This window comes from Capricornis sumatraensis, chromosome 10 (genome assembly GCF_032405125.1).
Source record: "Capricornis sumatraensis isolate serow.1 chromosome 10, serow.2, whole genome shotgun sequence".
Lineage (NCBI taxonomy): Eukaryota > Metazoa > Chordata > Mammalia > Artiodactyla > Bovidae > Capricornis > Capricornis sumatraensis.
The window spans coordinates 18704324-18767380 of NC_091078.1; the positions used below are offsets into that span (position 1 = coordinate 18704324).

Here is a 63057-nt window from a genome sequence, read left to right on the forward strand (position 1 = left end):
CCTGGGCTCAGGGAGAAGACCCCACTTTGCCAGAGGTGCTCACAGGTCTGTAGGGGAGGCAGACCAGTAAACTGATCTTTCAAAATGATGTTTCCTGCAGGGTAGAGTGGGAACTGGGGTACTGGGGATCAAGTTAATTCAGAGAGGAAGTGGATGTCCTACCAGCTCAGTGATGTAAAGAGATCTGTTTTGACTTTGGCATCAGACAGACTTGAGTTTGAATTCCAGTTCTGCCACTTCTGAGCTATATGAACTCAGGCAAGTTTTCTGAGCTTTTATGAGCCTCTGTTTCCATATCTAGAAAATGAGGATTGGGACTTCCCTGGCAGTCCAATGGTTGAGACTCCGCACATCCACCACAGGAGACTCGGGTTAGATCCCTCGGTTAGGAAGATCCCCTAGAGAAGGAAATGGCAACCCACTCCAGTATTCTAGCCTGGGAAAACCCATGGACAGAGGCGCCTGTCCATGGGGTCGCAAAGGGTCAGCCATGACTTAACGACTAAACAACAGGGAACTAAGATGCTGCATGTTGCATGGTGAGGCAAACAAACAAACAAAATCTTATAAAAGGAGGATAGTCACACACATTGTGATAAGATTTTGAGATTAGGTTGGAGAAGGAAATGGCAACCCATTCCAGTACTCTTGCCTGGAAAATCCCACACCAGGTTCCTCTGGTAGATTACAGTCCATGGGGTCACAAACAGTCAGACACGACTAAGCAACTTCACTTAAGATTAGGTGAACTAAAAAAAAAAAAAAAAAAGATTAGGTGAACTAACAAACTCAAAACCCTTACTAGCTGTCCAAGAAGAAGCTCAGTAACATAACAGTAGTTATGGCTGCTAGCATCATCAGAAGATCCCCTCCAAGGACTTTCCTGATGGTCCAGTGGTTAAGACTCCGAGCTCCCAAGGCAGGGGGCCCAGGTTTGATCCCTGGCCAGGGAACTAGATTTCATATGCCGCAACTAAAACCTAATGTAGCCAAGTAAATAAAAAATAAATATTAGAAAAGAGAGGGAGAAAAGAAGATCCCCTCCGAGGTGTCTCCCTCTGCCTTCACCTCCTCCCTTCTCCCCCTCCCCTACTTGCATAGTGCCTCCCAAACGCGCAGAGAATCCCCTCCCCCACTGCTATCAGCAAGAAGTGCCCAGCGGCCTTCTGCCGGGTCTCACTGCAGAATCCCAGGCCCTGGACACTGAAACTAATGAGGCGGGGTGGGATGGAGGGGGCCACAAGGGGGTCTGCCAAACCTTGCAGCAGGAAGACCATCCATCCCTGAATAAACAGGCTGTCACCCCTTCCCTCCCACTCTCCCTCTCCCTTAAATAACCCAGATCTGTTGCCCAGTTGTATCCAAGCAACACCACTCAGGCTCCCAAGGATGTCTCTCTCTGTCAGAGCCATTTGTGAAGATGCTGCAGGGGAGGGGGGCGGGGCAGGGGTCAAGGGAGCCACAGCGGCCCGGCAGCATCTTCCCAAGGCCTTCGTATGGCAACGAGACCCTGGTCCCCAGGAACAGAGCTCCTGGGCTGACCCCTCACCAGATCAGTGGGCAGGGGGGGTGTCTTGCTTACCAGCAACATTCCAGAAGAGGCCAAGACCTCCCAGACACACAGGGAAGATCCCAGACTCCCTAAAGCTTGGGACACATGGGAACCAGGGAAGGGCCTTGGCAAGAAAATTGGCCCAGGCCCAGCCTTCTGAGGTCTAGTCTTGGTGCCAACATTCACAGGCTGTGTTTTTCCAACCAGGTCACCCACCCTCTCCGAGCCTCGAAGAAATCTTTATGCCAAAAGAGGATAGGGAAGGGACACGCTCACACTTTTTGACAGCATCTGTCCACATGACGCACGCACAGACTCTTCGCCCCAGCAATTCCACGTCTAGGAATTTAGCCTAGAGATGTGCCCACACAACCAACAGATTAACAACCGCATAGAGTTATTCCTCGTTTGAGATGGTGCAAGATTGGAAACAAGTGATGAGTCTGCGGACAGAGAGATGATAGGCTGGATAAACTCTGGAACACCCAGGAAACTGGAAATGCCATACAGATATTTGAAAATATGTATGCGGGCTGACAGAAAATGATCTCTAGAGCTGGGAGCAAAGTTCAGGAGTGGACACTGACAGAGACAGTGGGGGTGCTGTGGTCTGGACAGTGGTGCCGGAGCCAGTCCTGGCATCCATCTCTAAGGGAATAGATAAGTCACACGGACTCCAGCCACAGAATCCCGTTCAACAGAAACACCCAACAATCCAGGTGCACACACAAAAACGTGCAACGAGCTTGAAAACAGTATCCTGTGATAAAATCATAGAGCTGGATTAGCCATACAATACCCATTGATGTAAAGTAACCATGGTCATACACAGAAAAATCACCATAGTTTTTTTTTTTTTTGAATGAGAATATGTACATTAGGCAAAAACGTTTATCAGACACACTACCACAGGCGCCTATGAGAAAAAGGAATGTGAGGAAGAGGAAATAAAACAAAGAGGACAATGTAAGAGAAAGGCCTTGCATGTACTGATGATGGTATTTTAAGGAAATTTACTTACTCAACTCTTCAGCTGAGGTGAGAAGGAAGGAGAGACGGGGGGAGGGAAGAGAGAAAATTGAAGGACAGAGTCTCATATTCTAGCACCTAAGGAGCTGCATAGATACTGCCCCTCAAGGTCCACTGGGATTGGTTCCAGGACCCACTGGGTATCAAAATCTGCAGATGCTCAGGTCCCTTATATAGTAACAGCCATATCAGCTGTACACACAGTAGTATCAGCTCATGTGGATACGGACGGTTGCCTATTTATATGCACACACGTAAACTACAGTTGACCATTGACACAGGGGTCTGAACTGCAGGGTACCACTGATATGTAGATTTTCTTTCCATGAATACATACTACAAGATTCATGGTCGGTTGAATCTGGAGATGGAGAACAGGGGATACCGCTAGGGGCTGGCTATAAATTAAATGACACTACGATTTTTGACTGCAAGGAGGTGGGCACTCCTAACCTCTGCAATGTTCAAGAGTCAACTGTACATTAAATGTCTCTGAAGGACAGATAAGAAATTGGTGATTTTAGTCACCTCCAGGGATCTGGGGCTTCTCAGATAGCTCAGTTGGTAAAGAATCAGCCTGCAGTGCAGGAGACCCCACTTCAATTCCTGGGTCGGGAAGATCCTCTGGAGAAGGGATAGGCTCCCCTCCAGTATTGCAGGGCTTCCCTTGAGCCTCAGCTGGTAAAGAATCTGCCGGCAATTCAGGAGACCTGGGTTCAATCCCTGGGTTGGGAAGATCCCCTGAAGAAGAGAAAGGCTACCCACTCCAGTATTTTGGCCTGGAGAGTTTCATGGATGTGTAGTCTGTGGCTTGCAAAGAGTTGGACACAACTGAGCGACTTTCACTTTCTTTCCAGGGAACTGGGTGGCTGGAGGGAAACTTTTCACTGCATACCTTCTTATGCATTTGAATTTTGTTCCGCATGGATGTGTTATCCTACTTTTAAATAATGACAACAATTCTAGGCTGATAGGTTTGTATACATGAGGTTAATCTCTGGAAGGCTACCAAAGATGCTGGGAAGAGGGCTCAGCCCTCGTAGGATAGTTGAGGCCTGGGGAAGGGAAGCAGGAGGCCTGGGGAGGAGAATCAGACCTGCCCTCCACTCACTACCCTTTTGTAGTTGTTTCGTTTTTTTTAAACCCTGGGCATCTATGATAAAGTCTAATAATTGTCATTGTCATAATTTTTTTTTGTATGTGCCATGCAGCTAGTGGGATCTTAGTTCTAAGACCAGGGATCAAACTTGGGACCTTGGCAGTGAGAGTGCAGAGTTCTAACCACTAGATCACCAGGGAATTTCCTCATAAATGTCATTTAAAATTTTCATTTTGAACACTTTATATATGCACAAAAGTAGAAAACAGCATAATCGACTCTATATACCCACTATCACATATGACAGTTATCAAGGTTTTGCCACATTTGCTTCATTTACCATTAGCTTTTTTTTTTCTCTTTTGGTTTTCTTTCTGGAGTATTTTAAAGCAACCCCCAGATATCACACAATTTCACTCCAACCTCCATCAGAATATGATGGATATAATAAACACATCTTAAAGACATAAAGTCACAGAGGCTAGACTTAGAAGGACCCCCCCCATACAAGATTTCTGAGGGCTAGTGGTCCCTGTCTCTGCTTGACTGTCCCCAGAGACAAGGAGCTCACTCCTGACCCAGTTTCCTTCTTTGTCCTGATGGCCTAGAGTTAGGCTTCTCAAAGTGGCAGACACCTCCCCCCTCCACACTCCTTTTGTTGTCTTGGAGGCACCCAGCCATGAGCAGGAGCAGCTCGAAGCCACAGAGTAATAGCCCAGCTCATTAGAGTCCCTTCCTTTCCAAAACAAACTCAGAAGCAGAATGGCATGCTACACACAGTCCCCTTAACTGGAGGCCACTGAAGACCTGCTGGTTTAGAAGGCCTCTCCGGACACCCCCACCCCCCACAACCGCCCCCAACCAGGCCATCTGAGACAGACATTCACTGTCCGTGCAGTCAGGGGTAAAACTGGGACCAGAACCAGGCAGTTGTTCCCAGCCGACGTGTGCGTTTGAATCACCCGCGGGAGGGGCTCGACCACAGGTTCCCAGGCACCACTCCCGCCCTCCTAAGCCAGGGTGTCCAGGGCTGGGGCCTGGGAAAGCCCCCTCCCTGGGTGGTTCTAAGGCAACAGTCAACTGTCTGGTGTTTGGGAACCACTGGGGCAAATGACTCTTAAGCCTTCTTCCACTTCCATGGGCCAATCCAACTCTTAGCGGCCTGCCTTTGTACCGAGATTCTGCCCTGCCCCCTGACCAAGCCAGGGTGTAGTGTTCCCACCTGAATATGGCAGGGGACTAGGTGATGCCATCCACTCTCAAGAGTGTGCTGACCAAGGCTCAGAGGGGCATAGGCAATCTCCCAAATCCGGCGTGTTTTCTGAAGCCAGAAGCACAGATTGAGAGATGGCAGTTCGCCACCGTCCCTGCATGGTCTTTCCCCTGCAGGGGAAGGGAGACACTGAGTGTTTCCTTTGCGCCACAGTTCACATGCAGGAACCCACTGCAGCCTCACCCCGCCCCCTGAGGCAGGAGGCATCTTCTCCTCCTTCCTTACCTCCTCCCTAGCCGGTAAGGAAATGCAGGCTCCACGAGAGGCAGTGATCTGCCCCAGGGCACATGGCTGGTAAGAGACCGAGCTGGGATTCACAACAGGCAACCTGACTTCAAAGCTCCCCTTTCCAAGTGGAGATGTGTATATGACTAACTGATCCACTTTGCTCTACAGCAGAAGCTAACACAGCATTGTTCATCAGCTACGTGCTGAGTCACTTCAGTCGTGTCCGACTCTTTGAGATCCAATGGACCGTAGCCTGCTAGGCTCCTCTGTCCATGGGATTCTCCAAGCCAGAATACTGGGGTGGGTTGTCCTTTCCCCCTCCAGGAGATCTTCCTAAGCCAGGGGCTGAATCTGCATCTTCTGTGTCTCCTGTATTGGCAGGCAAGTTCTTTACCACTAGCGTCACACAGTCCATGCGGTTGCAAAGAGCTGGACATGACTGAGTGACTAAGACACACACATACACCCCAATAAAAATTTTTTTAAATGAAGCTTCCCTTTCCTAACCACAACAAAAGCTCCGGGACCCCACTGGGCTCAGCCACTGACCAGGAGCCCAGGGAGGTGGCGGCCTCCATGTGAGTGCAGCAGCGGATCCCCAAAGCAGGGGGTGGGGAGGTGAGCTGAGGGCAGTCAGCTAACTGCATCCCGCAGCAAGTTCACCGCAAGGGGCTCGGCGTGGCGCACCTTGAGGCTGCCACAGCTGTATGGCCCATCGGCTTGCCTGTCCCCTGCATCACTAGGCAGTGAGCTTCCAGAAGGAATGCCCACCGTTTATCACTGTGTTCCAGCCCAGGGCACGGCATATGCTGGGAGCTTAATAAGTGCTTGCATAATTGGCCAGCCCAACCCTCCAAACACTTCAGGACAGCTGCTTCCACTGTGAGAGGTAGTCTTGGGCAGAGGAAGCAAGAAAGTCCAGTCCTCTGTACCACACCATGCTTGGACTCAAGTCTGCTCTGAGTTACAAAGGGCATGCTCAGAATCATGGTGCTGGCTATTTTCAGCCACCCAGAGAGGTAAGTATCCCTCCTGTCTCCCCAGGCACTGAAGCTCGGAGTGGTGATGTCACTCCTTCCCAGGGTGGCTCTCCTGACCCCAAAGCCTGCTGTGCCCCATCCCCTGTAACAAGTCCACAAGAAGCCCTGGGCAGGGACCCCTCTGGGGGCAAGAGCAGGGAAACAGGAGTCCACACTTGGGCCTTGGGGAAAAGAAGTTCCTTAACCTTGCCTGGTACCCCTCACCCCACCTTCTTTCCAGTAAGACAGGCAGGCAACCCCTCCAACTGAGCGGAATGCCTAGAGGCCAGGCTTGGTAAGGGCCATGACCGGGCAGGTGGGGTGGACAGGGCCCCTGACCAGGCTTCTGGAGATTCAAGCCCTAATCGAGATACTGCCTTACCAAGTCAAGGAGCCTCTCTGGGCCTCAGTCTCCTTATCTGTAAAATGAGATAAGTAATTCTTCCTTGCACATAAACACAGGTACTCTTCTCAGACCCCATCTGTGGTGAGACAAATTGCCCATTTAGTGGCACGTGACAAACCTCAGACAGCTCTCAGACGCTGACAGAAGGAACCCTACGGTCCTCCTTCCACAGAAAAGCAGGGCTAATGGGCTCTTCGTAGGGATTAACCCAACTCCCCACCTCACCACAAGTGCTCCCCACAATATCCAGTCCTTCACTGGCTGCTGAGTACTAGGTACTGCACTGGACTTCAGAGCCACAATCCCATGCCTCACTTTGGGAAAGCATAGTCCACTACCATCCTCATTTTTTGCATGTGGCAACTGAGGCACAGAGAGGCTGACAAACTTGCCCAGTGTCCCCCAGCCATCGCTGACTCCAGAGCCCTTGAATTCAGCCTCCCGAGTACTGCCTGACTTTAATTGTCCCAGGGATGGGAGCTCATTCTCTAGGGAGACTTCTCTGCAGAGCTCTGCTGACCTTAGAGCATCCCTCCTCCTCCTCCTAACATGAATCTGACCTCCACCTCCCAGCCAGTCCCCAACTGGTCCTGTCTCCCTAACCCTGGAACACCAGTACACAGGTACATAGCTCTTCCTTTCAAATATTTGAGAAATGCCATCTCAGACCCTGATCACAGACTTCTCCCCAGGGCTTTCAAAGGTCCGTGGGAACTTCCGAGACCCAAAAAGGCCTTGGCTATTATTCTGTCTCCATCCCCCACCCCAGGGCTTTTTCCCAAGGGAGTCCAGAAGAGAATGAAACCCTTCTCTCTCTCTCTCTTCACTCAGCACCTCCCACCCCCCAACCTCTAAGCTGGTCTCCCAGCTCTGACTTCGTACCTAGCTGACATCTGCGGGCAGAAACCTGCCACAAGTCTCCTTCTGGAGCCTCCCCTTCCCCGCACTTCCCAGCCTGTGACCGCCCCTCCTTCAAATCTCTGAAGGGGGTGCAGCCTGAGCTGCTGCTGGCAGGAAGCAGTGAAGCAGTTAAAAATGCCCACTATCTGCAGACAGAGAGGGAGAGGCCAGGATGGGGGTGGTGCAGGCAGCTAGAGGCTGGTGGGATCAGGACAGGGCAGGGTCTGCTCAGGCAGGCGCCCCAGTCTCTGCCACAAATCCCTGCCTTCCCCACCCATTTGTTTCACGTTCTCTTTCTTCCTCTCACAGCTTCTCCCTGGTCACTCAGAGACGCTAACCTCCCAACTCCCCTCCAGCACCACTATTCAAAATGTCACTGTTTAACGAGTACGGAATCTCACTTGAAAGTGAGGTGTTAGTTGATCTGTTGTGTCCGATTCTTCGCGACTCCATGAACTGTAGCTCGTCAGACTCCATGCTTCTGTGAAATGAACATCTCTCCTGCCATTTCAGTATACAAGAAATGTGTTCCATCTCTGGTCAGGGAACTAAAATCCCACATGCAACGTGGCCAGAAAACAGTGGTTAAAATGGTTCCGTTCAGTTCAGTTCAGTCGCTCAGTCGTGTCCGACTCTTTGCGACCCCATGAGTCGCAGCAGGCCAGGCCTCCCTGTCCATCACCATCTCCCGGAGTTCACTCAGATTCACGTCCATCATTGTATGTTATGTATACTTTACCACAATAATAATGAACACAGAATGGGGAAAATAATTGCCCCATCCCACCCCTCCCCCCTCAACACATGAAAGGGCTCCCCAAGAAGCTCGAGGTCATGATCTGAGTAGGAAGACCACTGTGTGGAGACAGAGACCCCTTAGAAAAAAGGGCACCTGTCAGGCCAGTGAGAGCCTGGAAACCCTGAGTCCCAACCTCCGGGCAGGGTTGGAAGTTACCAGAGGCACCAAGAGGCAGTGCCTGGCCCAAGGTCACACTGCAAGGTAACCATGAAGTTGGGGCTTGAGGTCCAGCGATCTGACCTAACCCTGAGCTGTGCTCAGCAGGGAAACGCGGGCCAGCTGGGGTCTGGGGGAGTTTAAAACAGAAGGCCCTAGGCTATTTCTCCCCACTGCTTCCCATCCTGCCTGGCACATCCTGCTGATGTGAGGAGCTCCCCAAGTTTCTCATTTCTGCAGGTTCTGCACTTGGCCTTTGCAGCTCTGCCCGGCACATAGAGCTTTCACCACCCTGGGTGGTGGCATGCCATGGAGGATTAGGGCTTCAGCATCAGACAAACCTGCCCAAGTCCTGATTCTACCTGTATATATATGCTTCTAGACTAGGCCCCTCATCTGTGAAATGGGCACAATAATGTCTAATTTGTAAGGTTCTTTTGAGAATTAGAATAGATAATATAATACATTTGAAGGGCCTAAAACACAGTAGGTGCTTAAAAAATATTTTTTCTCTCCTCTTCCCCACCAGGGGCCCAGAACCTTCTGCCTAGAACAAGTGGTACAAAAACGGTCAGCAGTAGGACTTCCCTGGTGGGCCAGTGGCTAAGAGTCTGTGCTGCCAGTGCAGGGAGGCTGGGTTCAATCCCTGGTTAAAGAACTAGATTCCACATGCTGCAACCAAGAGTTTACATGCCAACTGAGATCCAGTGCAGCCAAATAAATATTTTATAAGTAAATAAAGCTACTCTTAAAAAAAAAAATGGTCAGCAGCCTTCCCCACCCACCCACCCTGCCAATGATTGCCTGGGTAACCTGGCAAATCCATTCCCTTCTCTGGTCCTGTTCTTCCACCTGCAAAATGAAAAAGAGTTCGCTGACCCTTCACCAGTGTATATAACATCCCAAAAGGATGTATATAATACCTGGTTGGGCATGCCATTTACAAGGATGTTCTTAGCAGCATTATTCAGGATAGCCCAAAGATATTCATATGTAGACAACTCCAGTGTCCATCAAGAGAAGAGTGGATGAATTGTGGTGTGACGGCATAATGAAGACTTCCTAGCAAATAAGATGAATGACCTACAGACACAGCAGCAGGATGGATGAACATCAAACTTGAGAGTGAAAAGAGCTAGATCAAATGAAAAACGTAGCATAAGATTCCATTGTTTGGGGAAACTCCTAGGACAGGCAAAACTAGCCTATGATGATCAAGGGCAGAGGGGTGGCCACCTCTGGGTAAAGGCCAACAGTGACTGGGTGGGGGCCTGCGGGAACCTTCTGGGGCGCTGGGAATGTTCCATGTCTTGAGCTGGATAGGGGTTACACAGATGTGTACCTCTGTGAAAATTCATCCAGTTATGACTTCAAATCAGTGCACTTTATGTATTATGTTTCATCATCCCCTTCACCCACTAAGTTCCAGCCTAACTTCTTTCGGTTCCTCAGACTAGCCAGCTGTGGTCCCTCCTCTGGGTCTTTGCACTCGCTGATCCCTCTTCCTAGGATGTTCTTCCTCCCAATCTTCCTTCCTTCCACTTAGGTCTTTGCTCACCTGCCATCTCTTCGGAAAGGCCGCCCCTGTTGCCTGCACCTAGAGCAACCTCTCATTCTCTTGCTGTTTCATTCCCCTGTTAAAATTCTCAGCACAGCACCCATCACTGGCGCTTTCCTTGTTCTGGCTGTTTGTTTATTGGCTTTCTCTCCCTACTAGGATGTCAGCACCTGACAGTGAGAACGTGTCTATCTGGGTTCAAATCTTGGTTCCATCCAGAGCAATGGCTGCCACACAGTAGATATGAAAATTTGTGGGATGAACAGGCCATTTTTAGAGAAGGTCAGATTATGTCTCAAAAATTTACCCTTCAAGGTGGTGAGAGGGAATTCATTTTTGTGTGTTTTCATTCACCCCGCAAACAGAGAAGTCAATGAGGCACTGGCAGAACCCTCTGGGGCATCTGAGGGAAGACCCAGAGCGAGCGGCTGGCTCAGCCTCCCAGTTCCCAGGGCAGGGAGACTGGTGGGCTTTGGGTGTGGCCACGGCTGCTCATGCCAGCTGAACGTCTAAGCAGCAGGAGAGCCTGTGCTTTGGCAGGAAGCCACCCCCTTTAAAGAGGCAGACAGCTCAGCCAAAGCCCAGCCACTGTCCCTGCCTGCAGGCCTAGTCACCCGCTGCCATGGCAACTGTCCTGCCAAGCCACTGGCACTGAATGCAGGAGGCAGAGTGCCAGGAAGGCGACAGGGCATCTGCTGGGCTCCCCTGTCCTGGCAAAGGAGGCACCGTGGCCTGCCTGAGCCCACAGCTGGAAGAGGTGTGTGTTGGTGTTGTGTTTTTCCCTGCATATGTGTGTGTGTGTGTGTGTGTGTGTGTGTGTGCTATGCACAAGCACAGGTGGTCTCTCCCACATCTGAAATGGGTAAAGAATTGTTCAATAGTAAAAAACTGTCATTCACTGATCATTTACTACACACAGGTAACATCCTAAATACTTGCCATGTATTTCCTCATTCTAGTCTCAAAACACCCTATGAGACAGGAACTATTCCCGTTTTTACAGAGGAAGAAAATAAGACACAAAGCGGCTAAGTAATCCACCCAAAGTCTCACACTGCTAAGCAGTAGAGCAAGCACTGGAACCCAGAAATCAGGTGCCAAAACCTTAACTTCCCAGGTGGCACTAACGGTAAAGAACCAGCCTGCCAATGCAGGAGGCATAAGAGACGTGGGTTCACTTCCTAAGTCAGGAAGATCCCCTGGAGGAAGGCATGGCCACCCACCCCATTATTCTTGCCTGGAGAATCCCATGGACAGAGGAGCCTGGCAGGCTACAGCCCATAGGGTCGACTGAAGCAACTTGGAACGGCCCACAGTCAGGCTCCGAGCGTTAATGTTCACCTCCAGGGGCACCCTCTATCCTTGAGATTGAGTCATTTGCTTTTCCCGAGTTCTGCACCGGCACCAAGGAAAAAGAAAGGGGTTTGATCTGGCCTCTAGCAGGAGAGTTGCCACTAGCCCCCTGTAGGAGATGAGGGTAAACATAACCATGATGTGCAACCTCAAGGCTCAAAGAAGTGAGCAGAGTGCAGAGGGCTTCGGGGCAGGGGCTGGGGGAGGTTGGAGAAGGTTGGAGAATGCAAGGAGGGAAGCCCTCCTGGAGCCAGGGGACTGATGAAGTTCGGCCCTGGAGCGCCACCTGCTGGAAAAATGGCAGCAGGACAGCCTCCGCGGCTGGCCTCTTTTCTTCACAACAGTTATTTCTCTAGCAGCATGCTAAGTGCAGGGATGCAGAATAACCCAGATGTTAAACCCAACACCCTTGGTGCTTTCAGTATTCTGAGAGAGGCAGACATGAACCAACAGCCCCCAAGTAAAGGTGTAACCATAGCTGACAATAAGCACCCTGAAGGAAAAATACAGGGTGCTCTGAGGAAGTGTGAGGTCACCTTTAGATAGGGTGGCAGGGGAAGGTTTCTCCAAGGAGGTTATATTTAAGCAAAGACTTGAAGGCTATTCGGTGTTTGCCAGGCAGAGTGGGGAAAAGGGCATTAAGGCAGAGGGAATGGTGAGGGCAAAGGCTCATCAGATTCTAGGAACTCAAAGAGGGCTGAAGGCAGCTCAGGTTGAGGGCAAGGGGGCCTGAGACCCAGGCTTCAGGAGCTTGTATCGATCCCGAGGCAGCGGGAGCTCTGGGGGTTTTATTGACGGAAGTGCTACAGCCCTGTGCGCACCGCGGCCACTCCTGGGAGGAGTGGACCTTGGGAACCAGCCAGGGGGCCCAGGCGAGAGATGAGCCCAGCTACAGCAATCCTCCACCCCCACCGCCCTGGGCAGTGTGGCAAAGGAAGCAGACAGACCAGGTACCAGGAAAGACCACTTGTTACGGGGCCTGAACCTTAGATGGTCAGGGGAGGGGGTTTTGAAGGAAAGAACACAAAAATACAAATACAACTGAGGCCTGGGGACCTTGGAAGGATGTGCAACTCACTCTTCCTTAGCGTCAAGGTAGCTGAACTCCAGCTGCCTTCACCTCTCGGGACTCGCACCTGCCCTGCACTAAATGAGATAACTGTGCGAAGAGTTCTGTTGGTGGGTCTCCAGGTGAGCTCTGACAAACTGTGGTGGTAGCTACTGGTAAGTGGGCTCCCCTGGGGTCGGCAGTCTCAGACACACTGTGGAGGACAAGAAGGTGGTGGCGACCCACCCCACCCCAGAGCCAGCCTGGCACCAAGTAGGGGCTGTGCAGACGTCTCTGAGCCATAACTTCCTTCCAGGGCCCCCAGCTTAGAGAGTGGGCACATGCCCCCCACCCCCCAATCCCCACCCGCAAAACAGGAGAATTGGGCCCAGAGAGGGGACGGGATAGATGGGAAGAGGACACATCCCGCTGACCCCCGAGCCTCGACCACTCGGCCCAGGTCGGGGCTCACTCCGGAGGGTCCCTCTTTCGCGGGGCTCCTGTTCGGGACCCCAGGATGCACAGAGCCGCGGAACTGCCAGAGAAGCGGCGCCAGGTGGTGGACCCGAGGCGCTCAGATCCGGACCTAGAGAGGGGGCGCCCCGCTGCTCGGCTCACGTCCGCTCACTCACCGCTGTCTCCTTTCTCTTCCCTCAAGCCACAGCCTCCTCTGCCGCTCTGCTCACTGGCTGCTGAGCCCTCCTCCCAGCCGCCTCGGCCGGCAGCGGCCAGACTCGCCGGCAAGACTGGGCACCGCCCCGCACACATTCCCTTTAGGACCGTCCTCCACGAATAAGAGAGCAAAACCAGAGGCAGGCACCCACGGTAAAGGGCACGGCTTCGAACCCAAGTCCAGGGCTCCTTTCCTTTGCCTCAGCCACCTCCCCATGACAGCAAGCAACCTGTCTGGGAAAGCAAGTTCTGTAAAGAAAAGTGCTCTTTTTCAGTCCCATCTATTAGCACCTGTTGTACACTGGGCACTGAACGCAGGGGTCCAGAGGAGACTTCTGTCCTCTAGACGCTCATTGTCTAAGAGGAGGTGGGTAATAGGGGGCATGATATGCGGGTCCTGAGAGAGGGCTGATCGGACTGGAGAAACCTCAGCTGGCTTCCTGGTGGAGGCAGTCCTTTAAAATGAGCAATGTTTATTTCTAGATAGTGGTAAAGGATGCCTATTGGCCTGAAAAGACGTTCAGGTTACATGAAAGAAGCTGTCTACAGAACAGAACAGTTCACACAGGGGATTGTTCCAAGTAAAAGATGTATGTGTATGTAAATGCCTGAGGTGGGGGTGGGGTGGAGCAGGACCGGAAGGACATACCCAGAATACTAACCAGGGTTACATGTGGATTGCAGAATAAGAGAGGATTTTTCTTTTTCTCTCTGTACTGTTATGTAGTAAATTTTCTTCAGTGAATATGCATTACATTAATGTATATTACAAGCACAATATATAAGAACTAAGGGGAAAATTTTTGTTAACATTTCATCAACTGGTTAGGATGAAGAGAGGAGGAAGAAGCTGCAAAGCCCACCTGGGCAGGACTTGAATGTCAGGAAACGCTTTCAACCACTGGGCTCAGAGCTCCACCAAGTCCAGGATGGCCAAGTAGGGGACAGAGCCAGGGGCCATCCCAGACGTAGAAAGTGAGGCCACCTGGCCATGCTGGTCCGGCTTAAGCTGAGAGGAGGACCTAGTCCCCGCTCCACACACACACACACACCCTCCTGTCAAGTCTAACTGGTACTGACTTAGACCAACACCCTCTCCCCCTCCCACCCTGCTCTTTGGGAGTTTTCTTGACTGATCTTCCAGTCTGGGCAGGGCCCTCTTACCAGTGGGAAGGAACATGGTTCTGAGGGGTACAGTCCACAGGGAGGATGGAAAAGGGGAGCTGAGGGCTGGGGTGGGAGTGGGGAGGGCAAAGTGCTGGGAGCCAGGAGTAGTCTGGGAAGGGGCATTGGGCCAGGGTCTCCCTGGGAGGGGAATCAGTGTGGCCAGGACTGGATCTGGGGAAGCAGAGCCTCCCTCAAGCCACATGACCCTGGTCCTCAGGCTCTGAAACAGCAGGAGGGGTTGTCAGCTCTCTGTTGAGGGTGACTGGGGTGTGGAGGGTGGAGGGAAGAGCCACAGGATAAAGTAGGGTCATGGGGGGATCAGGGAGCTTGTGGACATAACATCTCAAATCATGGGCACACTCTCTCAGTACTGGATTGCCCAGTGAATCCCTGTTCTCAAGATGTGAGTATGGTAAGTGGCCAAACCAAGAGCACCCTCTACACCTCCTGCATGCACACTAGAGTGGAGGAAAGATGAGAAGAACACCTGGGGCTGCAGCTATTTGTTCTCTGAATGACAGGGAGGAGAATGAAGGTTAACCTCAAAACAGATCTGGACTCCAATTCCAGCTCAGCTGCTCGGCACCAACTTGACCCTGGGCACGTGTTTAAGCTGGGCTTCCCAGGTGGCACCTGCCTGCCAGTGCAGGAGACATAAGAGACTTGGGTTTGATCCCTGGGTCAGGAAGGTCCCCTGGAGATTCCCATGGACAGAGGAGGCTGGCGGGCTACAGTCCTTAGGGTCAAAAAGTAGGACACGACTGAAGCAACTTGGAATGCACACAGATGTTTAAGCAATTCAGGCCTCAGTTTTCTCATCAGTAAAATGGGAATCAATATACCTATAGAATCCACCTACAATGCAAGAGACCTGAGTTCAACTCGTGGCTCAGGAAGATCCCCTGGAGAAGGAAATGGCAACCTAGTCCAGTATTCTTGCCTGGAGAATTCCATGGACAGAGGAGCCCGGCAGGCTACAGCCCATGGGGTTGCAAGAGTCGGATACGACTTAGAGAGTAAACCACCACCATACCTGCAGAACACAGTGTGAAAGGAATCCCTCAGAGCTATGCATAAGGCACGGGTCCACAGCTTAGCACTATGCCAGGAACAAAGGTAATTGCTGGCTTTCAACGTGGTTTTCCCTCTATGAAATGGACACATATTTGGCACAGTCCCCAGTTCAGTTCAGTCGCTCCGTTGTGTCCGACTCTTTGTGACCCCATGAATCACAGCACACCAGGCCTCTCTGTCCATCACCAACTCCTGGAATTCTCTCAAACTCACTTCCATCGAGTTGGTGATGCCATCCAGCCATCTCATCCTCTGTCGTCCCCTTCTCCTCCTGCCCCCAATCCCTTGCAGCATCAGAGTCTTTTCCAATGAGTCAACTCTTCGCATGAGGTAGCCAAAGTACTGGAGTTTCAGCTTTAGCATCATTCCTTCCAAAGAACACCCAGGGCTGATCTCCTTAAGAATGGACTGGTTGGATCTCCTTGTAGTCCAAGGGACTCTCAAGAGTCTTCTCCAACACCACAGTTCAAAAGCATCAATTCTTCGGCGCTCAGCCTTCTTCACAGTCCAACTCTCACATCCATACATGACCACTGGAAAATTCCCAGGTGTCTGGAGGTTCTGTCAGTAACCATAGAATGAAAGGCTTGAGGGTGAGAATGGATTCAAACTGCTTCCATTGAATTATCTGCTTTGTGAAAATTCATCCTGCCCCATTGGGTCTCTAGTTAATCATATTAGCTCTCTGGGGCTCCCCTGCATGCCCAGCCAGGTATGTGCATCTCCCTCCAAGCTGCCTTTGAAGTCTGGGGTTCTTTGATGTGAATGGGGGATGGACCAGCCTTGGATCCCTCCAACCCTGAGGTCAGTGGCTAAATGATTCCTTATACCCAGTCATATATACAACTACCACTCTAATCAAGATGATGATTATATGATTGGAATCATTTTAATTAAAAATATATCACTAAATTCACAAAACTAAGTAAGTGTAAAAGGAATTTTTTGAATTATACTATCAACGGATGGTTTTTGTAAGTTTCTATCATTTAGACTTTTGAGACTATTACAGCTTAAAAGAGCACTAAAAATAGTACATGATGCCTTTTGGACTCCCTTTACTTGAATAAGTGCCCCAGGGGATTATTATGGTCAAGCGATTTGGAGAGACACTGAGCTCACAGTACACATAAATGCTTGAGCAGAATCAGTACTTGGCCTGCTCTAAGTACTCTCCAAGCACTCCTTACTCCCACAGTAAACACTCCCTGTTTGTTCTTAGTTGTGATTTTTTCCTTGCCCTCTATACACACACACACACACACACACACACACACACGTGCACATCGGCACAGAGCCTTCTCCCAGCACAGGCTCAGCTGGGTCAGCAAAGTCAGTAGCCTTGAGTGGCTATGGAAGGGCAATCAGGCGGTGGGAAGGCAGGGGCAGGGGTGGCGACTGTGCTGTGGGAATCTCTGAGAAGCTCCTGGTGGTCTCTCTGTTTGTTTCCCAGGCCAGGCTGAGCCTTCACCTCCTGACCCTGTGGGAAGCACAAGTTGGGCCTGGGCTCCACCCAGGAAGGGGCCTCCAGGAAGGGGCCAGGGACGAGAGTCTGGTCACGGGAGCTGAAGGGAGCAGGAGATTCAGGCCTGGCCCCTACCCGCTCCACCGTATACAGCCAGTCACTCTCAGAGGGTTAGACCAGCCTGCAAGGATCAGGGGAAAGGATGGAGGCCAAAGGGCACCATGATCAACGCACACAAAAGGTGTAATGATGTGAGTTGCGTTCATAAGGAGCCTGGAGTGCTAGGGAAGCGTTCTCTCACTAGTGTCAAGACATCTACATGCCAGAGCAGGTGGACTGAGCACTTATTGAGCACCTACTATGTACCCACAGGCGTACAGGAGAGTCAAGAACTTGAAACCAGAGAAAGCTGGTAACCCGAGGGGCTCACATTGTCTTGGTGGCCACTGGATGGAGAAAGAACTCTCCTTCGTACCTCCATGTCCCCCAGTCCAGGGACTGGGTTAAAAGTTTTCATTCAACAAATACATACCGAGTTCTTGTATTGAGAACTGAGCTAAGCATTGGGAGTTCAGTGTTGAACTGAACAGACAGGAGTCTGGCTGAAAGCCCAGTGCTGGGGGAAGGGAACAGACAAAAAATCAACAAACAGTACCAAAGTAAACAAGGTAATTTCCAGCCAGGGAAGTGCTGTGAAGGAAATGAGCGGGGTGACGTGACAGAGGGCAGGAGGTCCGTTTAGACAGGGGAAAGGCCTCACCGTGCGAGGGAGATGATAAACGACGTGTTGGGACATGGTAACGTCCAGTCTGGCTTCCAAAGTCAGAATGACTTAGTTTCCACCACACCCTTACTGTTTGCAAGGCACTCCATCCTGGGCAAGGTGCCACACTCCTCAGAGCCTCTGTTTTCACACCTGTAAAATGGGAGTAATTATCCAATCTGCTTAGTGGGAGTGATGGGAAGGGTAAATTAGATAATTCAAACAAGTATGGGAAATACTTTTAAATAATAGATTATTTCTAGTTCATCCAGCTTGGGTCAGGTGACCACAATCCATGGGTTAGTCCCTGTGGAAAAGGACAATGAGGTGGACTACTCCCAAGTCTGAAATTCCAGACTGATTCTGGACTGTCTTTCCCTCATCCAATATATAGCAGGGGTCTCAAAGTAATTTGTCTTTAGGCCGGGCACATGGGTGCAGTATGTCAAGGAATGGTGGGGGCACCTCTCTGGTGGTCCAGTGGTGAAGAATCCGCCTGCCAATGGAGGGGACATGGGTTTGATCCCTAGTCCAGGAAGATTCCACATGCCATGGGGCAACTAAGCCCGTGTGCCACCGCTACTGAAGCCCATGCGCTCTCTGCACACTGCAATGAAGACCCAGCACAGCCTAAATAAATAAATGAAATTATAAGAAAAGAAAAGAAAACAGGCATGGTGGGGACTGTGGTACTCTTTAGAGAACAGACCCTGCCTAAATGAAGTAGCTCCTGTTCTACTTAAGGGAATCCTTGCCTTGATCAAACGAGGGCCTAGACCATTCCATTTTTTAAATGATGAAAACAAACTATTGGGTTGGTCAAAAAAACTCGGTTGGGTTTTTCCCTAAGATGTAATGGACAAACTCGAACAAGCTTTTTGGCTAACTCAATATTTTTTTTGCAAAATCTTATGAACTTTCAGCATTGGTGATTTAAATAAAAAACTTTTCAGGGCTTCCCTGGTGGTCCAGTGGTTAAGAATCAACCTTGCAATGCAAGGGACATAGGTTCAATCCCTGGTCCGGGAAGATCCCACATGCCTATAGCAACTAAGCCCAATATGCCACAACTACTGAAGACCTGGCACCTGCAACCTGCACTCTGCAGCAAGAGATGCCACCGCAATGAGGAGCCTGCACATTGCAATGAAGAGTAGCCCCTGCTTGCCACAACTAGAGAAAGCCCACATGTAGCAGGGAAGATCCGCCACAGCCAAAAAGCAAATAAAGTTTTAAAACGAAATAAAAACCTTTCAAAACACCCTTATGAGCCGGTAAAACACTGCAGATCAGCCAAGGTGGTTTGGTGGCAGATTTACAAGCTCCGCCTACCGAGGCCAGGCCCTTGGCTGAGCACTGCAGAATTCAGAGCCAGCTTACAGCAGGTTCCTGGTGGGAAACTCCTAGGGCCTCCAGGAACCAGAGCCTAAAGGGGGAAGGAGACCATGTAGAAGAGAGACCCTTGAGCTGGATTCTCTGGGATAACTAGGTGTGTCTTGTGTGAAGGAAGAGGAGGTGGAAGCATCCTGGGCAGAGGAAGAACAGCTTTGAACTTAGGAGAAGGGCAGGCATTTCCATGGGGCCAGGGTGCTCTTGGGGTACAAGGGAATTGTAGCAGAGAACTGAGGTCTTCAGATCACAGAGAGACAGCCAAGTGTGCCCACAGAGGCACCTAGACAGTCCCTCCAAGACCAGCAGTGTGGGGTCCAGAAAGTACTGGAGACAAGTACTAGAGGTGGAGGCCAGGCACATGTGCTTAGTCCCACCTCCACCATTTGCAGGACTCCATCCATTCATTTAAGCCGAGGATCACAGCAAGCAACGGTCAATTAGGAACCAGGAACCGGAGCTTCAGAGAGTCAGGAGTCATCCTGCTCACAGAAGCTCAGTCTGGCGGCAGCTACTCACGAAAGCTTGGACAACTGCTCCATGAAGTTAGAAGAGGACTCTGCCAAAACCTAGGGAGCTAGTGACGGGTTTGCAGAGGAGGTGACAATGTGTAAGCCCTGTCTTGATAGGTGAGAAGGAGTTTATCAGGGCGATAACAGTGGAAACAGCAGGAGGTTGCGTGAAGAAGGAGCACATGAAAGGCAGAGGTGTGATTTGGGAACCTGTTTCGGGAATCTGGGCCTCCTTCAATCATATGACAAATCCTTACTGATTTCTGTGTAGCAGGGCCTGCGCCTGGCATGGGAGACGCATAATAAAGCAGACACCCTCCACCTTCAGAATGATGATGCTATTTAATTCCTCTGTACTTCACTTTCCCCATCTCTGAAATACCTTACATGCCTCAGAGCTTCAGGGAGGGGGATTAGGATTACATGGGCTTCTATAGGCTACATATATGCCAAGACAGCCAGGGTCATACTGGCAAATAGAAAATGCTCATTAAATATGTGCAGAGGGACTCCCCTGGTGGCGCAGTGAATAAGAATCTGCCGTCCAATGCAGGGGACATGGGTTCAATCTCCAGTCTAGGAAGATCCCACGTGCTGCAGAGCATGTGCCCATGTGCCGCAACTGCTGAAGCCTGCGCCCTAGAGCCTGTGCTCGGTAACAAGAGAGCAGTCCTTACTCACAGCAGCAAGAGAAAGCCCATGTGCAGCAACGAAGACCCAGCGCAGCCAAAAATAAATAAATGGGGAAAAAATATGTGCAGAACCGAACCGTCTTTCTGTCTTGACTTCCTGAGAACCTAACACCTGCAGTTATCTTGCTGAGACTCCTAGATAAGCAGGTTTGTTCAATGAATGAATAAACAAATGACCAATCGCCACTTTACACACATTTACTGCTTACAGCATTCCTGTCAAGTAAATACTATTCTTTGTTTCCATTTTGCAGCTGATGAGCAAAATCTTCAAGATGGTAACGATCTAATATGTCCAGGATTTTGCCTTCTGGCGGCCTGACCTCAAAGCTCCAGCACTTAATCCGGCACACTGTCGCTCACAGGGAGGAAGGGTCCAGAAGGCCCGATGGAAAGCACTGGAGAACTTCGAGGTCTTGGCTCCTCACCCTCCAGCTAGCTGGGCTGACCCTCAAAGGTTATCTCCCAGGTCAGGTGATCTGCCGGTCAGTTCGTCTGGGGCAGGGGAAGCAAGAAGGTGTCATTCCCCTCCTGGGAAGAAGGCACTTCTGGTCCTTCTTGCAGGAAACAGGTTCTCCATGAACAAATACCTCTTACACGTGGGAATGACTGTTAACCTCTGTCCTGAAGAGTGCCCCAGCTGGAAAAATCCAGTGATGAACGGGCTTTGACAGAATCTCTCTTGCAGGTCCCCACACAGCTTTGGGCCAATACACATCAGAAATGAGCTCTGTCTGCAGCTCCCAGACCCTGGGAAAACAAAACTTTGAGAGGTTTTCTTTCTTTTTAAGTCTTAGTACAAGGCCCAAGGAGGGCATGGCAACCCATTCCAGTATTCTTGCCTGGAGAATCCCATGGACAGAGGAGCCTGGTGGGTTAGAGTTCATAGTGTCGCAAAGAGTCAGACAAGACTGAAGTAACTGAGCACACACACACACAGGCACACACACACAAGCCCATGTCCACCTTGTCATCTTTGGGGAAGCCAGAGGGCTGAAAGCATGGGTTTGGGTAACCAGCAGAGCTGCCCTTCAGACTGGCTATTTTCATTTGTAATCATGTGGCCTTGAGCAAGTCACCTGGTTCCCTCTGAGCCTCCCTTTTCTCATCTCTGAAGTGAGGATGAGAATAAAATCAATGCAGTGTTTATCAGGATGCCTACTGTATTTGGTGCTCAGTAAGTGTTAGCTATTATTATTATCATTTATCTTAACTGAAATATTCACCGAGCACCTACTAGGTACCACATAGTATGAGGGGACATGGAATGAATAAAGCTTAATAAAGAGATCATCTGTTTTGTTCCTTCCCAATCCTGGTGCTGAATGCCCCTGTTTAATCCAGGGACCCCCTGGATTCTAGGACACGTGGGTTTTGAGGCAGGCTGACCGCTATACCTCTGTGTAACCACAATCTCTCTCTTTCTTTTCTCCAGACATGCGGGATCTTAATTCCCCAACCAGGGGTAGAACCTGTGCTGTCTGCACCAGAAAGTCCCTCATTGCTTTTTATGTATTCATCACTTGGGTGAGGGCATCTTTTGCCTCTGGGGACAGGTCTGATGCAGAGGGACAGGACAGACAATCCCCATCCTGCAAGCCCCCAGGCTGGGGAAGTTGAATGACAACCACAGAGCACCCATAATAATATCTGTGCTTAAGGCTTTACAAAAACACCAGGTTTTAAGGGCTTGCAAAAGATTTTACCATTTGCTTTATTGAATCTGCATGGAAGGAGTCACAGTTTACCTCCAGTCACAGTTTATAGATGAGGAAACTGAATGCAGAGAGGTCGGTTCCAAACTGCAACAAGATCCTAGACTCATCCAGGTTCTCAAAGTTGTCTGGTAAGAATCAAGGGGGTGTTTGTTAAATATGTAGGTTACCAAGGTCTCTCTCCAAGTTCTAATTCTGAAGGCCTAGTTGGAACTCAGGAATCAGTAGTTTACACACACCCCAGGTAATACTTATCTTCAGGAGAGTCTGGACACTGTGCCAAACACTGATTAATTTACTCAGCTAAGATTCTTTTCTCAAATATGACATGTACTATAAGGAGATCATGATGAACAAGACATTCTCTAGCTTTGAAAGGAACTAACAGGCATCTGGTTAAGGAGACTGTCCTGTCCCGAAGTCAGCAAGGGTCTACAGCCCACATCTCTCCTGGGTGAGACCCTTTCCTGCTGGCTAGGCCGGATTCCACAGACTTGGGTTTAGAACTCCTGGCTGAGCCTGCTGGGCCTCCTTCCACTGTCTAATACCTGCTCAGCGCAGAGCCTGTGGCTCTTTGGATGGAGGCATCTTGTGAAAGAAGCCTAGGTGTGCCTGGCATGTGTGCCTGGCATGTGTGCCGTGCTGTGCTTAGTCGTTCAGTCGTGTCCAACTCTTTGCAACCCCAGGGACTAGAGCCCCACAGGCTCCTCTGTCCATGGGGATTCTCTAGGCAAGAACACTGGAGTGGGTCACCATGCCCTCCTCCAGGGGATCTTCCCAACCCAGGGATCGAACCCAGGTCTCCCGATTTGCAGGCGGATCCTTTACTGTCTGAGCCACCAGGGAAGCCCGCATGTAGTTTCAATAAACGCACATCAGGCCTAGGAAAAGACCAGGGGCACAGGGCAGGTGGGGGAGGGGAGGGTGGGGAAGGCATCCGGTGTAGAGAACTGCTGGGTGCAGAGATTTACATTTCTTTACAGGTAATTCCAGTTGAACAGAGGCCAGACAAGTACTACTGTAGTGTAGGGGAGGAAAGCAGGGCCCAGAGAGAAAAAAGTGAGTGTCCCTGAGCTGAAATCCAGGTCTCTGGGGTAACTGAGTCCCCAGGGGAGGCAGAGACTGAAGGACGTTGACAACACAGGCAATACCTTTTTCCTGAAATCCCTGGGGTGAAGTGCATCTGTGAAGGAAGATCCTGATGCCATCACAGACTCCCCTCGAGCGGGCCAAGATCACCCTGTTAGCTGCGCCCTGGGCTCCAGCTTCCAGACACTTCCTTTTCCATCCTTCATCTTGGTCACTCCTGCCCTCTCTCTTCTCCTGGAGGGAGCTTCAGTCTTTGAAGCAGGTCCCCTTGGACTTCCACTGGCACTCGTCTTTTTTGTTCCAGCGATTCCCAGTACCCAGTACTTTTTCAGAGGCTAACTCTCCAGACAGGCACTGCCAGATAAAGCCAGAGGTGCTCCCAGAGGCCATCTGGACAGTATCCTGGAAGCTTGCACAGGGCCAGGCTGGGCTGAAGCCTCCTGGGCCAGTGTGGGGCCGCACCCTGCCTGAGAGCGGCTGGTATCCACAGCTTCCTTTCTCCACCGCTCCTGGCTGAGCTAGATGTCTATTTGGAACCTGGAGGAAGAGGAAAGGGGAGGGATCCCAGGTGGGGCAGAGTAAGGAAGCTATAATTCTGACCTGGGAGTTTGGACAAGCCAGCTGTATCTGGGAAACAAAGCCTGGAGGAGCCCCGTGCCAGCGTGCCCAGACTAGGCAAACTAGACAGACCCTGAACCTAACAGCTCCTACAGATTTGGAGTCTCCTCCCTACCAGGCTCAGGTCTCACCCGCCCTCAGCAGGTGGTCCCTGTAGGGGGCCACCCCGGGTGACGGTGTGGGAGGGTGGGGTAGGGGTGTTATATGATCTCAAAACTTCCCCCCAGGGAGGAAGGGCAGGGGCGGGGCGGCTGCGAAGGCCCAGGATATAAGAGGAGGAGGCTGCCTTTGGGGCTCAGCCAGCCTACCATGCACGCCCACCGCCTGTGGTTGTTCCTCTTGCACGCCTGGTGGGCTCTCCTCCAGGCGGGCGCCGCGATGGTAGCCCCGGTGCCCCTTCGACCGTGGGGGCAGCCCTCGTCGCCATCCCCCCTCGCTTATATGCTGAGCCTATATCGCGAACCCCTGACCCGGGCGGACATCATCCGTAGCCTGCAGGCGCAAGGTAGGCAGCCCCGCCCCGCCCTGCTCCCTTCAACACCCGGGGCGCCTCGGGCACTCCCTCCCCCAGACTCCGGGAGGGCACTTGAGCATCAGGGCCTGCGGCTCGGTGCCGGTGCCGGGGACTTGCCATTTGAGGACGTACCCGCACGCTTGAAGGGCACGTCCAGGGGCTGGGCTTGAGGGTCTCTCGGCGTCCACGTTGTCTCGAGGCGCAGGGTTGGTGGTATCCGGGGTGTGTCCCGGACCGAGAGCTCAGCGTTCGTGTCTTGTTTAGGGCGGGTAGAGTGCGGACTATAGGGTGAGAGCCTGATTGCGCCACTTCTTATCTGTGCGGTCTTCAACTACTGTAATCTCCGGGCACCTCGGTTTGCACATCTGTAGAACAGGGATAGGGCTTCCCAGGTGGCTCAGAGATAAATAATGCGCCTGTCAAGGCAGGAGACATCCCTAGATGGGGAAGATCCCCTGGAGGAGGAAATGGCAACCCTCTCCAGTATCCTTGCTTGGGAAATCCCATGGACAGAGGAGCCTGACAGGTCTCGAAAGCGTCGACCACTGAGGGACTGACTAAGCAACAACACAGAATAGGAATAATAGCGCCTCCTTTATAAGACTGCGAGGGCCACTGGCTATGCACGTAAGATGCTTAACACATAACCAGGCACAGTAACAAATCGGCCTTACTGTTGCTACAATTATTTTGTTGATTTCTTTTTTTCCTTTTCACTAGTGAAGGTGAATGCGCGCCTGGGTCTGCCGTGGAGAGTTTCTCAGGCTGAGACCGAGTTTCGAAACAGGATGTCAAGCATGAACATCAGGGATTAGGTTTCAAAAGTTAGGGATTAGAGATGAGGTGCCCCGAAATCGAGAATTGAGGCAGGCTTGGTAGGTAGGTGTCAGAATCCCAGGTGACACAGAGCTCAGGGCCTAGATTTGGAGGGATTGAGGTCATTCCCATGGTGACTGTGGGAGTATGGCCCTCGGAGATGGGGCAGCGTGCCTTGCCTTCTGCCCACTGGATGCGGGTAGATGTTGAGAAGAGGGAGCCCTTCCCGCGGGGCTCTTCTACGCTGGGCAATCCACATCCTAACGCAGGGGCGGGGGGGTGGTGGTGGCCGGGGGGTGGCCCCTGCCTCCCTGCACCTCGCTCAGCCTGCTGGGGCCAGACGGCCCTCCCCAGAGTTCCGGCGAAATCCACATCCGATAATCTGATTTGACGGCCACCCGCCGGCCCTCTGTGATCCGAGGATGGGGGCTCCTAGTTTGCTGGCCTGCCGCGTCCGGGGTCAGACGACCAGTGACCCTCTCTAGAAGGGTCGTCTGGGGACCAGCCAGACTGGGGACACCCCGGGGTGGGGCAGTTTGAAAATTACTGGCGTGTTCCACCCCGCCAGAAAGGTGGGGGTGGGGTGGAGGTGGGGTTGGTGGCTGCAGAGTGAGAGGTGCGCTTTTCCCGATCTCTCCCTCCTTCCAGAGTTCCAGATTTGCAGTAATGTGACAATCTGGGAGTCTAGAAAACTAGATTCTGGTCCCACAAACCCTGCTTCCCCACTTACCCCTGTGTCCCTGGCCTATCAGTTGACTTTTCTAGCTTATCCTTTTGTAAAAATAAAGGGCCTGACTTTCTTTCTACCTCATTTGTGTGAGTGTGGTGTAAAATACATAAAAAGGGTTAAATTGCAAATTTTATTATGTGTATGGTGACCTTAAGAATATACACATTGTTGTGAATTGGCTTGTTTTTCAAGAGCAGCAAGAGCCTGCCTGGAGGGAGCCTGATGGAGAAGGGATGTCCCACACTGGCTCCTTTCTATCTTGGGTTTATTTGTAAACTGCACAGGATAAGGGGAAATGGGTGTTGGAGTCTAACTAAATTAGGTCTTTCACTGTTTAACTATCTTCACCTTGGACCTTAGTTTCTTCATCTGCAAAATGGAGATAATGGTGGGGCAGATGTAAAGAGACAATGCTAGTAAAATACTTGGCATGAGGGAAGCAGTTAATAGTAATTGGCCTCACAATTTATAATAATGTAGGGTGGGAACTTGGACACCCACCCTCTTTTTCTACAGAGCCCTTAAGTCTAACTCAACACCCAAGGTTATGAACCCAACCACTTCTTTCTTTAGAATTGGAAATCGGTCAAGATTTCCAATTCCAAGGAATTGGAGCCCATGTGGCCAAGTCTGCATTCAATTTCAGGGTGTCCATGAACCCCTTCTTTTTAATTACCCTCCAATCACATTTATTGTGTAAGTAGGAAATACAGTTTGTTCTGAGGACAGCATTCTTAGCTTTTATCAGGCATTGGTGATCCTCAAAGATTAGACACCCCATTCTTCTAAGATGAACCAAAACCAGATCTAAGAGAACCGGCTAGCTTTGTGTCCTGGGGAGCCCTTGGCTCCGGGTAGGGTTGTGGGGTTGCAGACTCTTCCAGCAGGAAGGGATATGCTCCTCCCCACCCCTGCATCTGCTCTACCACCCCAGCAATAGATGATTTTGTTCCCCTGCCCTACCCCTCACTGCCTGGACATCTTCATTTCCAACCTGGTCCTGAGTAATGAGATAGTTGATGATGGCCATTTATTGCATTTTGCTGGTTGCACTGGGCAGAGCACTTTACACACATTATCTCAGTAAATCTCAACACTCCTGTGAGGTGGATACTGTCACCATCTCCCTTTTACCCAGAGGGAAACCGAGGCCCAAAGATTGCATCCCAGTCTTAAACAGCAAGTGGCAGAATTTAATCCATCATGGGAGACACCAGGCCCCTGCTCTTAAACACTGAGCTGGAATCCCTTCCTCTAGAAAGCCATTTGTGGGTACTTGAGATAATACGTTTTAAGTCCTGGTGTAGGTGGAGTTGTAGAGGAGTTGCTACTTGTCCCACCTAATCCCCAGGTGGCCAGGTGGTGCTGAGATGGGCAGTGGGTAATGTCAGCCTCCCGCCACACCTCTGGGGAGTTGCTAGTCAGGGGCTGGTTATCGTCCCCTGCAGGTGCTAATGAGAAGGGAAGTGGAGATTAAGTGAAAAAGAACAGCTAGGGATGGGCTGGGAGAAGCTTCAGGAGGCTGAAGCTGAGAATTACCTCTTTCTAAGACAGGCTGGACTAACCAGAGAAATCCACTTACTGACTAAAGATGTCCTATGAAACAACTGAAAAAAAAACAACAAACAACTGTTACGTGGTCTTCCCAGAGTGGACCTAAATCAGAGATCACTACCTTCAGGACTGATTCACGAAAGGGTTTCTGTTTCTATTTCTAATGACTAGCCTTTGCCTTTTATTTAACAATCGACTTTGAAACATCTTCATTTCCCTGGGTCCTCATGTCATGCAGGGAAAGGTAGGACATTACTATTCCCGTTGCAAAGAAGAAACTGGGCTCGAAAAAAGTCAAAGATCACTTTCAGGCGACCTGAAAGATGCACCCATGTGTGCTATTCCCAGACATCAGACCAAGTTGATCCAGGACTAAAATGAATGGAATGTGCTTCCCCATTCCATCCCTTTTCATTCATTTGGGGTTTCACTGTGCTGGGTGTGTGACTGCTGTCTGTCCCAGATGCATAGAGGACCTGGAAGGAGTGAGCGCCCTGCTGGGTAGGAGAGACCACTGGGTGGAAAAATACAAGATCAGTGCACAGTCAAGCTTAGAAATGTATTTGTAAGGTTGCCGAGAACTCTTGGCATGTCTGCCTCTGTCTTTAGGAATTGGTGGGGGAAGGGTGGCCAGTCTTTGGCTTCTGTTGCCCGTGCCTTCCTGGGGGTTCCAGTCCTTTCCATGATCTGCGTAGCAACCAGACTGTGCCTGTGAAATAGGCCACCCTTTCCAGTGAGAAGAGAGCCAGAAAAGCTGACCTGCTCCAGAGACACAGGGTGGGTGGAAGCCCAGGGTTTCTGTCCGAAAGCTCAGGGTTTGGCCTTAGACTGCACGTGTGAGGGGAGAAAGGAGAAGGAGACGAACTCATCCAGTTTTTACCAATTGTTCTCTGGAGTGTCTGAAGCGGGAGTGGCAGAACCGTGATTTGGAGATTAGGCTTTGCAGTTGGGCTTACTCTTGGCTTTGTGACCTTCCAACAATTGACACCTTGGGCAGGTGATTTAATCTCTCTGAGCCTCAATTTCCCTCGTCTTAAAAATGGATTCAATACTATTCCCAGCTCATAGGGTTGGGGTGAGGATTAAGAGAGACGATATATATAAGGTAAGGGCTCAATCATGAACTGTGGTGGTTGTTACACCAACTCAGGCTGCAGGAGGGCCCCACTCACCAGCTTCCTTCTGGCTTTTTCTCACCCAGATATGCAGGTGGATGGGCAGAACTGGACCTTTGCTTTTGACTTCTCCTTCCTGAGCCAAGAAGAGGATCTGGAGTGGGCCGAGCTCCGGCTGCAGCTGTCCAGGCCCGTGGCCCTTCCTCCCAACATCCCGCTCTCCATTGAGATTTTCCACCAGCGGAAGCTGGATAAAAACCCACCCGACTGCCTGGAACGTTTTCGGATGGACCTGTTCACTGTCAGTCTGTCCCAGGTTACCTTCTCCTTGGGCAGCATGGTCCTAGAGGTGACCAGGCCGCTCTCCAAGTGGCTGAAGCACCCAGGGGGCCTGCGGGAGCAGATGTCCAGCTTGGCTGGAGAGTGCTGGCGGCGGCCTCCCACCCCACCTGTCACCGACGTGCTCCTCCTGCTCTATTCCAACCTCTCCCCGGAGCAGAGGCGGCTGGGTGGCTCCACCCTGCTGTGGGAAGCAGAGAGCTCCTGGCGGGCCCAGGAAGGACAGCTCTCCCGGGAGAGGGGCACGAGGCACCGTCGGTATCACGTGCAGGACAGAAGCCAGCTTTGTCGGAAGGTTAAGTTCCAGGTGGACTTCAACCTGATCGGATGGGGCTCCTGGATCATCTACCCCAAGCAGTACAATGCGTATCGCTGCGAGGGCGAGTGTCCTAACCCCGTGGGGGAAGAGTTCCACCCGACCAACCATGCATACATCCAGGTATGCAGCCGAGGCCTGGGGAGGGGAGGCAGTAAGCTGTGGGTCAAGTGTTCTTTCTTCAACATCTAGGGGACAGGACTCCAGCTTCAAAGGGCTGTTAAATTCCCATGTTCTTTCACTCACAGTTATTCGAGCACCTATAAGGTTCTGTGCTAGGTTTAAAGGACAGAGAGATGACCAGCAACGACATCCTCAGGGAGCCTACGAGGAGTCATGCCCCGTTGGGTGGCCTTGAACACCTAGCTTTTCTGGGGCTTTTTCCTTCTTTCATAAAATTACGGGTGGGGCATGTAGATTGGAGTGTCTTAGCTCCTTTCCCTGCCCTGACATTCCAGGAAAGGAAGTTTAGGATTTGGCGTTTGGGTATAGATAGGTTGAACCCTACTCATTGGCTATGTGATATTGATCAAGTTGCTTACTCGGTCTGAGCCTGTTTCCTCGCCTGTAAAATGGGGATAGCAGTGCCATATTCTGTAGGGCTGTTGTGGGGGTCACGAGATGATATGTCTACCGCACGTGTAAGTTTAGTGGGTAACAGTTATGATGTTGTATGATCATTATTAGAAGTCTGTAATTCATTGATGCAATGGGGCCATGATTATGAGGCCAAGTTAGAGATAATACTGTTCCAGCCACTGTACTTTGCTGCCTAAAAACAGGAGCTGACCACCCATTTTGCGGGAGTAGTAAAGCCAGAGGCTACCACCAGGTGCCACTAATCAGCCTATATGGTCTAGAAGGTGGTGGAGGGGGAGGAATGGAAGGAAAACGAGATGGACAAAGCAGCGTAGAGCTTAATGTGGTGGTCCTGACCCACTCTCAAAGGTCATACGGGACCAAAGTGTTATTTTACTCTATGAACCCTAGACTGAGACTCTTAGACCTGTAATACATCCTCCATGCCAAGCCTCAGGCAGAGTTCAGAGGCGCAGCATGTGAGCTGAGTTCATTCGAGGGAGGCAGTGGTGGGGGCCACTGCCCTAGGGGACCTGTCCTGGGCACAGGCCCTCCCAAGCCTCTCTTAGGCCCCCTGCAGTCCACCAGTCTACCTGCAGCAAGGTCAGAGGGAACTAGAGACTCAGATAACCGCCACGTCACCAAATCTTAATGCTGATCTGAAAAGCCACCACTGGACCCCAGAGATAGGGCCCAGTTCCAGAATGCCAAGAACTTAGTACCTTTTCTCCTGTTGACTCTGTTTGCCCTTCTCTGGGTAACAAAGCAACTCCCTTGTGAATTTCCACATGCCTCTCTTCTGCTTCATATTTCTGGAACTAAACCAGAAGTTTCTTGGAATATTTTTAAAGTTGGTATTCACTCTAGACTAGAACAATAGAACATACAAGTTAGCTTCTGTTTAAAGGCTGTTTTAAAAGAATTATTTTAGCAAAAAGAAAAAAAAAAGTTATTTTAGATATTAGAGCTGATGATGTATTGGCATTCTGATTCCTTTATGAAAGGAATTTTCTATTTTTGCACATAGAAACTGGTTTTAACTCTGTAACTTCACACTTTACCCAGAAATGACAGTGTTGACCTGACCATTGGGATGTGAATTGACCTTCCTCTCCTCCCTTTCAGAGTCTCCTGAAGCGGTACCAGCCCCACAGGGTCCCTGCCACCTGCTGTGCCCCGGTGAAGACCAAACCCTTGAGTATGCTGTATGTGGACAATGGCAGAGTGCTTCTTGACCATCATAAAGACATGATTGTGGAGGAATGTGGGTGCCTTTGAGGAGCTCCTGCAGGAGTGTTGTGTTTGCCTGTACCCTGGAAGGTTGGGAAGCTCCTGGAAGACCTAGTAACCATCTAACCTAATGAGGAGAAACAGAGAGGAGGAATAGTTGCTCTGTCCACCAGACCTGAGGAGGAATGGCTGCCGCCCTGTCCATGAAGGCTCTGTGGAGTCTGAGTGAGCACAGAGGAGAGGAAGGAGGAAGCCTGTGAAGCAGCCTTGCTGGGCTTTCTGCTGAACAGATAGTGACATGCGAAGGTACTAGTGCAGGAGTCCTTTAGCGGATTTTTTTCAACCTCTGAACCCTCAGAAACTGTATGCAAGAGTTGAAGCATATGTGCATTTATTTTTGAGGTGGGACAAATTGTCTGAAACTTTTGTGTATTCTCAAACATAGCCTTTGACATACACCCGCCCTCGCTGCCCGAATATTAAGTATCACTGTGTAAAATTGAAAAGAGTCCGTTGGCTCTGGTTGACTCAGGCTGGGTCAGGGAACCCCTGCAGCTTTCTGGCTGGCCTGTAGCAATCTTGTCCAGAGGCTCTCTGGAGTGGATCTCTGCTAATGAGTTATACAAACAATAAAGCCATTGTATAGTCCTCCTAGGCCAGCTGGTGCCTTTGAAGGGCGAGGCAGGAACTCATCCAAGAGAACTGGCCACGTTGGACTACAGAAGCTGGAACCCTGGGGTGTTCCCAAGTTAGTCTGCTTTGGCAGGCACAATCCAAGTCTATTAAAGTTGGTGACAGTTCACCTCAGTCTGGTCAATGCGTGTTATTAACGAGGGCCCTGAGTTTCCTATCCATAGAGGCGAGGACCCTGCCCTGGGTGGCAGAGACTTGGGGTATGGTCGCAGCTTAGGCTGAGCAGTTGTGACCTCAGGTGAGTAATTCATTGCTCAGCCTCGTCTTGTGACATGAAAGCAGGTGGATCCTAGTGTGTCCCTGTGATTCTACTTTTCCCTTACCAGTTGGCCTCACTGAGCACTGCCAAAACAGGGGCTCACTTTTTCTTTTGTTGGCAGGGTGAAGGGGCCATTTTATCGGAAGTATCAGTCCACAGTAAACCTAGTCTGCTTTCCAAAGAAGTTGATTGACTAATGCTTCAACCTTAGGAGAATGATTCCCATCATGTGGGAATACTTGTTGGGTTCAGAGGTGACTCAAATTTGACTTGGTTGAGTCAAGGTAGTCACCCTGGTCCAGGCAGGGCTGTCTAGGTTTGAGCCAGGCCTGGGCTTCAGAAACCTCAATGCCCTGATTCAGCAACAAGACTGATCTGGTTGCTCATTCCCTGGAGTGGAAATAGCCCCTCTCCCCACAATTCAGAATCACAACAGGATTCTGCATTGGACTCTACTTAGAAAACAGTAGAGGTGGGAGTCCTCACGAGGTCAACTTTTGTCCCATCCTCTTTCCTAAATGAGAGCCCAGTGAGGCCTAGTGGCGTGATGCCACAGCTAGGAGTGGCAGGGCTGAGAGCTGAACTCTGGTCTCTGGACCCCCAGAGGCGCCATCCTTCATAGTGTCTAGGGGTCTTTGCTCCCTGAGCTTTGGGTCAAGGCCTTAGCCTTTAGAACAGGATGTTTGAAATCCTGGTTCTACTACCAAACTTAGATTCTTGGGAGTGAAAATCCCACCCCAGGGCTTTAGGGCATCCCCTTTACCAAGTGGGTTCCTAACTCTTCTTCTGTGGGGCCAGGAAAGTGAAAGGTCAAGCTATTTGTGGCTACAGCTTGTGGGAGTGTTTACAGCTAGCAGCTCCAACTCAGAACAAACCCCATTGACGAGAGGACAGTGCCTCATATCAAGCAGAAGGTACAGGCACAAAGGCGTGAAAGGACATTTTGCTGACCTCTGATGAAAGCTCAGTGTGTCAGCAGCACGGGCAATCTGCCTGGTCAGAGGTATCTGGGGCCCAGCCTGGCAGCACAGCTGTGTTCTGGACCCTGCACACTGGTGCAGGCTTTAAGTCGAGAAAATGCTGCCTTTGGGCACCGAGTCCTGCCCTACACTGAGGGTCAGGAAGGGGCTTTCAGAGGCCAGTCAGATGTATTTTAACTCGCTCTCTAGGCAGGTCTCCTCCTACTGTTCCTGTAGCAGTGCCAAGTCAGTAGCCAACTGGCGGAAATTGGATGCATTATTCCTTGGCCTGGGAAGTGGGGGCGCCTGGCCCAAGAATGAGTGGAGAAAAGATAAAAGCAGAAACTGGGGAGCAGTTGTGACTCACACAGCAGCAGTCAGGCTAGTCTCCATTTTGTCATCTCCCCTTTACCAGCAGTAAAGCCTTATCCCTTTAGCCTAAACTGCATTTTAAGTTGATATCCTATTTGGCTCTGGGGCAAAGTAAAGGCTGTATGAAAGGACTTTCCAAATTATTTGCCCCAACTTCCCATGAAGAGATAACTTAGTCCTAGGGGTTGCACGGACATGCTCCACCTCAAACTTGCACATCCTGGGGAATACGGACCCACCTCTGCTTGTCACACCAACTGAGCTGTTACTGAGCTCTAGACAGACCCGCCACTGGGTTAAGTGCTTTCCATAACTACACCTGAGCTCCACAACCACCTCGGTCCCTACTTATCTTAACCCTATTTTAGAGAAGGAAACCAAAGCTTAGAGACTGAGAATCCTGTTGGAGAGAATGTGGCTGCTATTAAGCAGCAGAGCAGGAATGCAAGCCTATCTTACTCCAAAGCCTGAGCCCTGAACGTCTCTGCTGTTTTGTTCTGTCATCTGTTGACAACATCTGAGACATGAAAGGACAGGATTCTTGCTCTCAATACTAATATGTGGGCCTCACTGGATTAATAATAGCAAGGAATGTGATGCTCACACAGCACAGTATAGTTCTGTTTAAGACATCAGCTATGATGGATTTCTAACAAGTGTTCCTGAGGGGCAGAGGCAGCCCTCACCAGGAAAGCTGTGGGCTGGACTCCCTGCAGGCCTAGTGAAGGGCCTTCTCGGGTACATCTGGCCCCAGCATGTACGTGTTCACTTCCAAGCTCCTTGGGGAAGGGACACATCACCTCCTGGCACATACAGGGCCAGATGGACAAAGGAAGTGCTTTGTAAAACGATGGAACTGAGACATCAAGTGGCCAACTGCCTTTGCCCATCTTCCTTATCAGCCAAGGTGCCCAAAATGTGTCAACAGGATTTCACCTGAAATTTAAAAAAACAAACAATTAAAACACCAAGTTGATACTCAAGATCTTTATTGATTCAACTGTAACAGCAACCGTTGGTGAAAATTTAATTTTTTCTGTAATTTCCAAACACTTGCTGGTTTGTAAGGACAGTTAGGAAAATCAGAAACGAAAACCTGACCATGGAGTCACACAGGGCTGCCTCAGGACTGCACGGTGCCCTCTGCTCTCCATCCACGCCACTGAGACGGACAGAGGGGAAAGGGGACACCCACATCGAGGGAGACGGAGGGAAGACCAAGGAGAGTGCTGGCAGTCTCCACTTTTCCACTCAGAATGGATAGAACCGGGCCACTGGTGGCACAAAGACAGGGAAGGGCATTTCATCTTAATATATAAAATATTTTAAAGATGCTTAAAGTGGACACCCGAACATGTGGGTGTCAGTTTACCCCTGGGTAGCAGAGGGTTTCCTCACCCAGGTGAGAAGAGATGGGTTCCATCTCCAGGTGAAGGAAAGGCACTGGCTCACAGTCTCCATGGACTGAGACAGACACCAGGAGCAGGACGCCTCACCACACAGCTCACTCAGCTCTAGTGTTCCTCCCCACCTCTCCTGGTTTCAAGTAAAAATGACCCTTGGCCTGGGCTTGGTTTTTTTTTTTAAAGATTAAGATGGGAAAGGAAAAGGGTACACTGCAGGCAAGAAGAGATACCCCGCTAGATTCACGCAATCTCAGGATGTCCAGAGATTTTGGTTTTAAGCACCGGCAAGAGCTCCCTTTGGAAATTTCAATGTGGCCAAATTTCAAGCATTGCAGCATCTCTCTGCCGGCCTCCCACTCGTTGGAAGGCGGCAGAGTGAAAGTTTAAATACCCCAAGAATGTGTTTCATCTCAGTACTATTTTCCATTCAGGATCCAGGCAGTATGGTCTGCCAGGGCTGCAGGCTGAAGGAGCAGAGAGACACCACAGATCATCTGAAAAGGGACTTGAAAGACTTCTCCTAAATCTAAGCTTTGCCAAAAGGTATCAACTTCCAGGCCCATCCAGAGAAAGAAATGTCAATTCCGCAGGGTGGGCAAGGTGACATGAACTGCTATCATTCCTTAGACCCCAGTCAGAAATGTCATGAGCTAGGCTCAGGGAAACTCCAACTCTCAACTGGGAAAACACGACTAGAACAAGAACTGTGCCTGGGGTGCAGGCATTCTAAATAACTGTGACCCAGCTGCCTCAAGATTTAATGTCATCTCTTATTTAAGGCTGGGAGGTAAAGAAGCTGGTGGTGGTAGGGATACCACTGTATGGTCACTATGCTCCCTGTGAAGTCCAGACAGAAACTGCCCTCCCAAGTAAACACTGCTTCTTTAAAACAGACACTAACCCCTCCTAGGTGCCATGCATAGGTAAGAGATTGGGTTTCGCAGATTAATAAATAGCTGCCCATGTGCATATAGTCCAGAGACATGCTAAGACGGGTAAGTTCTGACCCAGAGAGACAAGCACTGGGATACTGATACCTCAAGTCTCCAAGATGAGAACAGAAAAGGACTGTTTCTGGAATATTGCCGCCAATACAATGAGCACCTTACACCAGGTGCCTTGATGCAAAGCAGGCACTGGCTGAGCGACAGCCTCTGGGGTAAAGCCCATACATCTAGCAGGAAATGTCTGATCTGGGAAGTTGAGGTCTGAGAGATGCAAAGAGCTGGTAACCCAGACAGCAAAAATAAAGACCATCTATTTTGACTCCACCTTAAAATCAGAAGTAAAAAATTTCGTTTGAAGGTGCTTTAAAGACAAGTTCCTTACTTCTAGAAGTACCTTTTCTTCTTTTTTTAAATAGCTGCCTTAGCAGCATTGTTTATTCAAGTATACTCTAAAGCAAGCAGGACTATAGATAAGAAAATGCTGGGAAGTGTCAGAGTGTAAATCTAAAGAATTTGTATCCTTAACATGTCTGAAATCCCCAAAATCTTGGCATCGGTGCCAGGGACACAGAACAGACATTCACTAAAAATGTGCCAAACCGAGAAAGCTTCATCGAAGCTTCTCTCAAGGGTGAAGACAGGATTGGTTCTTTTTAAGAACCTGCTTCCATTAAGAAGCCCAGGGTGAGGCAGGTGTGCAGTTAACTTTTACTGGATGTAAAGATCAACCACAGACAGATATCTCTTATTCCCAGATGTCCTCCCCATTTACTGAGGTGGATTTTTGGGTGGGAGACCTGACCCCAGTCTGCTTTAGATGGCGTGGTTTGAGAGAGCAGGTGCCAAGCATCAACTGGTGGGGACCTGGCTTCTGGATACTATCAGCTTTGTTACTCTGAATCTGAATGGTTAGCTATTCTTCAGCCCAGTAACCCACCATCTAATTCATGTTTGCTCCCTTTGTTTGACAACCCCGACTGATCCATTTGAATGGCTCAACGAGAAGGATCCAATGCCCTTTGTCAATTCCTGGCTAAAGGAGAAAGCGAGCAAGCAGTATTGTCTTTTAGAGGTATCAAGTCAAGGACTTAAGCATCCTTGGGCCACTGGTAGTATACAACAGGAAAATGTTCAATAACCCTGGAAATTGCCATTTCTTGCCAAGTCTCTCAAAACTGGCAGATGGTTATGGACAGTCCATTTTTCATCTGTTTGTTGATGTACATCTTAGAGAACTATTCTCAGCAACAACACCTCTCTCAGTATAGCATCTAGTTTAAACCTAGCCCTTCTTGCTGATCTAGTTTCACCCTGTTGGGGGAGGGGTCGTGTTAAGGTATATCCACAAATTCTTTGACACTGCTCCATTCACTAGGTGGGGTATAACCCCAGTTCCCTTGAGTGTAGCTGGGCTTAGTGGCTTACTTCTAAGGAATGGGATAGGAAGGTATGATGATTTGCTTTCAAAGACTGACGTAAAAGGCACTGCAGATTCCTCCTTGCCCTCTCTGGGATCGTGTGCTCAGGCAACACCAACTGCCATGCTGTGAGGACACTCGTGCTGCCCTAGAGAGACCCACACAGGGAGAGACTGAGGCATCTTGCTCAGAGAGAGAGCCCAGTAGTGGATTCTCAAGGCCCAAGTGACTGCAGACCCTGCTGAAGTCCTGACTGCAACTTCCTATGGTGCCAATACCACCATGCTAAGCTGCTTCCCAGGTCCTAACCACAGAAACTGACAGATAATTGCTCTAAAAAGATTTTAAGTTTGGGGATAACCTGTTAAATAGCAATAGCTAACAAAGATGAAGGATAAAACCCTTGGCTTGGAAGCCTAATAGCTAGAAGCTGGCTTCTCTACACTGTGCTTTAGAGAACACAGTAGCTATTTACACAGGATTCGAGAGTGGTGAACTCAAGTCACCACACTATGAAGGAGGTAGAACCATGAGAATGCACATCTTCTGCTGGAATTTGGAGGGAGGAGGTCATTTCTCATTAAGATGGATTGTCCCCAGAAGTATAGAAACATGGTTTTCCCCTAAGGAGAAAAGTACAATTAATTAGTAAGATTTTAAGAACCGTCTCACTCACATGATACCCTAAGGGTGTTCCCTCTCCAGGAAAAGGCCCAGATAGATTAGGGCTTTAACTGTAGATGATTCCTTCCAAACACTCAGGAGGCTTCCCAGGTGGCTCAGTGGTAAAGAATCCACCTGCTAATGCAGAAGACGCAAGTGATGGGGGTTCAATCCCTGGGTCGGGAAGATCCCCTGCAGTGGGAAATGGCAACCCTCTCCAGTACTCTTGCCTGGGAAATCCCATGGATAGCGGAGTCTGGTGGGGTCACAAAGAGTCAGACATAACTGAGCTACTGAGCACACAAACACACCCAGGAGTAAACCACCTACTAGATTCTGGCATTTCCTGAAAAATGATTTTATGAGGCATGGCACATGCCTCTGTTGAAAGTTTATCTACTGCCTTGTGAGATTATCTTTAAAAGGTCGATTTATGGAGGCCAAGGTAAATCTAGGGGCCTCCAGGAAAGAACTGCACCAAGCGCTATGGAGATCCTAACAGAGATGCCTACAAGATGGGCAGCTGCTGTATTATATCGCTGATGCTTCCAAGACATACTAGAAATACAGCCTCTGATTAGGAGGCCAAGTGCAGACTCCTCAAGATAGCAACAAAGGGGATCATAGCGTCTTGAGACTACTCAAGCTGGTGTTTTAATTTCCCACTATTCAATGAGGGAGCCGAGTTTTCACACGCAGCAGTAAAGACCCAACAGGGCACGCACTCTGCTCACTGACAGACTGACTACTTGCTGTAGTGGAGTCACGTTCCAGGTGATGTGGAGAAGGAAAAGCTTCATTCCCAAAGAATCAAGCTCCCAGGGGACAATGAAGTCCTGTGCAAGCTTGTCATGCAAATTACCAACACACCTTAAGTTTTTCCAAGAGTAAGTATAGTGAAATCTGGAGTTTAATAAAAATCAGAACAGAGATACATTAAAAAAGCAAGAAATATTTTTCTGATCATCAATTCTTGAGACTGAAAGCATCTCCAAAACCGTGGAGATCCAGCTTATTCCTGAGACATCAACCATCACAAAAGGTTTCACTCTTTAAACAATTCACATTTTGTAGCAGAAAACAGAACAAAGTTCCTCAGACATCCTTCCTCTCTTCTAAAATGTATTTGCAAACAGGGTCTTTTCAGAGTTCAAAAGAAAAACAGCTTTCCATCTTAGCCAGTTGGCCTGGTACTCTCACCCTGGTATCTCATCTCTTAAAAAGATGGTTCGGAGCACCAAATCCAACCACAGATTCCCAGACACCAGGGGCTATTTTACTTGTCTTTCCGTGAGGGGAGTCACTCTCCCAGGATTCCCACGCCAGTCAACAGTCAGGACCACGGGGTGGGGAACGAAGCAGCAGAGGATAAAGGGAGAGAATGAGGCTACCATGAACAACCCAGGGAAGGCAGAATGGCCCAGTCTCACAGTCCACCCACTACGAACTCCAAACATGCACAGCCAACACTAGAGCGAGAGGAACAAGTTCATAAGGGACTGGGGGAGACAAGGGCTGGTGACATGGAACAGCAGACTCACCAAAGAACAGTTCTCACCTTCCTAACACCGGAAGATGTATACTTAAAAAGTTGCTGTTCAAAACTGTACTGAAAACTTATCTAAAAATAGGTCTGTACTCATCTTAAAAATAAAAGGTCACTCCTCAGATAAGAGGAGAGACAGATCTTATCAGATACCAACAGGTGAGGTATCTTGGATGTACATTTGAAAAATGGCCTGGCAGAGAAAAGGGAAGGAGGTAGGGAAAGACAGGGGAATTCAGAGTACCATGGGAAGGGCAAGAAAACAGAAGGAACACATTTTTAAGCCCATGCTTATCTATCTCAGCAGCCAAACAAAGCAGGTCCACAAAGGAAAAAAGTGTAGTTCTTTGTTAAGAACACTCTTAAAGTGTTTAACTTTAAACTCAACTTTAAACTCAGAAATCAGAGACAATAAATAGCACAATGCTCATTGGACTAAGAAAAAATGACTACTGAGCCTGGGTAAGGTACGCAAGTGGTTCAGTGTCTTCCGAGGTCATTCTTGGGTATCATCCTGCAGAGTATACTGTTAGGCCTTATCCAAAGTGCTTCTGTCCCGTGGAAGGGACCTGCTCAGGAACAGGAGAAACCACCTGGATAGCTCAGGGTACAAAAGGACCACAGGCAACAAGATGCAAGCAGGGAGGGATGTGAGAAGGGGAGCAAAGAACAACTGGTGACACAGGACTCCCTTCTGATGTAGAATTAGAAAATGTCTGCACAACTGTGCGAAGAGACGGAACGGGAAGATGAACTATAATACTAAAGACAGAATACATTCCTCCCAGAAGGAGGGGAAGTGGACCTCAAAACAGTGCCCCAGGGTAATGCTACTAGAGTTGTACAAACTGTGTACTCTCCCCAAGGACAAACACCGCAAAGTAAAAGGGAAAGCAGCTCTCTTCCTGTTTACCATTTCCCTCCAGTGGTTTTCAAGACACCCAAACCTAGGCTCTTGTAAGACTGAAACCTGGGCAGGACAGTGAGGAGAGAGAGTAAGAACAGGAATGATGCTGAACCCATCAAACCTCTGTATCACTTCCCCAGACTCCCCAGCCAGTCAGTTATTAGTAGGTTGATACTGGATTTGGGATTTAAAAAAAATGGGGGGCGGGGGAGGGGAACCAGAGTTTAACTGTTTTCCTCTATGGGCTGCTTAGTTCTACAGAAATATGTCAAGAGTCTTCAATCTAACTGTCTAACTGGGAAGGGGAACAGGAAACAGGGAGAAGAAATGGTCAGATGCAGCTTATCTTTGCATCCTTTGGCACAAGGGGAAGGAGGAGGGGGCGGAGACAGCAACGGGGATTGCTGGTACTGCCTCTTCTGTCTTTGCAGCGATGATCCTATCAGCCAAATCAGGTACACACGTGTATCAGTGTTGCTGCTTTTCTTCTGATCCTCGAAGGACAATCAGATGTCCATCTCAAACTGAGCATCATCCCCTGGTTAGAATGAAGAAAAGGAAAAGTTGGGCACAAAAAGGAAAAGCAAAACAATTTTAACTAACATTCTCTCTGCACAAGAGTCAAAAAAGAATCCGAATTGTCCCACTCTCTGTAGCCTCGAAACAACTATTCTGCTCTGCCTTGGCTGGTCTTTTCAATCTGGGGGGCAACGAAAGGGTGGCAGTCACATCACCCACGGGCAGGAGCAATTATGGGAAAACTTTCCAGGTTTCACTCTCCTTTGTCCGAGGTTGACCAAACAGGAGCTTCTAGAGAACTCCTGGCCATTTATCGAGTCAGCACACTCTTCTGGAAGCTCTGAACTTTTAGCCCTGCTCGGAATGACACTCTGTCCATCAAAAACTCCTTTGGAATTTGAGAAAGTAGAAAGTTGGCTCATGTACAAGGGCCATGGAGTGCAGCCCAAGGTGTGCTTCAGGAGCTGGCCATTTCCACAGACATGGACAGGACTTACTATTAATGCTAAACGTGTGTGTGAGTGTGCAGGGAGGGGGAGGGGTCTGTGTTTACTGAAAGAGGCTGTCCTGAAAATGGGGTGAAAAACAATACTGCTTTTCCCTATACCATAAAAAAGACATTCTCCTTATAAGAAGCAAGGTCTATCTCCTGAGGATGATGGACATGGGAGTTACTAAATTCTGCTTTGTGTGTGTGTGTTATCCCTAGTCCAACAAAGCCCAGGTTCAAGAAGTCATCTTTGGGATTTACCATCCCCTGATTTTGGATTCTTCCTCACCCCCACCCCTCTCCTAGATTAGATCTGGCTATGGTTTAGAACTCGGGTTTCCAGAACATCTCAGTAAGTCTTGGTGAGGGCAGTGGGGGAACCTCAGAGATGTATGACTGAACATCAGTTATAACTGAAGCATCACCATTTTTTTCAGACTGACTTGAATCCCAGGGCTATCTCTTGGTCCCTAACACCAGCATCTCTTACCAACTGCATGCTTCCTGTCATGATTGTTCAAGTTGTTCAAATTGTTGACTTCTACTTTGGAGTCTTCAATTAAGGTGCCGGGGCTGGTGACTCCTGGGATATTGGGCAGATGGCAGGGCGGGGTCTGAGCCATAGGAGAGTTGCGACGATCCAACAAAAACTTTCGATCATAAATGATTCGAGTTCCTGGAAAACAGCGTTTAAAGAAGATGAAAGTTTTATATCCTGTTTCAAATATAATTTTACACCAATGAAAGTAGAAAGTTATCATCCCTTTCTTTGCTTTGAAAAATAAGAACTAGTAACAGTTCAAAAAGGCAGCTGAAATTATGAAGAATGAATCATTCTGGAGAGCAGAAAACTTAGGTCAAGTTTGAATTATTTAGGATGGAAAGTTTTCTAATACAAATTTTACAACTTTTTACCACCTTAAACAGGGAACAATCCAACCCTTTCTCGATGAATCAGGGTGAGTATGAAATTCATTTATTATACTATGTTGTGACCTAGGAAGTCTCAGGGCCTATTCAGCTGATGATCTGTATTCTCCTTAGACCAAACAGGATTTAGAAAGCTGAGGCTGTGCTTGCGGCCCTCCCCACCAGTTTCCTTGTCTCCTCCCTCACTGTTTGGCTAAGAACCATCTTTTTCCATGTCTTAAGACAGTTTGGCTGCCATAATCAAATACCACACATGGAACTGGCTGTCTTACACAGAAATGTATTTCCTAACAGTTCTTGAGATTTCCAAGACAAAGACACTAGTTTAGTGTGTCTCTGCTGAGCGCTCTTTTCCAGACACGTTGACACCTTCCCACTGTGTCCTCTTATGAGGGAGAGGGAAGCAAGTGTCTCTTCTGCTGGGGTATTAATCCCACTGTGAGAGCCCCACCCTTAGGACTTCACCTGAACCTAATTACCTCCCAAGGCCCCATTCCTTGGAGAAGGAAATGGCAACCCACTCCGGCATTGCTGCCTGGAGAATCCTATAGACAGAGAAGCCTGGTGGGCTACAATCCATGGGATCACAGAGAGTCGGACACGACTGAAATGACTTAGCAAGCAAGCCCCATTTCTAAATATCACATTGTGGGGGTCAGTGTGTCAATATATGAATAGGGAGAGCACAACTCAATCTACAGGACATGCTTTACACTCATTCTAACTTAATGTGTCTAATCCGTGGGGTTTGGAAATTGGTGATCTGATACCAACACTACGTAAAATAAGAGCCAACAGGCTGGGAAGGAGCCTGATGGTTTTCCCATGATCTAAGGGAAGCAGCTTCAGTGGATGGATTTTGTTCTGTCACCAGCAACACCCCCCCGCCCTCCGCCCACCTTTTATTCATGGCTAGGTTTCAGAAGAGTGAGATTTTTACTGAGATGTTCTTACTAACATTCATGCTGCAAGTCAGAACAAGATTATTCTTACTTCTGTAGTATACTAAACTCAGAAACTCTTGGGGTGAGATGGTGAAAAAAGAGCACAGGATAAAAGCAAGCTTTCTATTTCTAAATTATAGATCAGCAACAGCATAAACATTAAAGCACTGTAAATGAACCAAGCAGAAAATAAGCAGTAGATTCAACCTGAACATGTCAGGTGTAACAGGAAGTCTGACAAACTCCTGTTACTACGCAGAGGCAATAAAAAATATTTTTTACTGCCTTGAGATATAATTCACGTACAACTCAAAGTGTATAATTCAATAGATTTTAGTATACTCCTGGAATGGTGCAACCATCCCCACAGTCTTTTTTTTTTTTTGGCTTTTGACTGCAACACATTGACTTGTGGTATCTTAGATCCTCAAACAGGAACTGAACCCAGGCCATAGCAGTGAAAAAGCCAAATCTAACTACTGGACCACTAGAGAATTCCCACCACAACCTTAGAACACTATAATCCTCTCCAAAAGATAACCCATATACATTGAGCAGCCCCTCCCCACTTTCCTCCACCCTCGGCAGCCTAGGCAACCAGTAATCTGTTTTCTGTCTCTATAGAGCTGCCTATGCTAGGCATTTCAGTTCAGTTCAGTTCAGTAGCACAGTCGTGTCCGACTCTTTGCGACCCCATGAATCGCAGCACGCCAGGCCTCCCTGTCCATCACCAACTCCCGGAGTTCACTCAGACTCACGTCCATTGAGTCAGTGATGCCAACGACCCAATCAAAAAATGGGCCAAAGAACTAAATAGACATTTCTCCAAAGAAGACATATGGATGGCTAACAAACACATGAAAAGATGCTCAACAGCACTCATTATTAGAGAAATGCAAATCAAAACCACAATGAGGTACCACTTCACACCAGTCAGAATGGCTGCGATCCAAAAGTCTGCAAACAATAAATGCTGGAGAGGGTGTGGAGAAAAGGGAACCCTCCTACACTGTTGGTGGGAATGCAAACTAGTACAGCCACCATGGAGAACAGTGTGGAGATTCCTTAAAAAATTGCAAATAGAACTACCTTATGACCCAGCAATCCCACTGCTGGGCATACACACCGAAGAAACCAGAATTGAAAGAGACAAGTGTACCCCAATGTTCATCGCAGCACTGTTTATAATAGCCAGGACATGGAAACAACCTAGATGTCCATCAGCAGATGAATGGATAAGAAAGCTGTGGTACATATACACAATGGAGTATTACTCAGCCGTTAAAAAGAATTCCTTTGAATCAGTTCTGATGAGATGGATGAAACTGGAGCCGATTATACAGAGTGAAGCAAGCCAGAAAGAAAAACACCAATACAGTATACTAACACATATATATGGAATTTAGAAAGATGGCAATGACGACCCTGTACGCAAGACAGTAAAAAAGACACAGATGTGTATAACGGACTTTTGGACTCAAAGGGAGAGGGAGAGGGTGGGGTGATTTGGGAGAATGGCATTGTAACAGGTATACTATCATGTAAGAATCAAATCGCCAGTCTATGTCTGAGGCAGGATACAGCATGCTTGGGCCTGGTGCACGGTGATGACCAGAGAGATGTTATGGGGAGGGAGGTGGGAGGGGGGTTCATGTTTGGGAACGCATGTACACCCGTGGCAGATTCATGTCAATGTATGGCAAAACCAATACAGTATTGTAAAGTAAAATAAAGTAAAAATAAAAATTTAAAAAAATAAATAAATAAAATAATGAGTTAACTACTGGGTGACTTTAGCAGCAGGTATTTTAGAAAATGCATGAGTTATCTACTAAACTTAGTGGCACTTTCACTGCAAATTTGTTTTTCAAATTCCAAGCAGAAGACTTTACTAAGAAAAAATTTAAAAAGAGTCAGTGATGCCATCCAGCCATCTCATCCTCGGTCGTCCCCTTCTCCTCCTGCCCCCAATCCCTCCCAGCATCAGAGTCTTTTTCAATGAGTCAACTCTTCGCAGGAGGTGGCATAGGTGCAATTATGTAATATGTGGCCTTCCGTGACTGCTCCTTTCACTTGCAGGTTTTTAGGATTCACTCATGTTTGGCATTTATCAGTACAGCTGATCCTTAAACAATGCAAGTTAGCACTTTTTCAGTTGTAAGTACTACAGCACTATACAGTCCGTGTTGGCTGAATCCATGGATGCCAAGGGCCAATGATACATAACCCGTGGATTAACCCCCATGTTGTTCAAGGATCAATTGTACTTAATTTATCTTTATTGACAAATAATGTTCTGTATTAATGTATATCACATTTTATCAATCTGTCCATTGAAGGACATCTGGGTTTTTTCCATTTTGAATAATGCTGCTGTAAACATTCATGTACAAGATTTTGTGTGAACTCCTGGGTATATAAGACTTCTGGGTATATATATTAGTTTCGGGTGTACAACAAAAAGACTCAGTTACATATACACATGTATAAAAGCTTCATATTCATAGATGATTCGGAAATATTTTCTCCTGTGAGGTGCCTTTTCAATTTTTTTCAAAGTTTTAAATTTTAATAAAGTTCAATTTATGTCTTTTTCTTTGGCTGCTTGTGATTTTGGTGTCATATCTCAGAAACTTGCCTAACCAAGGTCACAAAGATTTATGCCTGTGTTTTCTCCTAGGAGTTTTACAGCATTAGTGCTCACATTTAGGTCCTGGAGTCATGGGGTCCAACTCTGGTTTGTGTGTGTGGACATCCAGCTGCACCACCATAATTTGTTGAAAAGACTATTATTGGATATTTCCCATTTAAATGTCTTAGTATCCTCGTCAAAGATCAATTGGCTATAATTGCAAGGGTTTATTTCTGGGCTTCCATTGATCGATGTGTATCCTTATGACACTAATACACTCTCTAGATCTGTAACAACTTTTGAAACCAGGTGAGTCTCCTAACATTGTTTTTCTTTTTCAAGATTGCTTGAGGTTATTTTAGGTATCTTAAAGTTCCATATATGCATTTTAGGGTCAGCCTGTAAACTTCTGCAAAGAAGCCAGTGGGGATTTTGATGGGGACTGTACTTTGAATAGATAAATTTTGGGAGTAGTACCATCTTAACAATATTGAGTCTTCCAATCCATGAACATGGACCATCTATTTATATAGACATTAAAAGATAAATGTCTATCTTTATTTCAAGAATGTTAGTTATACAGTTCCCATAGTATAAGTTTCATGTCTTTTTTGGGTTAAATTTATACCTGTTTTATTATTTTTATGCTATTATAAGTGGAATTATTTTATTTCATTTTTGGATTGTTCATTGAAAGACACACAATTGGGTTTTGTATACCAATCTTGTATTCTGAAGCTTTACTAAACTCACTTATTAATTAACAGTTTTTTAGTGAATTTTTAAGTTACATTTGGTTTTAAATGGACACACAAAGTAAATAATTCAGAAGAGAAGCCATTCTGAAGAATTATGACTTTAATGATGCTGTTAATGTTCTCAAATATGGCCAGGGAAAATACGGATACAAAACCACAGTATTTCATGTGTTTGAATATTAGATCACTGGTAGCTAAAAAAATTGCTGCAGATATATGGCAAAAAGAAAGGAATCAACCCGTCAGTGACTAAGGATTCTATGGTGTAATTCAAAAGCATTTAATATTCAAAAAACCAAAACTATCAAAAGAAAAACATTAAGACTTGACTCTAAATAAAATGCTAGGGAAAAACCCTTTTTTCCCCTTTTTTGATACTGTGTTTACTGTGAAATTATATAAATTCCAGGACAATTAAAAACCTAAAATATTCAGGGTCTCTTAAAAATGTGCATGCATAGACACATCTTATGAAGCAAGAACTTCCACTAATTCAATCTCAACTGCCAGTCACATTTATGTTAGCCTAAATCAATGTCAACCAACGCATCCATAACTAACTCGAGAGAAGTTGACCGTAAATCTCTAATGGAAAGGTAGACATACCAGGGAAGTAGAGGCAGGACAGGCAGACAGTATAATCTCATACGCTGCTGCTTAGTTGCTTCAGTGGAGTCCGACTCTGTGCGATCCTATGGACTGCATGGCAGCCTGATGGGCTCCTCCATCCTTGGGATTCTTCAGGCAAGAACACTGGGGTGGGTTGCCATGCCCTCCTCCAGAGGGTCTTCCCCACCCAAGGATCAAACCCAGTCTCCTGCACTGCAGGCAGATTCTTTACTGTCGAGCCACCAGGGAAGCCCCATAATCTCATACGGTGGAGAGCTAAGACTGACAGACTGAGACACAGAGGTGTAACCAATTATAGAGCTTTAAAGGTAACTACCCAGGGTGTCCCTGGTGGCTCAGTGGTAAAGGGTCCACCTGCCAATGCAGAAAACATGGGTTCGATCTCCGATCTGGAAAGACCCCACATGCTGCAGGCCAAGTAATCTCATGTGCCACAAGAACTGAGCCTGTGCTCTAGAGCCCAGGAACCACAACTGAGCCCACATGCCTCAACTACTGAAGCCCGAGTGCCCCAGAGCCCATGCTCCACGATCAGAGACACCACTGCAAGGAGAAGCCCATGCACCACAACTAGAGAGCAGCCCCCACTTGCTGCAACTAGAGGAAGCCCACAAAGCAACGGAGACCCAGCACAGCCAAAAATACACAACAATAAAGGTAACCACTCGGAAGAACCAAAAACAATACAACAATTTATAGACACTGGCAAATGGAGAGGGGGGAGGAAATAATAAGTACAGAAAGTAATGAAAGTGTCCCGTATCCCTCATTTTCATAACAGGGAGTCAACAGTATCCTCTAATGTTAAGAAATCAAGAAATTGTGGTATTAATACATATTATTTATAGCAACAGTGGCTAACCAGTAAAATCACTACAAACAGGAACTGTAAAAGCAGCAGTCTACTGGCATTTTGCTTTGCATTTCAGGTGCCTCTGTTCAGTTTTCCTTTTTCTATTTTGTTTTTAAAACATGCATATTTTAGCCTTCATGTTTGGATTTCAAAACAAATAGGAATCTTTAGATCTAGGTTAACATTAGATATCTACACACATTCTTCATTCCTTGGTGACAAGTTATTCGGATAAATCTAGTACCCTGACCTAGCATTTTCTAAATGCTGACATTACTAGGAAAACATGAGAGTAAAATTGAGTCCTTTTGATAGAGAACAGAGAGTAAGGAGAAAAAGCTTCTACTTTTTGATCTAAAAATTAGTGATTTTCAAATGGCAAGGAAAAAGAGGCAAATAAATGAGAGCCAAAATTATGCCTGCCAAGATGGTTAGTACAGAAAAAAGGTCATTCAAGTCTAAGGGCCTCTTTCAAGACCAAGAAGCTTAGTTTAAATGATTATCAATCCATAATTAAGCTATATACACTCAAGAAATTGTATAACCTGATACAAAACTGCCTAGACAAAGTTCCCTGTAATATAGTTAACTGACAAGGGTAGTAGTTACTATACTTTCACAGAGCCCAGACCATAGAACTGTTTAAGGCGGCTTCCAGAACTGGAATTAAGCAGCCACTCGTGCAAATAAACATCTCAGAATAAGAAACCATTAAGTAATTTGCCCACTTGAACAGGTGGTGACAAAACCCTCCAAGAAGGATGAGATTAACCTGTGCCTTCCCAACAACATCCCAGGCAAGAAGGGAGAATGTGGAGTCAAACAGGGCTTCTCTCAGGGGACTTTCCTCATCAAGGAGGAAAATTGTTTCTCATAAAACAGTAGTGGACTCCCCGCTATGATCATTACGCCAGAGCTGAGTCAGATGCCCACCATTCCAAACACTGGGGAAGCCATAGTGTAGTCAGGGTATATTTTCTGGGGCTTGGCACACTACTACTTTTAAAATAATGAGGAAATCCGGGGTAACATGAAAGAAGAGAGAACAGCTGTTGGGCTGGAAATCAATACTGTCAGTCACATCCATATTTAATATTTACCTAAATTTAAATCCTCATTTTCCATAGTAGAAAACTATTAGTATCTAAAACTGAGAAATAGCATTAAACCATGTTATTCAGAAATCCAGAGGTAAATGCTAGAAGAAATAGCTGAAAGAGTTTAAAATGGTTTCTCCAGGAATGGAACTAGAGATGAGATGGGACGTGAGACTGTTGTTTTTTGTTATTAGCCTAATAATACTATATGCAGAGTACATCATGAGAAACGCTGGGCTGGAGGAAGCACAAGCTGGAATCAAGATTGCTGGGAGAAATAGCAATAACCTCAGATAAGCAGGTAACACCACCCTTTGGGCAGAAAGTAAAGAACTAAAGAGCCTCCTGATGAAAGTGAAAGAGGAGAGTGAAAAAGTTGGCTTAAAGCTCAACGTTCAGAAAACGAAGATCATGGCACCTGGTCCCATCAGTTCAGTTCAGTTCAGTCGCTCAGTCGTGTCCGACTCTTTATGACCCCATGAATCGCAGCACGCCAGGCCTCCCTGTTCATCACCAACTCCCAGAGTTCACTCAGACTCACACCCATCGAGTCCGCGATGCCATCCAGCCATCGCATCCTCGGTCGTCCCCTTCTCCTCCTGCCCACAATCCCTCCCAGCATCAGTCTTTCCAATGAGTCAACTCTTTGCATGAGGTGGCCAAAGTACTGGAGTTTCAGCTTTAGCATCATTCCTTCCAAAGAAATCCCAGGGTTGATCTCTTCCAGAATGGACTGGTTGGATCTCCTTGCAGTCCAAGCGACTCTCAAGAGTCTTCTCCAACACCACAGTTCAAAAGCATCAATTCTTCGGCGCTCAGCCTTCTTCACAGTCCAACTCTCACATCCATACATAACCACAGGAAAAACCATAGCCTTGACTAGACGGACCTTAGTCGGCAAAGTAACCTCTCTGCTTTTGAATATACTATCTAGGTTGGTCGTAACTTTTCTTCCAAGGAGTAAGCGTCTTTTAATTTCATGGCTGCAGTCACCATCTGCAGTGATTTTGGAGCCCAAAAAAATAAAGTCTGACACTGTTTCCACTGTTTTCCCATCTATTTCCCATGAAGTGATGGGACCGGATGCCATGATCTTCGTTTTTTGAATGTTGAGCTTTAAGCCAACTTTTTCACTCTCCTGTTTCAGTTTCATCAAGAGGCTTTTTAGCTCCTCTTCACTTTCTGCCATAAGGGTGGTGTCATCTGCATATCTGAGGTTATTGATATTTCTCCCGGCAATCTTGATTCCAGCTTGTGTTTCTTCCAGTCCAGCGTTTCTCATGATGTACTCTGCACAGAAGTTAAATAAGCAGGGTGACAATATACAGCCTTGACGTACTCCTTTTCCTATTTGGAACCAGTCTGTTGTTCCATGTCCAGTTCTAACTGTTGCTTCTTGACCTGCATACAGATTTCTCAAGAGGCAGATCAGGTGGTCTGGTATTTCCATCTCTTTCAGAATTTTCCATAGTTTATTGTGATCCACACAGTCAAAGGCTTTGCCATAGTCAATAAAGCAGAAATAGATGTTTTTCTGGAACTCTCTTGCTTTTTCCATGATCCAGCGGATGTTGGCAATTTGATCTCTGGTTCCTCTGCCTTTTCTAAAACCAGCTTGAACATCAGGGAGTTCACAGTTCACGTACTGCTGAAGCCTGGCTTGGAGAATTTTGAGCATTACTTTACTAGCATGTGAGATGATCATTTCATGGCAAATAGATAGGGAAACAGTAGAAACACTTTATTTTGGGGGGCTCCAAAATTACTGCAGATGGTGACTGCAGCCATGAAATTAAAAGACTCTTATGCCTTGGAAGAAAAGCTGTGACCAACCTAGACAGCATATTAAAAAGCAGAGACATTACTTTGTCAACAAAGATCCATCTAGTTAAGGCTATGGTTTTTCCAGTAGTCACGTATGGATGTGAGTTGGACTATGAAGTGCCGAAGAATTCATGCTTTTGAACTGTGGTGCTGGAGAAGACTCTTGAGAGTCCCTTGGACTGCAAGGAGGTCCAACCGGCCCATCCTAAAGGAACTCAGTCCTGAATATTCATTGGAAGGACTGATGTTGAAGCTGAAACTCCAATACTTTGGCCACCTGATGCGAACAACTGACTCACTAGAAAAGACCCTGATGCTGGGAAAGACTGAAGGCATGAGAAGGGGATGACAGAGGATGAGATGGTTGGATGGCATCACCAACTCAATGGACATGAGTTTGAGTAAACTTCAGAGTTGGTGTTGGACAAGGAGGCCTGGTGTGCTGCAGTCCATGTGGTCGCAAAGAGTTGGACACGACTCAGCAATTGAAGTGACTAACAACACTATATGACTTTTAAACTTTACTTTCATAGGTAGAAAAACAACAGGGTGACTGCATGAATACTGAAGGCATTTTGCTAAGTCAGTCAGTCACAAGTCAGTCACAAAAGATCAGTATCTTTTGATCCCGTGTATATGAGGTACCTGGACTAGTCGAATTCACAGAAAGTAGTATGATGGTTGCCAGTGGCTGGAGGTAAGCAAGTAATAGGGAGTTACTGTCTAGTGAGTATAAAGTTTCAGTTTGGGAAGAAGAAAAAAGTCCTGGAGATGGATGGTGGTGATAGCTGCACGACAATGTGAATGTACTTACTGCCATGGAACTGTATAGTTAAACATGGTTAAAATGTAAATTTTATGTTACTTACACATAAGAAATATACATGCTTTCAGACTTCTAGGCCTCAGAAACACAAGAAAATAAATTTGTTTAAAGCCTCCCCACACACAATTATCTTTTTAATACTAAGAGAAAGTGTTTTAGAAATAAAAAGCAAACCCCATTATAAGCAATTGGGGGTGGTGAGTGACTCAAAAAAGTATTTGTAACTATTTATATATGTGTGTGTGTGTGTGTGTGTGTGTGTATATAAAACAGACTAACTCTGGAGCCATGAGGAAATCTAGAAATTTAAAAAACAACAAAGCACTTGGGAAGTAACCTCAGTATTCCATTAGGAATTTTTACCATCCTCCATCTATGCCTCACATAAAGGCTCACCAAGAGATCAGAAACAGACACAAGCTGAACAAGCAGCAGAAGTGCATATGTGCTACGTCTCTCACCCATGTCCAACTCCCCACAACCCCATGGACTGTAGCATGCCAGGCTCCCTTGTCCATGGGTTTCTCCAGGCAAGAATACTGGAGTGGACTGCCATTCCCTTCTCCGAACAAGCAACAAGTGTTTCCAAAACACTCAGAAAGGTAGTCTGCCTCTTTCCCTCTCCCCACCTCCATCCCAATAGTAAGAAGAGAACATAAGAAGTGAAAAATGCAGAAAGGACTTACAAAGACAGTGGTTTTCTCTGTTTTTTATTCTACCAGCTTAGGAGGGTAATTAACAAGGTCTGTGTTTCACTATGTTAGAAAACATTTTAAATGCATTTCAGTTTTAAACATCTGTTCTTCATGGAGGCTCTGGATGGAACAGACTCCTAAAAGCTCTCTGCCAGATAACCCAGAGGAGGGTAAAAGGTGCCTGACCCAGTATCCTCCAGGGAGGCTGATAGTGGCCAAATCACATTCAGTGTGTACAATCATCAAATCTCTAAAGTGCTAATAAAACCAAGAGAGAGACAATTTTTACATCAGCAAAAGGCACAATTAGAGCCCGAGGATATTATAACTTAGTATGGATAAATAATTATGGCAAATGGAAGACATCCAAGGTTTGTGAAAAGTCAATTCTACTGTCCTTTGAGTTAACTGCAATTCTCATAACCAGGAGCAAAGATTTCCAAGACATTAATTCAAAGGATGGTTCCCTACCCAATCACACAGGACTCTGCAAGAGTAGAACATACACACCCAGGCTGAAAGGGAAATTGATAATGACCATGCTCCTATTCAGAAGGTTCTGTGTTAGAACAGGCCTTAGACAGCATCTGGTGGAAGCCTGTCATTTTACAGATGGAGAAAACAACATTCAAGGATCACACAGTGAGTGACACAGGAGTCAGGAGACCAACACAAATAAGCAAGGCAGCCTAAGCAAATCTGCCTTTCTTGAGTCTGGCCACAAAATGATTTGAAACAAATGACTTTTTAAGTTAGTACCAGGTACAAAGTGGTATATAAAACCACAAATTAATCTAAAATAAATGCCAACTGATTTTAAGACTATCAAAATAAAGTATGTCAAATATGTCCACATCTGTTTGGGTTTGAATACTTGTCTTGAAATAAATCTTCTTCACAATAACTACCTGGTTCTGGTTCCAGGAAAATGCTGGTTGGATGCGCCAGACTGTTGACAGCAATCTGCATCAATTCTTTGGATTAGATTTCACACATGTTGTGGTTCAGCCTCTGTAATGCTAATAATTAATGAGGGCTCACTGCTTTGGTATGGGGAGAGCACTCAGATTCAAGCCTGGCCTTCATTCCCACTTCTTGTTTTCCTCCCAGTTCACTCCTCTTGGGCACTTAAAAAAATAAAAATAAAAACAATGCAAAATACATATCTACCAACATCTTCTACTTACAGTAAGGAATCTGAACTCATCAATAAACTTCGTAAGAGGCAAACGCCTACTGAACATCACTGGTCTAGGTCACTTTATTTATGTGCTGCCTCTTCATTACGGTTCGAGGAACTTATCAGACCAGAGAGTGGTTTCATTTCAATGTAAAAGCAGCCCAACTCTAACATAAACATTCGCTGGTGATGAGATGAGCACCTCTCTGAGGCCCAAAGCATTAATTATAACATCTTAAAAATGAATCACAAGCCTAGCAAACTTTTGATAGGTTCCTCTTAGAATGGACTTCCCAGGTGGTGCAGTGGAAAAGCATCCACCTGCCATGCAGGAGACATGGGTTTGGTCCCTGGGTCGGGAAGATCCCGTGGAGTACAAAATGGCAACCCACTCCAGTATTCTTGCCCGGCAAATCCCATGGATAGGAGCCTGGCCTTGGAACCTAGGGAGCAATCAATGGTCTATCTTTACCAGTCCTCACCTGCTATAAACATCAGGCCATTTCTTTAAAAAATTAAAATTGAATGAGGTATTACACTGATACTAAAACCAAAGATACCACAAGAAGAATCGACAAGTATCTCTTAGGAATATAGATGCAAAAATCCTCAACCAAATATTAGCAAACAGAATTCAGCAACATATAAAAAGGATTATATACCACAATTAATGGTACTTACTCCAGGAATGAGAGGTTGGTTCAATATCTGAAAATAATTAACATGATACATCATAGCAACAGAATAAAAAACAAAAATCATAGGATCATTACAAAAGATACAACAGAAAAAACTGCCTTTGATAAAATTCAACATCCTTTCATAATAAAAATAATCAACAAACTAGGAATAATAGGGAACTTCCTGAACCTGATAAAGAGCATCGATGAAAAACCACAGCTACCATTTTACCTAATGATAAGAGACTGGAGGTTTTCCCCTAATACCAAGCACAGGTCAATGGTATCTGTTCTCATTCTCTTGCCATGTTTGTTCAACACTGTACTGAAGGTTCCAGTTCTAGCCAGGGCAATTAGGCAAGAAAACAAACAAAAAAGGTACCTAGATCAATGAGGAAGAAGTAAAACTATCTTTATGCACAGATGACTGTGGTCTTGTATACAGACAATACCAAGGAATCTATAAAATTTGCATTTTCCAGTTACTGATTCTTGTTTATTAAGCATTTTACTTTTTAAAAGAACTCAATGACATGAACAGCTTTAGTTCATCAGGGCATTTGTCCTCAAGATCTAAAAGACCATTTATTTAGACATAAATACTCACAAATTTCTGAGCTTTTGGCTTCAAACTGTGGCCTGAGAACCAGGTGAAAAGGGCCTTTAAAAACTAGTCCTGTATCACATAAATCAAAGCAAGATCCTCTATGAACCACCTCCAGGGTAACAGAAATAATAAAAACAAAAGTAAACAAGTGGGACCTGACTAAACCTAAAAGCTTTTGCACAGCAAAGGAAACTATAAGCAAGGTGAAAAGACAACCCTCAGAACGGAAGAAAATAACAGCAAATGAAACAACTGACAAAGGATTAATTTCCAAAATATAAAGCAGCTCATAAAACTCAATGCCAGAAAAACAAACAACCCAATCAGAAAGTGGGGAAAAGACCTAAACAGACGTTTCTCCAAAGAAGACTTACAGATGGCTAACAAACATGAAAAGATGCTCAACATTGCTGATTATTAGAGAAATGCGAATCAAAACCACAATGAGGTATCACCTCACACCGGTCAGAATGGCCATCATCAAAAAGTCTACAAACAAGAAATGCTGGAGAGGGTGTGGAGAAAAGGGAACGCTCTTGCACTGTTGGTGGGAATGTAAATTGATACAGCCACTATGGAAGATAGTAGGGAGACTCCTTTAAAAACTAGGAATAAAACCACCATATGACCCAGCAATCCCACTTCTAGGCATGTACCTGAGGAAACCACAATTGAAAAAGACACATGTATCCCATTGTTCACTGCAGCACTAGTTACAATAGCCAGAACATGGAAGCAACCTAGATGTCCATCGACAGATGAATGGATAAAGCAGTTGTGGTACATACACACAATGGAAACATTGCTAAGTCACTTCAGTCGTGTCCGACTCTGTGCGACCCCATAGACGGCAGCCCACCAGGCTCCCCTGTCCTACTCAGCCATAAAATGGAACCCGTTTTGAGTCAGTTCTGATGAGGTGGATGAACCTAGAACCTATTATACAGAGTGACGTAAGTCAGAAACAGAAATATCGTATTCTAACGCACATTCACGGAATCTAGAAAAATAGTACTCAAGAATTTTTCAGGGCAGCAATGGAGAAACAGACACAGAGAATAGACTTCTAGTCATGTGGAGAGGGGAGGAAAGGATGAGCTATATGGGAAGAGTTTACATTACCATATGTAAAATAGATAGCCCACAGGAATTTGCTGTAAGGCTCAGGAAACTCAAACAGGGGCTCTATCAACCTAGAGGGGTGGGATGGGGCGGGAGATGGGAGGGAGCTTCAAAAGGGAAGGGATATATGTATACCTATGGCTGATTCATGCTGAGGTTTGACAGAAAACAACAAAGTTCTGTAAAGCAATTATCCAATTGCTTTCTTCTTTCCAACCAGGTGAACTAGTTTTCCCACGTTAACTTTACCGTCTTATCAGCAAATCTTACTTTTTTTCATCACATCACAGTCTTTACTGCTGATTGGCAGTGAAGAATCTCTGATATTCATTACTGTAGCTATTTGAGTTCCCAAAATTATTTTGGCTGAGTCCATATAAAAACAAAATCTGACAGTCCTTAGTTATTGATTATGACATGTCCACATACCAAAATATTTTTTGTCCATACAAATCCATGAAGCCTGAATTTTACTCAAGACAGAATATCAAAAAATTGAAAGGACATGATCTGCAACTCTTTACACACACACACATGTAGTCAAGCCTACAGTTGTCTCCAAACCATGCAAGACCCCTCCCATAAAATCATTTTTAAGACATCAGTCCTCACAAAGTCCTTGCAGAACGCTAGCAGTGCCAGCTTACAGATGCACGTTTCACCCGTAGGCCTTGGGAGAGCAGAAGGGAGTTGCGCACTACCAGCCTGGATGATCTCCGTCTTCCCTCATCAGGTTGTGTCTCACCTGGAGCAGGCAGAGGCGCTCCGCTCCACACAATACACTGCTGCCCGCCCTGCGGCCGAGGGCTGCTGCCTTCCCGGGCAATCTCTCATTGGCAAACACGAACCCAGCACAAATGTGCACCCACCGCAAAACTGAGCTACATCTTCTGGTACACACTTTGGTGGCTGACGAATGAGACTAAAGCCAAATCTCCTCTGGAATGACAACACATGTTAATTTTTGTTACTCTGAGGTAAGTAAATGCCATCTTCCTTGAACACAAGGCAAAGTGACTGAACAACTTTCAACATGTTTTTCATGCACTTCAGTTAAAAACGGAAACTACAGAGCCAAACAAGTACATTTGCTGGTTCAGAAATTTTTGGCTAGAATAAACTCAGGTCACTGTATTAGAAACTTTATAACAGTGAGAAACTGGCCTTCCTTCCCCATATCTACAGAGCTCTATTCACTTCTCCCAACCAAGGAACTAGATTAACACTCAGGACTCTCCCCAAATACTCTTTATTATGGCTCACACCAAGCGGATTCCTTTTCCTTCTTCCTGTCTTCTCCTTTATCCCCAGACCCTTCCAATGGCCTTCAGGGAACCAACCAATTAGAGCAACTCTTCAGCTGGCAGACAGGATGCGCAAGGGGGTGAACAAGATTTCAGACTAACAGTTCCCTCTGGCGCTCGTTATGGCAACAGCATACTTTTCCACAGCTGAGGAGGATGTTACGCAGGAAAAGTAAGGCAAGAAAGGCTCAGAGGTCTCTTTGTTCATTCCCCAGAGCACAACCCTCTCAACAAGGAGACAGTTCAAAACTCATTAAAAAAAATAAATAAATAATAAGGTAGCAAAAAGTATCACATTATCTGGCATTCCAGAGGTAGAAGAGTCTTCTTAAATGTTTGCAAACTTCCTTTCCTAGGAAAATGTGCATCTTAAGACAGCAGAGGAAAAACCTGGAATAGGAATGAGGACACTAAGTTTGAGACTACCAACTGACATTAATTAGCTGTATCACACTAACAAGTTACTCAATTTCTCTCAATTATAGAAGGAAAGCATTAGGTCCTTTCCAGCTAACCAGACTGTTACGAAAGTGAAGCAGACTGTAATAACTTTACCTTTCATTGAGGCTAGAAGCAGCTTCTCAAAGGATGAGCCAAATGTCATCCCTATTCCTCCAGAGGCAGATAAAACAAAACAAAAACCCAAGGACGTTTTGTTTTGAACTTGGTCAAAAATTTTGTTCTTCCTTAATAATGAGAAAAGGGTACGCTTCTAAAAATATGAGAAATGTAAGAGGTTACAGAAAGTTTTCATTTCCCAACTCTCATTTTCCAACCACAGAAGGCAATTTTGAGAAGTCTTTTCAAGGGTAAGCTGTATCCTCTGTGGGGAGATGGCAAGTTCATCATGTTGTCAACGTCTCTGCCCAGTTTGATCATACAGGGCATTCAGCACATCAGCGGTTATCTAGAATGCTCTGACCTGTGTATGACACGCTAGAAGCTTGAGACAGGAAATTCTAATCCCCTTCCTACTAAATAGAGATTTCCAATACAAGCCTACTATCACTTTCTAAATGTTTTCAAGGCTGAAATATGTAACTTAGCACTTGACTCTGTAAGTTTTTCATTTCAGAACTAAAAAGCTTTTCTGCCACCAAGATTTTAAGACCACTGAGTGAAGACTGCATTTCCTACTTTTGTCTGTGCTCCCCTTTTGTGCAAAGCACTGCCCTGGACCCACATAACTCACTGAAGATACATACCTAACCACATCAATTCAGGTGCCTAAAGGTGACCAATAACCATGATTCAGGGAAAGAAAATTACATAGAAGAGAGGGAAATGTAACAAAAGAAATGAACAAATCATCAGAAAATTGGAAATTTTCCAAAGGGAGGGGGAATTAAACCAGTAAGTACTGCATATCTAGGTGGCACTGAGGTAACTGCTATAAAACAGTGTTTAAATCCAACCACAACAGTGCTGTATCTTATAAACATATTAGGTAGGTCTTTGTGTTAAAAATTTAAAGATCACAATGTGCTCTACTAATAAATAACAGCTCTGTGTAACAGAGGAGCTAAGATGTAAGTATTTAAATCTGCAATCAAAAAGCAGAAACCATCTGGAGACAGGGTTAAGTGATATTTGAGAAAGCAGATGAGGATTATGTATGTAGGGAGGAAGGATAAATGATTCAGTATTTCCGGCAGAATCTTTCCCAAACACTGTAGGAACTAATTCAGACTATCAGATAGGCTTGTATCTTTAAGGCACACTTAAAGACTATGCCCTTACTTTAAAACCATAGAAGCTTGGGTGTTTCAAATATGCCTAAAGGTGCCCCTGAGGTTTTTCCCTCAGAGGAATAATGATTAATATACAGCTAAAAGTTTAGTTCCTTCCGCAAATAATTATCTGCTACTATGACATTGGTTCTAAACTGCTGGAAGCACAGGCATTACAGAATTCACAAGGAATTCTGGAAGAAGTTATAAATTTCTTTCCATCACCTCGGAAAACAATATCCATTTCTTAAACGCTGTCAGTTCAAGTTCAAGACAACCTATGGAGAGCAGATCCTGGTTTGCCAAATCTTTCACGATTAAAAGGCGAGAAGATTTCAGCATGCTCAGAGGCTGGCCTTGACCCGATGAGGTCAGGAGGGAGGTTTCTCCAATGAGGTAAGCCACCTCACTAGAAACTCCACTGTTCCACAAAGTTAAAACTTCCTTAAGCCCAGTTCTCCACATGTATCAATGAACGTCTCCGGCCTGGATCATTTGAAAGTATTCCAAGGCAGCCATGCCACCCCTAGAGTCGCCTGGGTGGATTCCTCTGTAGAGCTCTCTCCACAGATTTCTTATTCCTTGTTTGCAAGATCTTCTTACTCTACCGTCTTGATATTGTGCAATGATTAAAAAATGGCCCAGGCCTAACAGCAAGGGATTGGTTGGAGCTCAACTGGTGAGCCCAGCCCACAGGAACCAAGCTAGCAATCCCGTAGACAGCAAGGGCTGCCAGCAAAGTCCCAACCCTCTAGCCAGAGGCCACCATCAAAAAGCTAAGTAACCAAGTTAAAAACGAAGCACCATTCCCCTCACGAGGTCCCTCAAGATCGCTCTCCAGTCTTCTCCCTCTGGAGAAAGCCCAGTCAGGGGACAGGCAACCTTTGAGCTCCCTTTTCCCGTGACCAATTAATTCCATGCTCTTTACCTCTACCCCAGTGTTCTTCCTTGTAAACAGTCTTGGTCGCACTATGAAAAGCAGTGCTCAGTGACCCCGTTCTGCACGGCCCCTTCCCCCGGATGAAGCAGTCCCGCCGGGGAGGGTCCAGTCTTCCACCTACCTCCACAGGCGTCGCCGCCAAAACTCTACCCTCAAGGCTGCCAGCGCTCCTTTCCCTGGGCTATTACTTGAGCATGATTTTATCACTTCTCCGCCAGCCTGGGGACTCCCCCCACCCGTGGGGCCTCGTCCAGCGAAGTAAACAATGCTGTCAAAGCAGGATAACACTGGGCGAGGCTTCCAAACTCCGCATTCCAGCCTCCCCCCTTCTGGAGTTCTAGAAGCAGCAAAACAAGTCATCGTAGGGCCCCAACTTCCTTTCTAAAAAGGCCGGGAGACAGCTCCAAAATCAAGCTTCAGTGTGCACAAAGACACTATACGTAAGAGGCACAGGGAATGCGGGGCGAGTGCAAAGCCAAGTGTAGACGAATTTGCCCTAGAGTAGGGGCGGGGAAAGGAGAAAACTGGGTCGAGTGCGTAAACCTGCCACGAAGCGGGAACAGGGGCTTTTTTTTCACGAGAGGAGAGCCAGCCACGTTCCCAGAGTGGGCACGCACTAAACAGAGTTGCGGGAGAGAGAACGCGAAGTTAAGGTTCTCGAAAGCAGTCTCAAGGGGGTTTCGGGGGAAGCCCCAAGAAAGGGGCTTTGGTGGAGCCGGGGTGGCCCGAGCGGCCCAGAGTGGATACGGCCTGAGTTAAAGGACCGTGGCGGGAAAGTGCGGGGACACCGCGGAGGTTAGCGCGGGCGCGCTCGGGCCGCGCGGGCGCCGACGCTCACCTCCCGGTGTGGTGGAGAAGAGCGTCCCCCCGGGCGTGGTGCAACAGTCATGAGGTAGCTGCGCGGCGTCGCTGATGGGCACGGTGCGGGTGGGGATGGCGCGGCTCTGGCTGGGCTGGTGGCCGCTGCCGGCGGACGAGGACATGGCTCTGGGCGCGGGCTCTCGGGCTTTGTCCGGCGGGCGGGCAGGCGGGCGGCGGCGGCGGCTGAGGGCCCGGGCTACTCCAGCTGCTCAGGCGGGCTGAAGGGCGGGCGGGGCTAGGCGCGCTCCGCTCGCTCCTCGCTCGCTTCCTCTGGCTCCCTCGTCCCGCTCCGCTCCCGCCGCCGCCCTCTCAGCCGCCGCCGCCGCCGCCGCCCTATCCTCCGGCCTCCGCCAGCAGCCTCAGCAGCAGGAGCAGCGGCAGCAGCGGCGACGACGACGACGACCGGAAGCGGGCGAAGGCGGGAGCCAGAGGGAGGTCGGGGGTAGCTGGTCGGCCGGACGTGACGTCACGAGGGCGGGTCCTGAGCCGCAAGGCTGCTGGCGGGGCGGGGCTTATGCCCCGAGGGCGGGACGGGAACCGGACTGAACCTACGCCAAGTGTTTGTGAACTGGGCGTAGGTGTGCTTGGAAAACTTGTGTGGGCTTTTTATTATTATTATTATTGTCAATCAACACTATTTGAGTTGACTTCTGTTTCCTATATCGAGGCAAAGTGTTATTTTACTTTTAATTGTTCATTATTAAATGAAAGGAATGTGTGCATGTATTAAAAGACGATCAGAATGGTTTATGGTGCCACCGTGCTCAAAGGGTAACAAATTGTTTCGATAAAAAGTCGGAGAGTAAATACTTTAGGCTTTACAGGCCTTATGGTCTCTGTGGCAAGTTTTCAACGTTTGTTGCTCTAGCGAGAAAGCAGCCTTCGACAACATGTAAATAAATGCGCGTGGATCCAGTAAGACTTTATTGACAAAAACGGGTGACCAGCTGGATTTGTCCTGTGGGCCATGGTTTGCAGATCCTGTCTTTGGTTTTGTTTTCGTTTGGTCCAGGTACACGTCTTATGATATCTTAGCTCCCCGACCAGGGACTGAACTTGGACCCAGGCAGTGAAAGCACCCAGTCCTAACCAGTGGACCACCAGGGCATTTTCCTGTCTTTGCTTATATTATACATTAATTCAACAAATCTTTAATAAGCACCTACTGTGTGTGTCAGGAACTTTCTAGCGGAGAAGGTATACCAGTAAACAAGACAGAGGCCCCCTGGCTCAGTGGAGTGAATGTTCTGCTTGGAGCAACGGGGGCTCTCCTCCCCACCTTCCCTTCACTACCTAACCCAGACTGCTATTTAATACTTGGTGTGGGTGGCACTGGGCTTTCCAGGTGGCTCGATAGTAAAGAGCCTGCCTGCCAATGGCAGAAACATAAGACATGTGGGTTTGATCCTGGAGTCTGGAAGATCCCCTGGAGGAGGGCATGGCAACCCACTCCAGTAGTCTTGCGGAGAATCCCATGGGCAGAGGAGCCTGGCAAGCTACAGTCCATAGGGTTGCAAAGAGTCCCACATGACTGAAGCAACTTAGCACACATGCATGTGGGTTGGCCTGCTTTGACTTTCCTTGTGCTGTCAGAGTCGGTTCTTTGCCCTAGGAGCTCCCGTAGTGCCCTGTGCACACTGATGTCACTTGTACCAACCTTGTGCATGAGTGTTATCTACTTATGCCTCTGGTTCCCTTCAAGGCTGAATACTTTAAAGGCAAGGACTGGGCCCATCCTCCCCTCATAGTTTGGAGCCGAGCTCAGAATCAGCCTGTGGTCTGCGGTATTAAATTGACCTTAAGAAGTCTTTGTGGAGACTGAGAAAGAAACATTAGACATAGTTGTGGGCAGTTTGGCGATGGAGGGACCTTTTCAGCTGAGAAGTTGTGTTTATCAGCTGGGTTATGTGTACCCCTTTCAAAAGTGCATGTTCACGAATTTTGACAAATGTTTATTTTACATCCTTGTAAACACCACCACCCTGAAAATCTGCGACATTTCCTCACACTCAAAAGTTCCCTTTGCAGTCATCGCTTCACACCCCAAGCCTCAGCCTGAGAGACTCACTGATCTGCTGTCTATCGCTGCAGGTTAGTTTTGCCTGTTCTAAAACTTTATAGAAATGAAATTACACTGTGTGTATTGTTTTACACTTGGCTTCTTCACATAGCACAATGTGTTGTAATATCAGTAATCCACTCCTTCTTGTGGCTGAGTAGTATTCCATTTATGGATATACCACAGTTTATCAGATGAGAATTTAAAGGAAAAATATCTGTTGTTCCCTTTCCCAGAACCTACCATGGGGAATTAGGAGGGTCTTGGGTGGCGGCCTCAACTGTACAGGCTGTGTATTATCTCTTATATTAAGAATATTGTGGTTTATATTAGGAAATATGTATTTGTTCTCAGTCCCTGTTCCTAGCACAGAGCTCCTAAGACCATTAAGACTTCCTGAGGGATGAGAGTGATCTAGGTGTCTTTTGTGATGTCAG

The 63057-nt window shown here is 47.4% G+C and overlaps 2 protein-coding genes across 2 annotated transcripts; one reads left to right on the top strand and one right to left on the bottom strand.

Moving 5' to 3' along the window:
• Nucleotides 1-23885: 23885 nt before the first annotated feature.
• On the top strand, nucleotides 23886-30817 carry NODAL (nodal growth differentiation factor). The gene is made up of 3 exons (XM_068983174.1): nucleotides 23886-24081; nucleotides 28392-29083; nucleotides 30665-30817. Exons 1-3 carry the CDS (start codon nucleotides 23886-23888, stop codon nucleotides 30815-30817), a joined length of 1041 nt encoding a protein of 346 aa, XP_068839275.1.
• A 3227-nt stretch (nucleotides 30818-34044) lies between these two features.
• EIF4EBP2 (eukaryotic translation initiation factor 4E binding protein 2) lies at nucleotides 34045-60716 on the bottom strand. The gene is made up of 3 exons (XM_068981909.1): nucleotides 60539-60716; nucleotides 41439-41624; nucleotides 34045-40477 (listed from the first exon to the last, which is right to left on the bottom strand). Exons 1-3 carry the CDS (start codon nucleotides 60681-60683, stop codon nucleotides 40446-40448), a joined length of 363 nt encoding a protein of 120 aa, XP_068838010.1. The 5' UTR covers nucleotides 60684-60716; the 3' UTR covers nucleotides 34045-40445.
• Nucleotides 60717-63057: the final 2341 nt, after the last annotated feature.

What these genes read in the sequence shown, in the direction of transcription:
- NODAL (XM_068983174.1), top strand. Translation starts at nt 23,886, where the DNA reads ATGCACGCCCACCGCCTGTGGTTGTTCCTCTTGCACGCCTGGTGGGCT. An exon ending in CCGTAGCCTGCAGGCGCAAG is followed by an intron (nt 24,082 to 28,391) that starts GTAGGCAGCCCC and finishes TTTCTCACCCAG; the next exon opens with ATATGCAGGTGGATGGGCAG. An exon ending in CCAACCATGCATACATCCAG is followed by an intron (nt 29,084 to 30,664) that starts GTATGCAGCCGA and finishes CCTCCCTTTCAG; the next exon opens with AGTCTCCTGAAGCGGTACCA.
- EIF4EBP2 (XM_068981909.1), bottom strand. Translation starts at nt 60,683, where the DNA reads ATGTCCTCGTCCGCCGGCAGCGGCCACCAGCCCAGCCAGAGCCGCGCC. An exon ending in CTTCTCCACCACACCGGGAG is followed by an intron (nt 41,625 to 60,538) that starts GTGAGCGTCGGC and finishes GCTGTTTTCCAG; the next exon opens with GAACTCGAATCATTTATGAT. An exon ending in TGACAGGAAGCATGCAGTTG is followed by an intron (nt 40,478 to 41,438) that starts GTAAGAGATGCT and finishes CATTCTAACCAG; the next exon opens with GGGATGATGCTCAGTTTGAG.